At 35.7% G+C, this 72,089-nt stretch overlaps 1 pseudogene; it reads right to left on the bottom strand.

Annotated features, from left to right (window-relative positions):
- Positions 1-15,955: 15,955 nt before the first annotated feature.
- Positions 15,956-68,799, bottom strand: LOC133102270 (nucleolin-like; annotated as a pseudogene).
- Positions 68,800-72,089: the final 3,290 nt, after the last annotated feature.

The following is a 72,089-nucleotide window of genomic DNA, read 5'->3' as shown; positions in this document are numbered from 1 at the left end:
ATTTTCTTAATACTAGATAAATCTTACTAGGGCAAATATAACTCGAGTAAGGAAATTTTATCAGATTTTACCCAGTTCTTTCGATGGGTTTCTTTTCATCTATTAATTTCTACTACACATAATTTAATTTATTTGAATAATAATTATGGTTCTGTGTACTTATCTATCACATATTTACATATGTATCTTTCTGTGTATAGCACACAAAGTTGAATTGGAAGATGAACACAAAATAATAACACTGTTTATTGTTCAGCTGTTTGTTGTATTCAGTATTATTTTTATTTTTATATGGAATGTTATAATTTTTTAAAATTATTTATTTATTTATTTATGGCTGTGTTGGGTCTTCGTTTCTGTGCGAGGGCTTTCTCTAGTTGCGGTAAGTGGGGGTCACTCTTCATCGCGGTGCGTGGGCCTCTCACTATCGTGGCCTCTCTTGTTGCGGAGCACAGGCTCCAGATGCGCAGGCTCAGCAATTGTGGCTCACGGGCCTAGTCGCTCCGCGGCATGTGGGATCCTCCCAGACCAGGGCTCGAACCGGTGTCCCCTGCATTGGCAGGCAGATTCTCAACCACTGCGCCACCTAAATGTTATAATTTTTTAATAAAAATAATGAACGGTTTATACTTGAGAGAAATAATTCAACCTCTTAAGTGGTTTTTAAATCATGTCTTCTAAATAGGTTAAATATATCATTTGTTAAAAACAAATTTACTCACATTTGTACCCCATGTCTTTGTCAATTTTTTTATTCTTTCTTGATCTTCTCCATCCAAGATAACTGCAAACTAAAATGACTTCAAAAGAAGTTTCAAACATCTTTATTTTATTATTCGATTTTACTTTTTATCTTATTTCTTACTACTCAACACTACCTCTTTTTTCCTTTTAAAGATTCCTGCTGAGTTCCCTTCAAATTTGCATGGATGATTTTTTAGGGTCATTTGAAAGAGTGATGGTTTCATGTATCATTGTCCATGTTTCCTCAAGCAGGTCACTAAAATTAAGATACACCTGTATCTCTACACTAGCATAAAATAAACAAATAAGCATTTGCATATGTTTTATACCTTTACATTGACTTTTGCTGCTCACTACCAACTTATCAGTTACGGTTGGAGAAGCACAGTCTTTGAATTCACTTTGGGAAGCTCACTATCACAGCATTCCCTTCCTGCCACAGCCCTCCATGATTCAGTTGATCCTTTACTTAACTTGAATATTTTTCTGATTTCAAAGTCAAGTACAAACCTCCTGTTTTTAGCTACGGAGCCATGTTCCCAATTGAAACCATAAATTTATAAAGACTACATCTTAAAACTATCAGTAAACAACAATCCAAAATCACATGCAGAAAGTACTCAGAATTTTTATTTTTATCTCATCAAGAAACTCCCAGTATTTTCAACTTGTTTATAAACATGCTGATGAAGAAAATTGTGGCTGGAAATTGACCTAATTTTAGGAGAAAATATGTGTTTATATAATCAAAATTAAAAAGAAAAAATCTCTGATTTTTTTAATGACAGACTTGTTTTTCAAAAACAGCTGTATAATCCTCTCTGAACTCACGCATGTAGCTATTGTCTGCTCTCATCAGCAAGTCCTTTTCATGCATTTCTGATGCTTTAAGCGTAATCTTTTCATATTACAATGGTAGATGGATTGACAATGGTAAACAAGATGACTACTGGGTTAAAGCTATAAGATCTCCCACTAACAAAATAGTAAATCTTCTAATTACTCGTTAAACATAAAATAAAATTTATTTGTTATCTGGACATTTACAAGTAAATGTGAGATTGGTTAATATGAATTTTTCCAATTTTCCTTCTGAATGGAGTTGAAGCAATATTTTAAGTGTAAAAAATTTTAAAACTTCTTTCCCTAAACGTTTTTGTGTCCCCAGTATAATTCCTCTTACCCAGGGAATATAAGTACCACAATTTGAAAAGCATACATCCAGGGGAAAGGGTCAAAATGTTACCGAGTCCAAACCTGTACTGCTCACTGTACAACAGGCCAGTAAATCAAGAGACGAAGTGTTGAGGCAAGGAATAGTGACTTTATTCAGAAAGCCAGTAGACCAAGAAGATGGTGGACTAGTGTCCCAAAGAACCATTTTACCTGAGTTAGAATTCAGGCTTCTTTTTACAATAAGAGGGGACACGGTGGTGGTTGGTTGCTGCAAACTTCTTGGTGCTGGAATCCTTTGTTCTTGCAGCTGTCCACGTAGGTCTGGTCACATGTTCCTGTGAACCTCCAGAAAGACACATGTTATTCTCTCTTCTGCAACTTTGTGTCTCTATAGGAATAGAAAAGTGTTATACTCTTAAAGGTCAGGGCCTTGAGAATGGGCTATATTGTATATATCAGGCTAGAGGAAACATTCTTTTGCAAAAGTTGCAGAGCCAGAGTGACTAAGCACAGGCAGCAGAGCACAGACGTTAGAGCTAAAGAAGTAGATCCACTATGGCGGCAGATTTGTTCTCTGTTACAAAAGGAGACCACTCAGCCAGCATCCAACTGAATGGGCTAAATCCCTTTTATTTATTTATTTATTTATTTATTTATTTATTTATCTATCTATCTATCTATCTATCTATTTATTTTGAGACTCAAACATCATTCAGTTTATTTCACTGGGGATTTGAGCCCAAAACACTTGAAAATTACAGTGTGCAGAGTCTCTTTAAGTGCTTGTTTTAGAAATAAAAAGGTAACAGCATTCATGCACCCAGAGCCACTGAACGTGCCCATCTCTAACCTGGAAACCAATCAAAAACGATCAATCAACCAATGACAAAAAGAGACCCCTACACTGTGTATTAGTGTTTTACTGGAACAAATAAATCAATGTATGGGTAAAATATCTATAGTTTAGATACACTTTGCCTCTTTGTATTGACCACTGTCCCTAGACTTGCACACTAAAATACAGTCACACTGGCTTCCTTTCAGTTCCTTTCAATCCCAGGATATTTTCACAAGTGGTTTTCTTTGCCAGGAATAACACACACACTCACACACATGCACACACTTCACCTGGCTGGTCAGTATTCATCTTTCAGGTCTCCACAGTCACATCAAATTCAATAAAGCCCACAATTATCATCATGTTTCCTAACTTGTGTGTATTACTTCATCATTTAAAAAATACTTCTATATAATAAGCAACAAGGACCTATTGTATGGCACAGGGAACTATACTCAATATCTTGTAATAAGCTATAATGGAAGAGAAAGTAAAAAAAAGAATATATATATATATATGATATATATACATATATATATATGTATAATTGAGCCACTTTGCTGTACACCTGAAACTGGTACAACATTGTAAATCAACTATATTTCAATAAAAATTTAAAAAAATAATAATAATTTAAAAAGTAAAAATAAAAAATACTTTCATATTCATTTTTCTTCTTCTCATAGAAGCAACATTTCTCATTATATGGAGGCAGCATCAAGTGCTTTGGTCTTGGAATCAGATGGCCTGGCTTTCCATCCCAACTCGGCCACCTACTTGTTGTAACACATGACGAGATACTTAATCTCTCAGAGGCTTCGTTTCTTGATCTGTAAATGGTAATGATGACAGTGCCTATCTCATAGGGACCAGAACAGTGTCTAGTGCTTTGTAATTACTCAATAAACACTATCATTCATTATTTCCTCCCTTACTTTTTAGATGAAGCTAAGTGATTTGGTCTAGATTAGACAAATAGTCTTTTGATTCCTTTTATGTAGTTCTGGGGGCTTTCTTCTTCAAAGCAGACTCATTTTTGCAATAATTATAAGTAATTTAAAAATTAACATTTAATTCCAAGAGATTGTGTAGGAAATTTTACTGAATGTAAGTCCTGCCAGAGAGAACTTGATTTTTGTTTTCTAAATGACTGGCTGTTTTTAAATTTATATTCAAGAGAAAACATTTTTCAGAGTCCTATTTTCAGTGAAATGCATTGACATTTCTTACAGATGACATGCTGTACCAATTGAAACCAGCACCAAAAAGGAAAAAAAAAGGAGAAACAAAATTTATGACATTTAACATTGAATGCCAAGCTCTCTCATCATTAGCAGACAGAGTCTCTTTTTGTTAATTTATGCAATCAGAAATTGTGACCTTTGTCTCTTTTTTCTGTAATGACCACAGACTTATATTATTGTTCTGTGCAGTTTCTTCTTGGACACTTGTTCTTTTTTTATTTGCATTTTATTTTTTATTTACAAATTATTTCACTTTAATTTTGAAAGAAAAAAATCTGTCTTCACTAACTTTACTTTTAAATTGACATTGATTGATAACAATTATCCAGTAGAAATCTAAAATAAGGAAAAAACTCCCACCCTGACACCACTGTTCTTAAGAATATTTTTTCTTACACGGGAGAGTGAGAAATGGCATCTCCACCTTGCATGTGGATTCCTAGGATTCTTTTCCATTAAAAGTTACTGAAGAAGCTAAAGACTTCTGAAGCTGGGGTCTTTACAGGAATCTTTCAAGTTCTTAATACCTGAAATTATTGTAATATTTGTTACCTAAGTATGTTCATACATGTCAAGGATGACTGTCAAATTATACGCTTTTCTTAAGTAACTTGTCAGTGAGCGTCTTTATTTCTCATGGTATTTAGGATCCTAGGTTTAGAGCTCAAATACAATCCTTACTATTCATCCATTTTGTATTTTCCAATTTGCCTACTTCCTAAAATTTCTTTGTAACCCCCAAATCTATACTGGCAGTGGTTTCAAGGCCATTCATGGACATGTGCAGACTTGCAAAAATCTTGAGTCACCCACCACACCCTTTATTAGCCAAGATCAAACTAAGCATTGTTCTGCCCTCTTGTTTCAGATCTCATACTGTAAACAAGTGTGTGTCCTTTTCAGTCTATTTAATGCCATATTTTTCATATTTTCATACTTTCTGTTGGTGGTTTTGCTGTTTAAAAGGCTCCCCACCAAGCATGCTGCTGAAGTATTTTCTAGAGTTTATAAGCACAAGAATACTGCAATGTGCCTTAAGGAGAGAAGGTGTCTTGAGGTAAGCTTTGTTTAGGTGTGAGTTATAGTGTCATGGGCCATGCCTTCAATGCTAATGAATCAATAATACATATTAAATAAGTTGTCTTTTAACAGAAACACACATAAAACAAGAACCAGGAAGAAGTTAAATCTGTATAATGGAACTTTTCACCTATGTCTACTTTCCCACTCTCCACTAGGAATTGTAGAGACTGTGGGATGGAGCCTGTCAGTCATCCCGAACCTCCAGTACTGTGAGCAGAGTCAACTCTCCCTCCTCTCCTGAGAATAGGGACCTGAGAATCATGTGGGGTGATAATAAGAAAATACTACAAACAACTCGAAACCCATAAATTCAACAACTTAGATGAAATGAATAAATTTCTTGAGTTGCAAACCACCAAAACACACTTAAGAAAAAAAAAAGATAGCTTTAATAGTCCTATATCTATTAAATACACTAAATTTTTAGTTAAAATATTCAAAAAGAGAGATTCCAGTTCCATACGATTTTACTGGTGAATTCTACAAAACATTTAGGGAAGAAATAAAATCAATTCTACACAGTCTCTTCCCAAAAAATAGGAGAGAACACTTTCCAAATCATCTTATGTAGCTCGCATTACCCTAATTCCCAAACTAGACAAAGATAGAACAAATAGAGAAAATGATAAACAATATCTCTCATGAACATAGACATAAAATCCTCAACAAACACTAGTAAATCATATCCTCCAATATATGAAACAAAAAATACAACATGACCAAATGGGGATTACTCCAGGAATGCAAGAGTTACTTAAAAATCAATCAATATAATCACCATATAAACGGTCTATAGGATAAAAGCCACAGTATCATATCAATTGATGTAGAAAAATCATTTGACAAAATTCACATTACCCATTTACAATAAAACTATCAACAAACTAGGAATAGAAGAAAACTTTTTTCAACCTGATAAAGAGCATCCATAAAATAACATACAGCTAATATCATACTTAATGGTATAAAACTGAATAATTTCCCTAAAATCTGGAAAAAAAGTAGGGATTCCACTTTCTCTACTGCAGTTCAACATAGTAATAGATGTTTTAGTTCATTAAAGCAACAAAGGAAATAGAAGACATATAGATTGGAAAGGAAGAAATAAAACTGTCCTATTTGCAGATGATAATTGCCTATGTAGAAAGTCTCAAGGAATCTACCAAAAACCAAAACAAACCAAAACAAAAAAATTCCTAAAAGTAACAAGTGAATGTAGCAAGGTCACAGGAAACAAAGGTCAATCTACAAAGACTGTATATTTCTCTACAATAGAAATGAATAACTGGAAACCCAAATTTAAAATACAATATCATCTATAATAGCTTAACAAAAAAGAAATACTTAGGTATAAGCCTATTAAAACATGTGCATAGTCTGTATGCTGAAAACTACAAAACAGTTCTGAAATAATTCAAATAATTTATAAATAAATGGAAAGACACAGTGTTCATTGATTAGAAGACTCACCATAGTAAGATGTGAATTTTCACTAAATTGATTTACAGGTGTAAACAATGCGTATCAAAATTCCAGCAAACTTTTTTGGAGATATAGACAAGCAGTTTCAAAAATTTATATGGAAGGATGAAGGGACTAGAAAAGCTAAAACAATATTGAAAAAGAGAATGTGTTTGGAGGAATCATAATGTTAAGACTTATTATTCTGCTATAAAAACAAAGAAATGTGGAATTGATAAAGAATAGACACACACATCAATTGAACAGGATAAAGTCCAGAAAGAGATCTACACAAGTAGGTCTGCTTTTGACTTTTGCCAAAAATACAAAAATAATTCAATAGAAAAAAGATTTTTTTCAACAAATTGTGTTGAAACAATTGGGATTCCACAGGCAAAAATATAAATCTAGACCTAAACCTCACATCTTGTAAAAAAGTAACTCAAAATGGATCATAGATCTCACAGAAAAGTGTATAACTACAAAACTTTAAAAAAAAAAACAAAAAAAACCAGGAAAGAATCTTTGTGACCAGGGACTAGGCAAAGAGTTCTTAGGACTATCACTATACTTAGACATCTAAATCACTATACATTAAAAAAAAATAGATATCATTCATATTAAAGAATTAAAAACTTTTCTCTATAAAGTAACCTGTAAAAATGATTTAAAGACAAGCCATGGACTGGAGGAAAATATTTACAAATCATGTATCTGACAAAGAATTTTATCACAATATATGAAGAACTCTTTAAACTTAATAGTAGAAAAACAAAAAAAATCCAATTATAAAATGTAAAAAGACTTGTACAGGCCCTTCATCAAAGAAGACATACCAATGGCAATAAGCACGTGAAAAGATGTTCAACTTCATTAGCTATTAGAGAATTGTAAATAAAAACCACTATGATATATACTCCAACTACAGTAGCTAAAATAAAAATACTAGCAATATCAAGTCCTGTTGAGGAACAACCAGATATTTTACAATTGCTAGTGATAATATAAAATGATACAGCACTCTAGAAAACAGTTAAGTTTCTTATGAAACTAGATATACACTTACCATAAGACACAGAAATTGCACTTTCAAGTATATATCTTAAAGAAATGAAAAGTTATGTTCACATGAAAATCTGTACATGAATGTGCATTGCAGCTTTATCAGTAACAGCCAAACACTGAAAATAGCACAAATATTTTTCAGAAGATGAATAGAGAAACAAACTGTGATATAATCATACAATGAAAAAATATTCATTAATTAAATTAACTACCAATATACACAAAAACTTGTATGGATTTCAAGGGCATTATGCTAAATTTAAAAAGCCAATATCAAAGGATTGTATACTGTGTGATTCCATTTATATGACATTCTTGGAATGATGAAATTACAGTGTTGGAGTAAAGATCAGATTACAAGGAGTAAGACCTTACCTACAGACAATCCTAAAGAATCCACAAAAAAACTCTTAGAGGTGATAAACAAATTCATCAAAGTTGCATGGTGCAAGATGAACACAAAAAATCATCTGTGGCTCTTTACTTCAGCAATGAATAATTCAAAAAGGAATTTGGGAAAGCAGTTACGTTTATAATAGTACCTAAAAATATCAAATACTTAGGAGTAAGTCTAACCATGGAGGTGAAAATCTTGTACACTGTAAACTACAAATTATTGTTGCAAGAATTAAAGAAGAACTAAATAAATGGAAATATATCTCATGTTCATGGATAGAAACACCAAAAGAACAGGCAACAAAAGAAAACCAGATAAACTGGACTTCATCAAAATTAAGAACATTTTTGTGCATCAAAAGATACTATCAAGAAAGCAAAAAGACAACTTATTGAATTGGAGAAAATATTTGCAAATTATATATGTGGTAAGAGATTAAAATTCAGAATAAGTAAAGAACTCTTACAACTCAACAGTAACAACAAACCTAGTTGAATGGCCTTGAAGAGACGTTTCTTCAAAGATATACAAATAGGCAATAAGGACATAAAAAGATACTTAACATCATTAGTAATTAGATGAATACAAATCAAAACCAGAAAGAAATAGCAGTTCCCACCTACTAGGAAAGTGATAATTGTTTAAAACTGGAAAGTAACCGTGTTGATTAGAATTTGGAGAAATTGAAACACTTGGGCTTTACTGATGGCAATGTAAAATTGTGCAGCCACTGTAGAAAATAGTATGGTGGTTCCTAGAGCCATATATATGGTTCCTCAAACTATACAAAGCTAACAATCCCATTCCAAGCAATAAATCAAAAAGAATTGAAAGTAAGGATTCAAACAGATATTTATACACCAGTATTCATACCAACATTATTCACAATAGCCCATGGGTCCATCAACTGATGAATGAATGAGCAAAATGTGATACACACATGCACACACACACACACTGAAATATTACTCAGTCATAAAAAGGAATGAAATTTTAATTTTTGCTACAATATGGATGAACCTTGAAAACATTATGCTGAGAGAAGAGATAAAGTTGTCAGAGTAGGAGGATGCTGGGGTCCCCTCCCCTCAAAAACACATCAAAACTAAAACTACATATAGAGTGACTCACTGAAATCTACCTGGGGACTAGCAGAACAGCTCTACTACAACCAAGGCTGTAAAGAAAGAACCACATGGAGTCGGGTAGGAAGGGAGGAGAAGCAATCTGGTCAGAATCCACACCCCTAGCAGGGAACACAGAAGAGGAAGGGGATATCATAGGCTCCAGGATCCTCCCTGGGTAGCAAGGGGTTCAAGACACATATTAGCTACCTCAGCCCTGGGGTCTGACACTGAGAAGACAAGCCCCCTTAGCTGGGGGCTTCCCAGAGGGCTGTAAGAAACTAAGACTTCGGTCTTGAAGAGTGTACATGGATTTTCCCACTCCCAATCACAGTGCGGAAGCAGCAGATTGAAAACTGCTTGAGGCTTTGTCTAGCTTTCCAGGATCACCCCAACATGCTCCCCAGCCTGCACCAGGCACTTGTTCCAGCCCCCCTTGCTCCAGCACTGCTCTCCACTAGGGTGAAGGCTGCTATTGCTGATGAGAGCGCACCAGGACAGTGACACCACTGAGCATAGGAGAAGCCTCGGCTTGCACCTGACTCTGGCTCTAGCCCCTCCTACTCCAGCCCTACCTCCCACCAAAGGGTAATTCTACCAAAGATATAAAAGAAGAGTTAATACCTATCCTTCTTAAACTATTCTAAACTATTTAAGAGGGAACACTCCCAAATTCATTCTGAGGCCATCATTACCCTGATAGCAAAACCAGATAAAGATACTATAAAAAAAATTACAGTCCAATATTCTTGATGAATATAGATGCAAAAATCCTCAACAAAATATTAACAAATGAAATTCAACAATACATAAAAAGGATCATAATCATGATCAAGTGCGATTTATTCCAGGGATTCAAGGATGGTTCAATACCCCAAATCAATTAATGTGATGCACCACAATAACAAAAGGAAGGATAAAAATAGCATGATCATTTCAATAGACACACAAAAAGCATTTGACAAAATTCAACACCCATTTGGGATAAAAACTTTCAAGAAAATTTGTATAGAGAGGATATATCTCCACATGATAAAGGTCATTTATGACAAACCCACAGCTTACATTACACTCAGTGGTGAAAACTGAAAACTTTTCTTCTAAAATTAGGAACAAGGATGCCCATTCTCACCATTTGTAGTTAACATTGTATTGGAAGTCCTCGTCACAGCAATCAGACAAGAAAAAGAAATAAAAAGCATCCACATTGGAAGACAAGAGGTAAAACTGTCACAACTTGCAAATGACATGATACTACATATAGAAAACCTTAAAGTCTCCACCAAAAAAGAATTAGAATTAGTAATTCAGTAAAGTTGCAGGGTACAAGATTAATATATAGAAATCTGTTGATTTTCTATACAACAATGAAATATCAAAGAGAAAGCAAAAAAATCCCATTTAAAAATGGATCAAAAAGAGTAAAATGCATAGGAGTAAACTTAAAGAGGTGAAAGACCTATACTCTGAAAACTATAAGACACTGATGAAGGAAATTGAAAACAATACAAATAAATGGAATGACATCCCTTGTTCATGGATTAGAAGAATTAATATTGTTAAAATGTCCATACTACGTAGAGCAATCTAGAGATTCAACTCAATCCATCAAAATACCAATGGTATTTTTCACAAAACTAGAAGAAATAATTTTAAAATTTCTATAGAAAGACCTCAAAAAACCAAAGCGATCTTGAGAAAAAAGAACAAAGTTGGATGTATCATGCTTCCTGACTTGACACTATACTACAAAACCATAGTAATCAAAACAGTATGTCATTGGCACCAAAACAGGCACATAAATCAATAGAACAGAACAGAGATCCCAGAAATAAACCCTCACATCTATTGTCAATTAATGTACGAAAAAGGAGGCAAAAATATCAGTGGGGAAAAGAGAGTCTTTTCAGTAAGTGGTGCTGGGAAAATTGGATAGTTACACACAAAAGAATGAAATTGGAACATTTTCTCACATCAGAAATAAACTCAAAATAAATTAAACACCTAAGCATAAGACATGAAACCATAAACTCCTAGAAGAAAACATAAGCAGTAGACTCCTTTTTTATTTTTACTTTTTTAAAATTTTACTTATTTATTTTTGGCTGTGTTGGGTCTCCGTTGCTGTGCACAGGCTTTCTCTAGTTGTAGTGAACGTGGGCTACTCTTCGTTGTGGTGTGCAGGTTTCTCATTGCGGTGGCTTCTCTTGTTGCAGAACATGGGCTCTAGGCACGCAGGCTTCAGTAGTTGTGGCATGTGGGCTCAGTAGTTGTGGCTCACGGGCTCTAGAGCACAGACTCAGTAGTCGTGGCACATGGGCTTAGTTGCTCTGTGGCATGTGGGATCTTCCCAGACCAGGGCTCAAACCTGTGTCCCCTGCCTTGGCAGGTGGATTCTTAACCACTGTGCCACCAGGGAGCCCGGCAGTAGACTCTTTAACATAGATCTATGCAATACTTTTTTTGCTTCTGTCTCCTCAGACAAGGGAAACAAAGGCAAATATAAAAAAATGGGACCGAATTAAACTTAAAAGCTTTTTTTAAATTTAATTTTTATTTTATGTTATAGTATAGTTGATTTACATTGTTGTGTATAAAAGCTTTTGAACAGCAAAGAAAACCATCAATAAAATGAAAAGACAACCTACTAAATAGGAGAAGATATTTGTAAATGATATGTCTGATAAAGAACCCTTTATTTTTTTTTTGGTTAATATCCAAAATATATAAAGAGCTCATATGAACAACTCAATATGAAAAAAACAAGCAATCCAATTAAAAAATGTGCAGAAGACCTGAATAGACATTTTTCCAAAGAAAACACAGGCACATGAAATGATCCTCAACATCACTAATCATTAAGGAAATGTGAATCAAAACTGAGATGAGATATCACCTAACACCTGACAGAATGGTTATCATCAAAAGTACAGCAAATAATAAATTTGGCAAGGATGAGGGAAAAAGGGAACCATAGTTCACTGTTGGTGCAAATGTAAATTGGTACAGTCATTTTGGAAAACAGTATAAAGATTCCTCAAAAAATTAAAAATAGAACTATCATATCCAGCAATTCCACTCTTGGGTATATGAGTGAAGAATATGAAAATACTAGTTCATAAAGATATATGCACCTTAACACTCCAATGTTCATAGCCTCATTATTTACAATAGCTAAGATATGGAAGTATATATACACATAGTGGAATATTACTCATCCATAAAAAGGAATGAACTTTTGCTATTTGTGGCAGCATGAATGGACCTGGAGTGTGTTATGCTAAGTGAAGTAAATCAGACAGAGAAAGACAAATACTGTATGTTTTCACTTATATGTGGAATCTAAAAAATACAACAAAAGAATGAATGTAATAAAGCCAAAGCAGACTTATAGATACAGAGAACAAACTAGTAGTTACCGGACGGGAAAGTCATGGGGGGAGGGAAAGATAGAGGAAGGGATTAAGAGGTACAAACTACTAGGTATAAAATAAATAAGAACCAAGGGTGTAATGTACAGCACAGAAAATATTGCCAATATTTTATAATAACTTTAAAGGGAGTATAACCTAAAACTTATTGAATCACTATTTTGTACACCTGAAACTAATATAACATTGAAAGTAAGCTATACTTAAATTAAAAAAAAAATTATGCTTAGTGAAATAAGCCAGACACAAAGGACAAATATTATATTATTCCATTTATATGAAGTACCTAGAGCAGTAAAATTCATAGAGACACAAAGTACAATAGAGGTCCCAGTGACTGGGGGCAACAGGAGGGGAAAGTTATCGTTTAATGGGTACAGAGGTTTTGGTGGGGGTGATGAAAAAGTTTTAGGTGTAGGTAGTGGTGATGGTTATACAAGTTTGAGAATGTATTTAATGCCACTGAATTATACACTTATAAATGGTTTAAATGGTCAATATTATACAAGGTATAATTTTCGACAATAAAAAATATTATAAAAATAAATTCTTACCCAGTAGACTTTTAAATTTGCTTTTAAAAATAATCTTTCTTTACTATATTCATAGTACATATAAAGAGTATATATATAGTTTGATGATACTAAATTCCCTTTAATAAACTACTTCTAATTCAGTTTTACTGCTTTGTAGATTTTTGTGAAATGAGGTTTAAATTTAAAGGCAGGAAAGGATAAACCAAAAAAATCTAGCTGCTTTGAATGGTGTCTAATTTTTAAAAAATATACTTGTTAATAACCTTTTGCTATTATCCCACAGTCACTTCAGTTATGTGAACTATGTTGTCTGTCATTTCTATTAACTTCTACATGCCTTTTGCAAGCAGTGTTGGCAAAGATAATTATTTTCAAGAATAAAAGTTGCATTTTGCCAAAAGGAGTGGCATAAAACAGCGGAACATTTGCATTTTCTTCCAAATGCCAATCTTATAAATTCTGGGTGGACTCTAATTTTGGTGGTTAAAGCTCGCCAGTCCTTTCTGGATGAGATGTATGATTGGAACTTATTTGTGTCCTTCTTTTAATTGAAGATGTGGAGACCAAAAGTTTTCCAATACGTTTTTTTCTTAATGATAATAGTAACGAGTATATATTGTGTAGCATCAGTGGTCCTATGGATGGCCACAACTTGTGCTAAATAAATTCAAATGAGGCCTAGCTTCACAGCAAATGTGGCATAACCCAAGCACAATTTAGTGTCAAATATCATTGAAATGGTACGCTAACATTGAACCTTAATTTCCTCTCAAACCTCAGTATCTCACAATACTTTGTTTAAGTGCATGGATTCCAGAACCTCTTTGCGTGGGTTCAACTCCCAGCTCTATCATCTATTAGCCATGGAAGCCTGAGGAAGATACTTACCGTTTGTGCCTCAGTTTCCTTGTCTGTAAAGTGGGGAGATAATAGTAGCTAGCTCATAGAATTGTGATGAGGCTTAAAGGTAACGTATTTAAAATAGTACTTGCACAGGTAAACATTTATAATTGGTAGCTAACTTTTTCACAAGGTACACATCTGTCAATATTAATGTTTTAACACTTCAATTATGTCTTGTGCTTAATGAAGCTTTATCCTCTTTACTACCAGATTACTTTCATTTTCCTAAAAACATTCTTTTGTTTTCTTGCCCCAGTTTATTTATTTGGGGGGGGGGTGAATATTTCTTCACAGTGACCATAGGCTTTCCATGAGTGACTGTGCTGTCGTCCTAACCAAACCAGGTCTCCTATTTTTGGTACCCAGGCAACCATCTTTGTTTATAGTGGCATTATTAACAGATGACGGTGCCAGGCAAAAATTTTTTTTAAATGACGGGATATTTTGTTTGGTTCTAGTTTATCTAAAAAGTTACATTTAAAAAATTTTATTGGTTATCATCATATCCAGAGTCTCACATATCTTTTGTTAACCTTAAAGTGCCAGAAATCATAGTTAATGATGTCTATTAGGCACATTAATAAAAAATAATCTTGAGGAAAACCTCTAATGGGATGATTACTTTTCCTTATTTTTGTCCTGCATTATATAACATCTGAAAATAAAATAATGGCTGGCTCTTGGATTTTTATTTATTAACAACAGAAGAAAATGTATAGCACAGATTAATATTATCAATAATTAATTAATTACAACAAACTATGAAAATATATAGTTTGTACCCTCTGACCAACATCTTCCCAATTCCTGCCCCCCTAACCTCAGCTCCTGGTATCCTCCATTCTACTCTCTGTTTCTGTAAATTCAGCTTTTTGTAGATTCTACATATAAGTAACATCATACAACTCTTTCTCTGTCTGACTTATCTTACTTAATGTAAAGCCCTCAGGGTCCATCCATGCTGTCAAAAATAGCAGGCTTTTCTTCTTTCCCCTGGCTGAATAATATTCCATTGTACATATATGTGTGTGCATATATATATATATATATATATATATATACACACACACACATATATATGTGTGTATACCATGTTTTCTTTATTCATTCATCTGTTGACTTATGTTACTTTCATATTTTGACTATAGTGAATAATGCTGCAATAAACATGGGGGTGCAGATATCTTTTTTGATTTCCTGTTTTCATTTTTTTGGATATATGCCCAGAAGTGGAATTGCTGGATCATATGGTAGTTCTATTTTAAATTTTTGAGGAAATTTCATTCTGTTTTCCATAGTGGTCAAAACAATTTACATTCCCACCAACAGTACAAAAGGCTTTTGGGTTTGTTTTTTGTTTTGTTTTGTTTTTACATCCTTGCCAACACTTTTTAATCTCTTCTCTTCTTCATTATAGCTATTCTAACAGGTGTGAGGTGATATCTCATTATGGTTTTGATTTGCATTTCCCTGATAATTAGTGATGTCAAGCATCTTTTCATGTACCTGTTGACCATTTGCATGTTTTATCCGAAGAACTTCCTATTCAGTTCCTCTGCCCACTTTTTAGTTAGATTGGTTTTCTGTTATTGTATGAGTTGTATGAGTTTTGGGACTTTTAATTTGTCCCAAAGTTGCTAAAGCAAAAATCATGATAAAACATTCTGCTTTCCTTTATAACCCCCCAACGCAAAAAAATACCCCAAAACAAACAAACAAAAAAACCAAAACCAAAAAATTTCGTAGGAAAAAAATGGTTTTGTACATGGGAGGAAACAATATAAATTCAAAACTTACAGATAAGGGTTAGCTCTATCACTCATCTATTTAAAAAGTTTATACGAATATCCAGTGAACACCAACAGGATTCTCTCCCTTGAAATGTTATGTATACAGATTTCCAAGTAGACCACAGGGCTGTATACTCTCTTGGAACGTCCTCAGAAGACTCTGTCACTGAGCGGGTAACAGAGTAAACACCTCAGAGTCTTTTCTTTCAACTGGAAGAGGGAAAGACAGGAATAGAAGAGACTTCTTCTTTCCTTGTGGCTTGTGGTCTCCTCCTCCTCTGCCTCCTTGGAAGCCTCCTCACCCTCCAAAGCCTCCCCAGCCTCTGCCACCAGATCCACCTCGGCCACCTGTGCCACCACCTTGGCCTCCAAATCCACCTTCACCCTTAGGCTTGGCCCAGTCCAGATTAACTTTGTTTCCATCAATTTCACCATCTTCCATGGCCTCCTTGGCAGCTTTGGCATCTTCCTCGCTGTTGAAGTCTACAAAACCAAGCCCCTTGGAGGATCCAGTCTCCCGGTCAGTGACTATCCTTGCATGAATAGAGCCATCAAATGACTCCTTTAGTGTCTCTTCTGTAGTATCCTCAGACAGACCTTTGACAAACAGAGTTTTGGATGGCTGGCTTCTTGCATTAGGTGATCCCCTGGGTTCTTGCAACTCCAGCCTGATTGCTCTGCCCTCAATTTCCATTTTATTACATGAATTTAAAGCTTCTTTAGCATCTTCAAATGAAGCAAATTCTATAAATGCATAGCCTTTAGATTTGCCATTTTGGTTCTGGGGCACTTTGATAAATGTTGCCTTCTCAAATGCTTCCTGAAGAGTTTCTTCCGTTGCACTATAGGAGAGGTTGCTCAAAACCAGGGTTTTTGATTCACCACTCCAAGTGCTATTCTCTCCACCTCTATAGTCTTGACTTTGACCTTTCTCTCTGGTATAGTACAGGGAAATGGATCACCCATGTATCTCTGTTCCCTGCTTTTCTTCCAAGTTTTTCTCTGAATCAGCTTCTGTCTTAAATTCAATATAAGCAATCCCTTTACTCTTCCCATCCTTGCTGACTAATCTGATCTCCACAGCATCTTCAAACACTTCTTTTAATTCTTCCTGAGTAATTTTATAAGGCAGATTTTAGCCAAAAGTGTTCTCGCATCTCGATCTTTCTTATTGCCTTTTCCCTTTGGTTTTTCAAGTTTAATTTCATTGCCAAAGACTTTCAAACCAGTGAGTTCCAAGGCTTTTTCCAGGTCTTCAGCAGATTCAAAATCCACATAGCCAAACTTCCTAGACACACCAATTCTGACATCAACAACTGCAAGATCATTTTTAGCAAAAAGGTCACTGATACCCGTTTTCAATTCAGGAGATTTACTGAAGTTCAGGTTTCCAACAAAGAGATTGAAAGATGTAGTTGGTTCTGTGGCTTCCACTTTCTGTTTCGTGGCTTCCACTTTCTGTTTCTTGGCTTCAGGAGCTGTTTTTGTTTGGCCATTTCCTTCTTTCGTTTTCCAGGTGCTTCTTTGACAGATTCTTCCTCCTTTTCCTCCTCTTCTTCCTCCTCCTCGTCATCCTCCTCATCCTCCTCTTCATCTTCAGCAGTGCCCTTTGCCTTCACAGGAGCAGCTTTTGCTGGAGCTTTCTTTCCTTTGGCTGGTGCAGTCTTCATAGCTTCTTCTTCAGATTTATCTTCGTCATTCTCATCATCTTCATCATCGTCCTCATCGTCATCTTCATCTTCGTCATCCTCATCAACTGATGAGTCTTTATATATTCTGGAAATTAACTCTTTATACAATATATGGTTTGCAAATATGTTCTTCCGTTCCATAGGTTGCCTTTTCACACTGCTGATTGTTTTTGGGTTTTTTTTTGCTGTGCAGAAACTTTTTAGTTTGATGTAGTCCCACTTGTTGCTTTTTGTATTTTGTTGCTTGTGCTTTTGGTGTCATACCCTCAAAACTATTACCAAGATTAATAGGCTTTCCCCATATGTTTTCTTCTGAAACTTTTATGGTTTCTGGTCTTATTTTTAAGGGTTTAAAATATTTTGAGTTAATTTTTGTGAGTGGTATAAGATAGGGATCCAGTTTCATTTTTCTGTATGTGGTTATCCAGTTTTCCCAACACCATTTATGAAGAGACTATCCTTTCCCCATTGAGTATTCTTGGCTCCATTATTAAATATCAACTGACCTTATATGCAGGGGGTTTTATGGATTCTCTATTCTGTCTCATTGATCTATGTATCTGTTATTATGCCAATACCATACTCTTTGCTCACTATAACTTTGTAGCACATTTAAAATCAGGAAGTGTGATGCCTTCAGCATCATTCTTCTTTCTCAGGATTGCTTTGGTTATTTGAGAGCTTTTGTGGCTTCACACAAATTTAAGGTTTTTTTTTCTATTTCTGTGAAAAATGTCATTGGAATTTTGATAGGGATTACATTGAATCTATAGATGGCTTTGTGTAGTATGAACATTTTATTAATATAAATTCTTCTGATCCATAAACAAGGAATATCTTTCCATTTGTATCTTATTCAGTTTCTTTCATCAAAGTATTGTAGTTTTCATTGTACAAATCTTTCACTTCTTTAGTTAAATTTATTCCTAAGTGTTTTATGGCTTTTGATACTATTGTGAATGGAATTGTTTTCTTTATTCCTTTTTCAGATATTTAGCCGTTCATGTATAAAAACACAACTGATTTCTGTATGTTGATTTTATAACCTGCAGCTTTACTGAATTCATAGATTAGTTCCAACAGTTTTTGGTTGAGTCTTTAGAATTTTCTATATATAAGATCATTATCACCTGCGTAATGAACAGTGAGTTTAAATGTGTCATCCTTTTTGTTTTATTAACTTATATTGCAATGGAAAATAAAGGTAATTTGAGTAAAATTAATTAAGCAATTTCTTATATCAGCCAACAATTCCATTACTAGGGACTGATCTGGCATTTAAATATTAGGCTAAAGAATTGATGTCATTGTGAAAATGGAATAGTCCACAGTAAATTTCAATATTGTGTTCTTAATGTCTTTAGTAGATCATGAAAGGAGTGTAAAAAAAGCAAAAATGCCTTTATCTTAATTTGTAGAAAATGGAAATCAATATAACTGACTTGATTTTGCATGAAGTTTCACCATCTAAATTTAAAATACTACTTTGATGGAAAATCTGAATCTTTATCTACATCTGGGGTCAATTCTAGGAAAAATAGCAGTTGGCTGATTCAATATTTCATGTCTACTCCTATCTCCTCTGAGCATCCCATCCATGCCTGATTGTTTTTCTAGGGAGGATACATATTACAAGGAATAGAGCATGCTTTTTACAATCTAGAAAGACCTTAAAAATCCCGACTTTTGAGGGGGCTGATATGTAACTAACCTTGGGAAAGTTACCCTGTGAAACTCCTTATCTGTAAAGTAGTGGCATGGATAACCTCTTAGGTTTGTTTTAATAAATAAATATCACAGAAATGTTATTGTGTGTGTGTCAGATATACAATAAATGTTAACATTTCTCTACCTTGGGTAATATTAAATTACCTACTGAACTTTTCATATTTCATGTAGTTATTTTTCCTCCAAATAAACACAGTTGGGATAGGCTTGATAGAGTCAATATAGAAAAATAAAATTTTTTTTAATATATAAACTTTTTTCTTCACTATATTTATTAAATAGTTATGGTGGGTAGAAAAGATAAATCTATTTTATTTATGTTGTAGGAAAACACATATCTAGAGTTTCTGTAGATAACCTTTAAAAATACTAGACTTTGTGCAGAAATTTGCTCTTATTTTTCTTTTCCCTAAGTCGTTCCTATAATTTCAAAACTAAAATTTTATTTGAGTTTAATCCAAAATGTATCAAAACAATGACCAGTTAAAAGATTTATAATTAGATAATCATGTCAATTATATTTATTTCTATATTGGTCACTTCTGAAATAAATATTTCAGTCTTTTCCACCACACCTTTAAAATCCTTCCTTTACTGATGGCGAATCCTATAAACAGGAGTCATGAAATGGATAATCAATGAATTCCAAGTCTACAGGAGCCAGAGAAATATAAGGAGAGGGGAAGGGAAAGAAAGGGAAGGAAAAAAGGGAGGGAAAGGAGGGAGAGAGGGGAAGAGAGAAGATGAGGAAGAGACAGAGTGAGAAAAGGGGTGGGGCGCAAATACAGAGTGTGAAGCCATGTCCAGTAGTAAGTACTTGCTATCAAGCTTTACACCATATATTTTATTTTATTTTTAATTAATTAATTAAGTTAGTTAGTTTTGGCTGCGTTGGGTCTTCATTGCTACGTGCGGGCTTTCTCTAGTTGCGGCGAGTGGGAGCTACTCTTCATTGCGGTGCGCAGGCTTCTCATTGTGGTGGTTTCTCTTGTTGTGGAGCAGCGGCTCTAGGTGCGTGGGCTTCAGTAGTTGTGGCACGTGGGCTCAGCAGTTGTGACTCGCAGGCTCTAGAGCGCAGGCTCAGTAGTTGTGACGCATGGACTTCATTGCTCCACGGCATGTGGGATCTTCCCAGACCAGGGCTCGAACCTGTGTCCCCTGCATTGGCAGGTGGATTCTTAACCACTGCGCCATCAGGGAAGTCCCCCATAATATATTTTAGAAAGCAATTTTTTGGTCTGATATTTGATAAAGACTCTGAAATCTAAGGCAATTGCAGATAGAGAATAAAAGTTCTCTGTAGTTTTCCTTTAACACCCAGACTTTATAGCAGGTCTCTAGTCAAGGAGTGTCCTCTCACAGAGACCTCCAAATATCCCACTAAACCACAACAACCTCACTCTCTCTGCCCAACTCCTTACAGTACTTGTTTCTCTATGCAGCACGGAGCACTGCCTGAAACAACTATGTATGGATTTTGTTTTCTGTCTCCTGCTCTATAAATTCCTATGGGTACAGGGGTTTTGTCATTCCTTTTGCATTGCATTCCAATGCCTAGAGCAGTGCTTGATACATAATAGGGACTTGGTAAAAATTTAGTGAATAAATGAGTAGAAGAAAGTGACTTTAGCACAGTCCAGGGAAGAGGAAAAATAGGGTGAGACACAGAGCAGGGAATCATCCAAACTAAGAAGAGTAAAGAAGCAGCAAAGTTGCAGTCATTCCAGGAAACAAAACAAAACAAAACAAACACCTCAGCTTTATATTGAAATAGAAGTTTTACCAATTTCTAGAGAGGATGAATTAAAAATTCGTATCAGAACCCCACCATCAGGTTTTTAAAATGTGTTTTGCTATTTGTAATTATGCTTAAAACACTATGGTAATTAACATATAGTTATTCATCTACGAAGTGGATCAGCCATTTCTTTTTTTCTTTTTTTTTCTTTTCCAGCTTTATTGAGATATAATTGACATACAGTATTGTGAGTTTAAGATGTACAACGTGTTGACTCGATACACATATATATTGCAAAATAATTACCACCATAGCATTAGTTAATATTTACATCACATCATATAACTACCATTCCCTTTTGTGGTGAGAATATTAAATTATATTAATAATTGCTGTCTTAGCAACTTTCAAGAACATAATACAGTATTATTAATTATAATCACTATGCTGTACATTAGATCCCCAGAACTTATTCAGCTTATATCTGGAAGTTTGTATTCTGACCAACAATTACCCTTTTTCCCCACCTTCCATCCCCTGGTAACCACCATTCCAGTCTCATATCTATTAGTTCAGCTTTTTTAGGTTCCACATATAAGTGATACCATGCAATATTTGCCTTTCTCAGTCAGCCATTTCTAATGAATGTATTCTGTTGTATTTATAAAGAGTTGTATTAAATCACTCATTCAGACATTTCTTTAAATACATGTTTGAATTTGACCAAGACTTAACAACTGTAGCCATGCTGTTGGTGCCCAGAGCTGACAGATGTTTAAAACTGGTGCATTAGCAATACTTCCAATGATGCAAACCAACACAGTGATAGTTTTGCCAGCTGACTGTGAATACCAACTTGGTGGGTCACAGAAAAGGAGTCGTTACTACACCTTTCCCTTCATAACCACAAGTTGTAACAGAAACTGATATCAGAACCTTCTTCCAGAAGACAAAACAAAGAAGAGAAACGGATCGTTGATCTTTCTTAAACTCTAACTATGTACCAGGCATGGATTTAAATCCTCAAAATAACCGTATGTAATTCTTATTAAGGATGAGGAGATAGGCTTAGAAATTTTAAATGCTAATCCAGGTTCACATAGAGTGATGAATCTGGGATTTAAACCCAAATACCTTTGAAAGATCAGCTACAAAACTCACTCTTCACAATATACTTATCCAAAGTACATACACTTCATTTCAAATATTCCACAACTCATTCTGTAAGAGTAATCATTTCTCTTGTATAATTCTCTTTTTCATCTCAAGTATATGGATGCCTTTGTTTCTTCAAAGGACAAATCTACTTCAAAAAAACACTGGGCAAATTTTTAAAATTCAAAAACTAAATTCAAAATATTATTCCTTGTCAATAAGTTCATTGTAGAATCTGGCACTAAAATCAGTTCTGGATCAACTTTTCATACAGTTGATACAGAGACCTAAATAAAATTATTTCATTGAATAAAAAGTAATACAGAAAAGAGAATTTAAAGAGTTATTTGCCTACATGAAGATTTTTAAGCACATTATATATTTTCTAGTATAAGCACAATTTTAAACAACATCAAGTAATCTACAGCTTCCCAATTGCAAGTTATTTCCCAAAATAAGCTTCTATTTTCTCAAAATAACAATAGTATTGATTAATTATTGAATTGTTGTTTAAACTGAACGTCTTAACAAGACCAATATATCTTCATAAAATGCCATCTATTTCTCTGTATTTCCTTAAAACACATTTTTTTAAAAGGCTAGAAAACTTAGCAAGTAGAGAAAAGGTTCTTGAGACTTGGGTGGTTCCCAGTCCTTAGTGACATAGTTCAGTGAAAAGACCACTAAAACAGGAAATTTTTTTTTAAAAAAAGGAGGAGGGGAATATTGGCTCTGACAGCAAATACTGTCTTTGGTAAGACATCTGATTAATCTAAGTCTCAATTTCCCCCCTCACTATAATGGATCAAACAAACACCTGTGTTGCTTTCTTCATCTGGATGCCAGTATTCAACCTCTTCCCAATTCCTCCTTTTCCTACATAGAAAATTCTAACCAATAAAGTCTGACTGAAATGCCCCCTTTAGTTTCTGTAGCATTCGTTCAACCTCACCTCTACCCCGTGAACTAAATTAACTACTATAGAACAATGGCACTTCATACATTCTACTCTCAACATGAATAGAATAGAATAGAATAGAATAGAATTTTTTACATTTATTCCTTGATAGATATAAGCTCCTTGAAGAAAACTAAAAAAAAAAAAAAAAAAAAACCCACAGTCTCTAAGTACAAAAGAAGTACTAATATTAATTATAGACTGGTAGTAATAATAGTAATAGCCAGATGCTAAAAACAATAGTAAAATTACATCATATCACCATCCTTCTTTTTCCTTTTTCTTGGAGGAATTCATTCCCTTTCTAAATGTTAGTGGTTCTCAGTAGGTCAGTGGCTGTGCCTTACAGCCTCATAAATAGGAGGAATTTTTTAATACCCTTATCAGGTCTCTGAGCAGACCTGTTAAATTAGAATCTTTTTTTTTTTGTTTTCTTTTTGGAAGTGGGTGGGGGAGCAGGCTCTGCTGTTTACAGAGCTTCCCAGGTCTTGGGAACACAGAGACAGAACAGAAGACCATTGATGATATGGAAGTGCCAAATCATAGACCTGGTTTGAGAAAGGGTTAGAACAGACAGGTTACAGCAAAGGAATAGTGGCTTACATGTGGTTTAACTTCTGGGTTAGTTAATAGGGCATAATGTTTATGAAAACAAAAAGGATAATTTCAAATTTTAAATGATTATACCATAATTTGTATGCTTCTACCTATGTTTGGGGACAGAATAAGTCAATTTGTTCTCCCACCTTTTGACTTGTGTGAGCTCGTCCAGTTAACATTCAGTTGAATTCTTCCAATGAACGCTTCAATGAGACATTTTCTCCTCTCACTAATTCCAATAAATGTTTTCTTAATAAAAAACAAAGCAAAAAGTGCAAAACAAACATTTTAAAATTATTTTATTTGTGGTTTCATATGGATCACGAGTCCTCCCTTCCTTTGTCCTCTCTGCCTTTAGAAATTTGGATACAATTTGTTTCCAATAACAGAATAAAACAAAACAAAATAAAGCAAAAAATCAAACCAAAACAAACATGTTTTCCCAAATTGTGTCACCCAATCCCTCAACCATGGTATCGTGTTGATTAAATTCATGGAGCACAGACAACCCTGGTTTCATTTTTGAAGCCTTGGGCATCATCAGGAGCAACATTTCTCTTAAGGAGATGGGATGGGGCAGGAACCTCAGGCATAGTCACTAGTTTCCCTGAGACCTATGACCTGCTAGCTCAGAATTGACTGTGCTCTTTCCTTTGGGTCTAATACTATCCCTGATAGGCTTTTATTATCACATTGACAATATTTTCATTTTTTTTTCACACTTGTTTAAAGACGTGTCTCCCTCTATTATGGTACTAACTTTCTGAGGAAAAGAACGCATAACAAGCACCTGGCACACAGCCTAGCACGTGGGATCCCATACCTGTTGCACTCCAGAGTACATAAATAAAGGAAGAAAACTCAGATGTTTTTTCTTCATTGTTCTTTCCAGGAATCACTTCTCTTGGACTCATTTAACACATTTTCAGGCTTGTAATTAAGGTCAACTGGCTAAACGCAATTCTGCTTAATTATACATTTTCTTCCTTTTTGACTTTATTTTCTTAATATAAGATTCCACAACTTGGATGAGAATAATTTGATTCCTTTTCATAGTGTAAAGGTTTTATAGTCTATTCAGTATCCCATTCTTAATCTAATTATTTTTGTATTATTTCAAGGAAAATAAATATAGGCATCCAAGCCAGAAAAATACAAAATATTAGTTGGAAAAAAAAAAGCTGCTTCTTATTTACTTTTTATTACATAAAAAATTGAAACAGATAGCTGAATGACTGAGGAGTTTTGAGTAAAAATGTTTACAAACCAGTATTTTTTTAACCCAGAAATTGTGTTTTTCTAATTTTTGAAGAAAATGATAAGCATTCTCAGATATATAAGAATTAAAGAAATATTCTACCAGTGGGCCCAAGTTGAAGATGTTTATTAAATATGTACTGAAAACTAAAACTGCTTAATTATGAAATTAAAACTAAATTGATTCTGTGAATTTAATTATAAAATTATTCAAATGTTTTTGAAAAATTGTAAGAGAAGACATAAATTGCAAAACCCAATAATTAAAAACTTCATTTCGGATGTGGGATTATACTAACAAGAGCAGGAAAAACAAATGAGAAATGCAAGTGATAACATTCTCAAGTGATAAATGAAATAACAATCAGATAATAATTGAAAGATTAGTACAATACTTTTTTCAAACACTTAAGGGTAACAAAGAGTAGAAACAGAACAATTTCTTTTACATTACTATTGGAAAACTTTAAAAGAGAAAGAAAAAACTTAGCTTATAACATAAAAGAGACAAAACACAGGGAACAAAAAAGGAGTATAAAAATCATGAATAAATTGATTTCAGTAAAAATTGATATATCTGTTACCACAATATATACAAATGTTTTAATTCCTCTATCAAAAGATGAGGACTCTTAGATTGAGCTCCCCAACAAAAAAAATTTTCTAACCATGTGTTTTTTAAAACAGACAATCTAAAGTAAGTTTTTTGGAATGTTTCAAAGTAAAATATTCTGAAAATATATTTGAAGAAAATACAAAATAAAGTAGGAATCTCAAAAGGAGTAGCTGGTCAAGTAAGATTCAGGTGAAATAAGCAAGGATGAGTTTTTTTATTTTTTATATTATTTTATATAAAATCTATAACTATGTCTACAACAGTGTTCAAATTTTATGGATAATGTAGCATTAAAATTGAACAACAAAAAATTTTAAATATTTAGAAATACAAGAAATACAGTAGAAACAATGTAGCAGTACACAGAACAAGTAGGTAAAAATAAATTAGAATATAAAAGACTAATTATATGGAAATTAAATTTTCAAAAATAAGAAAATCTTACATAAAGAGCTTTTGGAGGAAATAGGAAATTATGCTGCAATTATAGGATATTTAGAAAATAATTATTAAAAAACAATTTATATAAGAAACAGAATATATGGTCAAAGATTTTCCCAAAAGCAAATTCATAGCCTTAAGTGTTTTTGTTACTAAAAATGCTAGGAGCTAGATAATATATAAAAGCTAGATAATATATCTAGGAGATAAGTATATATATATATATATACACATATATAACATATAAAACAGAAAATATAAGAAAGAAAAGAAGGAATGAATAGAAGGAATTTCAAAATCATGTTCCAAATAAGTATATTTTGGTTAATATAAAAGTAAAGTACTATCAGGTTTTAGAGTGTCGTATATACAAGGCAATTCTCTTATTTTTTAATATATTGTATTAGAGCTGGAAGAAGCTTCAAAATCATTCCAATAATGTTTTATCATCAGTTGTCCCTAAGTAAAAAAAACTATGTCATAAAACTTAATAAAGACAGCAAATGGAATTATGAACTTTAAAAAATTGAATATAACCTTTGAGATAATTGAAAATACTACTGTACTTCCATTTCCAATCATAAACACAATTGACTTTTTCAGTGCCTACTCTCAGGTTACCAAACCTTGCTATGCAACATGCTGGATAGAATCTGCCACACACTGAATTGCTTATTCAACCATGAGTAGATCTGGACTCTGGGGGTTTTGTATCCAGTACTTAACCACTACAGAGCCAAAACAGCAATAATAAACTGAGTTTTGACCTAATGTGGCAAAAATATAGGACTATATCAAATCTAGAACTGACTTGGGATGACCAGGAAAAAAAATCTGATCATTCAGAAAACATGCTTTGACATACACTGTAGCACAGGTTTCAAGATTTGTCCTGTAATTCCACAATGAATTCCCTAGCTTTTTAAGTACATTTTGTTCTGAAACTGCTGGATCATATGGCAGTTTTATTTTTAAGTTTTTGGGGCATCTTCATCTTGTTTTCCATAGAGGCTGCACAAATTTACAATCCAACCAACAGTGCATGAGTGTTCCCTCTTCTTCACATTCCTGCCAACACTTGTCTTTTCTTGTTTTTTTTGGTGATAGCTATTCTGACTTGGTATGAGGTGATACAGCAGTGTGGTTTTCCTTTGCATTTCCCTGATGATTAGTGATGTTGAGCATCTTTTCCTATGCCTGTTGGCCATCTATATGTCTTCTCTGGAAAAAATGTCTTTTCATGTTCTCAGCCCATTTTTTAATCGGCTTGTTTGATGTTTTGATGTTGCATTGTATGAGTTCACCTGAAGAAAACAAAAACAAAAATTTGAAAAGATATATGCACTCTGATGTTCATTGCAGCATTATATACAGTGGCCAGGAGATAGAAACAACTTGAGTGACCATCAGTAGATGAATGGATAAAAAAGAAATGTTATTGCTTGGAAATATAATGGAATAATACTCAGCCATAAAAAATAAAATCTTGCCATTTAAGACAAATGGATGGATCTAGAGGATATTATGCTAAGTGAAATAAATCAGAAAGACAAATGCCATATGATCTCACTTATATGTGGAATTTAGAAAACAAAACAAACCAACAAACAAAACAACACAAAAACAGACTCATAGAAACAGAAAACAAATGGGTGCTTGCCAGAGGAGAGTGAGGTGGGGAGATGGGTGAAATAAGTGGAGGGGATTAAGAAGTACAAACCTCCAGTTCTAAAATAAATAACCCACTGGGATGTAACATAGAGCATAAGGAATATGGTCGATAACAATGTAATAACTTTGTATAGAGACAGATGGTTACTAGACTTATTGTGGTGATCATTTCATAATGTAAGTGTCAAATCACCGTACAATACAATTAAAACTAATATAATATTGTATGTCAACTATATTCCAATAAAAATAAATAAATAAATAAATGTGTTATGTTCTAACCCTCTTTAAAACATCTGATTTTGAGTTTTAATTTCTAAATTTTAACTTCATTAATGAAGAAATACTAAACAACTGAATGCAGATATCCGGGGATTCTTATACATTCCATGTTTTCCATCCATGAGGCTTTTTGGTTTCCCCAGGTTCCATAAGTCATATATAATATGTGAGGGAAGTATGCAGATGCCAAACCTCTGTCTGCAGAGACAACTTTTTCAGGAGATGGAAACAGAGACAGAGTGTGCTAAAAGGTTTCCAGGCCTGGAAGTCCAAGGAGTTGGGTTGAAATTCGACCTCTGTAGAATTGAAACCACGGGGTAATATTTAAAAGAAAAATGTGGGCTTTAAATAACATTTCACATGCCGACTATAGAACATGGAAACAACTTCTGGGTGTCCAGGATATCTGAAGTCTTTAACAAACGGTAACTCACAAATCAAGTCAGACATGGGACCAAGAATAAAAATACGACACTGCATTGTTATGGAAGGGGGTGAATTTTTCTTAAGTCTTTAATCTCTTGGAATAGGTTTATTTTTGTAAGTTTTATAAACATACACACCATAAGCACAAAATATTACTCAGTTTTTTTTCCCTCCAAAGTGAGGTCTTTTTATGTTTCAAGGACATAAATAAGAGATTTCTTTAAAAAAAACTTTTAAAACTCATGTTCTGAATAAGTACATTTTGCTTCATATAGAAGTAAAGAGCTATCAGGTTTTAGAGTGTGGTGTATACAAGGCAACTCTCTTATATTCAGCCTAATTTTAACTCACCTCCCTCATTATTCTGTCCCACTTGTAAAGACCAAATTTCACAGCTCCAGTAAATTTAATTATGCTGCCAAAAGCACAACTCTTCTACTCTTCTATTAAATTCTATTTGTATTTAAAGATATAGAAAATTAGAGCTGAAAGCAACCATAAAATCATCCATATAAATGTTTTATCATCCTTTGCCCTAAGTGCTACCAGCACAGATGAATAATAGAGCAGGAAAAAAATCAAAAGAGTTGATTAAAAAGTTGATCAAAAATAACATTGATTTTCCTTTTGCTTTGCTCACTGGTGCTGCACATTTGTTGGAAAGTTGAACCTCTTTCTTGCTGAGTCTCTGGCTCAGTGGGGAAGGTGAATGCAAAGTCTCAGAACTAGAATGCCTCCACATTCTTACTTGGCCTCTTGATTCACTGGTCATTGTCCTAAAGCAACCAATCTCGATATTGTATGGGGCTCACTCATTAGAGAATCTGCTGCAGACAGCCTTACTGCCATCTGCGGGTGAGATGCAGCAGCTTCGCCCTGGGCTCTTGACGTCCCACCAAACCTCCTCAGTTACCTGGTTTTCCTCTGTTTTAATTACAACCCCCTAGCCCTGGGACTCTGATTAATCCAAAGGAAATGATCATGGAATGTTATGCACTGAATGCTTGTGTCCCCCCAAAATGCATATGTTGAAGCCCTAACCCCCCAATGTGATGACACATGGAAATCTGGCCTTTGGGAGGTAATTAGTTTAAATGAGTTTATGATGGTGGGGCCCCAATGATGGGATTGGTGCCCTTACAAGAAGAGGAAGAGAGACCAGATCTCTCTCTCTCTCTATCTATCTCTGTCTCTATCTATCTCTCTACCAAAAGAGACACTGCAGGAAGGGGTCATTTGAAAGCCAGAAAGAGAGCTCTCACCAGGAATGAAATCTGCCAGCACCTTGATCTTGGACTTCCCAGCCTCCATAACTGTAAAAACTACATGTCTCATTGTTTAAGCCACTCGGTATGTTACATTTTGTTCTAGCAGCCTGAACTAAGACAGAGCAGGCCTAGTGCCAGACGAGAGCACTTTCCTTCATCCAGCTTGGACACCCTAAATGTCTCTTTCAGTCAATGCCTTGAATACTCAGGGATGACCCTTATTCTTCCGAGGACTATTAGGTGGGGGCTGGCTGTCATTATCCACATGCCCAGCCCATTACTCTTCCTAACCAAACCCCTGTAATCAGGAATGATAGACATGAGTGTTTACATGATACACAAACCAAGAAGATGAAAATAAGTCATAAGTTGCTACTTCTGTTAGTATAGAGTATAACAGATCATGGAGCTATAAAGCTGAGCTGTAGCTTGGAGATCACCTCTGCTGCAACACCTTTATTCCATAACAGAAGAAAGTAAATCTCAAAAAGTCTGATAGCTTGCCTAAATTCACGTCGTCAGGGTAGAAATAGGCACAGGAATAATACTCTGTCAATCTGTTTTGTTCAGTTCATTTTATGTTTTAAACAACAATTTTTATTGTAGAAAATGTCAATAAAAAGTGTTAGTTCAATTTTTTCAATTGCACACACATGCATACACCCTGGTCTGTTTTCTAAGGGTTTGGAAACATTGATGTCACCTTGTGTGCTTAATATTTTGCCACATGCTGCGATTACAGCATGACAAATCAAAGCCATAATAGTAACCATAGCTTCTTGCTCTTCCAGTTTAAGTTGTCATCTCCTAAACCAAAAGTCTTCCATACCAATTGAAGCAAAAATCAGGCAGACATGTTTATTATGCATTTGGGGATGGAGAGACAAACAAGGCAAGTCATGTCTTAAGCAAAATACAGCCCATTTGGAGAGACTGACAGCTGCACAAAGTCTGTCAGAAGGAAATATATGGGGATCATCTCTAAGGTGCTATAATCAGAAACCAAAGTCTCACAATGGAACGAAAGATGTAGGATAATTTCTTTGGTGAAGAATCAAGGAAGATTTCATGCCAGAGGTTTCAAATGGTCATTAGAATTTAGGGGGAAAAAAGCAGAAGAAGGCATAAGAAAATAAAAGAAATGCTCTGAGAAGGAAGTGCCTAGAGGTGGTCAGTGACAGGACTTTTCCAGTGAGCACTGACCAGGTCAGCGTTGCAGAGGGTAATGGAGAATGGGTGAGGTGGTAGTCAGATCAGGAGTTGGGAAGGCAGGTCAGAGCCAGCCAGATCATGGAGGGCTTATAATTGCATGCTAAGAAGTTCATTTTAATTTAGTAACCAGCAGAGCCAAGAAAAATTATTCTTAGCAGAGAAACGATCAGGTCTCCATTAATTACAAAATGACAACAACAAAAGCAAACAAATAATAATAACAATAAGTGATTTGCTGATAGTCTCCCTGCTCTTTGTTTAGACATTCATAATCTGAGAAATCCAGTTTATCACCAGTTATTGGGGAAACCTTATCACCAGAGTTATCCTCTCATTGTGATCTGTTTAATCTTTTCAGAATCTGCTGATGTCTTCACTTGTTGGCTGCCAAGATTCTGGCTCGGGCTTCAGTCCTCACTTAACAGCTCCTTGGCCGCCCTTCTCCATTCATCCATCACATGCTTTAAGTCCATCCAAAGTTCTGCAGTACATCTCACTTTTTCCATTTCTTGTAGCGCTCATGTTACAATGGTCTCTTGTACACCTGAAAATTAGATTCAAGTAATTTCTGGTTCTGATGTTTCAAACACTTTATGCCTTTGTGCTTACAGAGTGCCCTTCAAGGCCCTGATTGTGCCCATCTTGTTGAGACTGGATTTAAGGAGTTTTCACCATTAAGGTTCAGCCTTATCAAGAAGAACAAGGATCATCTTGGACTTATCTGTGAAGTTGAGTTAAAGAATGTCAGAGTGTTGATTAATCTGCTATATTACTCCTAAAATTGACCTCTATATTACCTGCCTCCTGTCCCTATAAACACATTTCATAAATTTTAAGCCACCTTTTCTAATTATTTAGTGTTCTAGTGGTAGCTTCTGAAAATAGCAAAATGCTTTAATTTCATGAAAAGATAACATTTAAGTGAAATGTGCAAGTCTCTGTTTTGATAGAGAAATTCTTATTTCCATAGATAAATTCCTCTTGAAATTCACCTGTTCCTTCTCTTTTTTTCTCTCTCTCTCTCTCACTGTCTCTCTCTCTCTGCCCGCTTACTTCCCTTCCTATTTTTCATCTCTAAGCATTTATCCCGAATGGCTTCCTCAGCAATTCTACATTCAATAGTTTCAAAGATCAGAGGACATTCCTTAGAGAAATATGCCCATTTTAAAGATGAAAATACTGAGATACAGGTAAAATGTCTTTTAGGTTTGTTTGTGAAGAAACAAAACTACTATAGAAACTCAAAGCTCTCAATCCTTAGTCTACTGAGAAAGTTATAGTCCTGACTTATAAATTAGTTTGAAAGAGATCATGACTCTTTCTCCTGTCTTGGAAATAATCTTGGTTTCTGGCTCAGAAATCAATTACATCATATCAATTAACTCAAGCACAGAAAAACTTGTCTAAAACTTGGCTGGTCCAGCACTTAGAAAAAACACAGCTTTGGCTCAAAGAAACTCTTCTGCAAATGAACTAGCCTCAGTAGCCACTGCAGAATCCTATCATTTGCTTAAATATTCTTGTACTAAATTCTCCAGTTAGTAAGTGCTACTTAGGCATGACATAAGTTAGTTTTTGGTACTGAGAGAAATATTTTCATTCAGTTTAGAAAATAATTTCAGTTTGTATATAGAATGCTATTACATACAAATTGATCATTTTTTCACTGTAATTTATTTTCATTTTTATGCAGCTTTTTTAATACTTTTTTATTATAAATTTTGCTGTAATTTCTGAACATTATAAAAATAACTCTCAAGAACATTGTTACATCTGCACTAAAATTATCTCATTCATTTTTTATGGAAATTGTCTGATTTTTGGCATTACCTTTACTGATAAATAATTGTGTAGATTATCATGCACAAAAATAATAAAAAAGATTTATTATTTATGAAGTAAATTGGAGGTAACTTGATTTATGGAAAGAGGTCTGGCTTTGGAACAAGGCAGACTGAAGCTTGGCCATATGCTATATCTAGGGTTTAGACAAATTACTTCACATCTGTTTACATGAAATATGGGCTACTGATTACAATAATGTTGTAAAAATATAATATTATGAATGTAGTAGAAATTTCCCAGCTCAGGGATGGCTTATATTATGTGTTCAAAAATATTAATTCTCTTTCTTCTTTCCCAGAATATAAGAATATTGCACCATTGTAGTGATGCTTTTCATTTGAAGCTTATGATTTCACTAGAAGTGACCATTTTTAGTTTCAATAGTTTAATAAAGTGTTTGCCAAATTAATGAGGGAAGAATGAGTCCATTTACTTCCTTCTAATTGCAAAAGCATTTTTCCAATAGATATCTAAAAAAAAGAAATGTTGTAAATTATACTATATTTTCCTTGGCCAACTAGTACAACATTTTATGGGGATGGAATCCTGCAAATTTTACTTAATTTAAAACAAAAACTCCAGGTTGTTTTTCTTATTAAGCCAGAAGAAGCTGTTGCCCGATTACATGTCTAGCATTTACTTAAATGAACGTTAATGAGCTCATCTTTTTCTGAAGTACCTTATGTCATGTTTCAGACCCATCTCAAGGACTCACCAAAAATGAAGATTTAATGTTAAACCTAAAGCGAAACATCAAGGTAACTTAGTAAAGAAAGACAAATTTTAAAGGAGGTTAAAAGGGGAAAACAGAAGAGGAAAAAATGTAGACTGCGGAGATCAAGAGAAAAGTGAAATGAGTCAGAAGAAAATTAGTTAAATATTGAAGGTTTAGTTGTCTCACAAAATTAGAGATAGAGGTAATCCAAGCTCTGACTATGTTAATGTAAATGTACCTATGACTGTAATCCAGGTATGTCATTTCAAGAACCCAACATAAACCTTTTTTAAAAAAAATGTGAACCAGAAAGGTCTGTGTTTTTTTGTTTTTTGTTTTTTGTTTTTTTAATTTGTTCATATTCGGACACATCCTGAGATAAATTATAAACATCAAAGACTTTCTTTACCTAAAAATCACTCAAAGCAATAGAAGATTCAGTGGAGACAAGAAGGTCTAACATATTGGAGAAGGTATTATACATGTTCTTTAAAAAAAATGCATACCTGTAACTTGTGATCAGATTTAAATTTTAGATCTAAATTCCAAGTCAATTACTTATTATCTCAACACATTTTATCCCAGATCTATAAAAAATTTTAGTTCCTCACTAGACTGCCAACTCTTTGAGAGAGAGGCCATTATATTTATTTTGCTTTTCCTGGAGTACTGAATACAGTACTTAGCATAAACTAATTAGCCCATTTATCATTAATTAAGGAACCACAATTAACATGATGTGTCCACAATGACTGCAGTGTCATTCTCTTCTTGGGGGCCTTAAAACCCTGCAGTAGTTAGGACCAGCACACTCAGAAATCATGACATGAGTATACCAGGCAGAAAAATATTTTAAAAATACTTACCTCAGTTGCTTCATTTGCTTTATAGGAAATCATAAACACAAATATAGAAAATAGTAAATCTTAGAGGGAATGGACTAACCTGGCATACACATTTTACTACTGAGGCCCATCACCTGCTTTCTTTTATTCCACTTAGCTTTAACTTTTCTCTTCCTTTAGTCTACATTTTGTTTCTATACTTTGTGCTTTCATACTTTTTACTTCATTATCCTTTCCTGAATAAAGACTGGAAAAAGTTGGGGGAAAATAAAGAAAATAGACATGTTTTAATGCTACATTAGCTATTATTTGTAAAAGCATATATGTAAGTTTTGCTATAAATGCATTGAAATTTTGTAGGTACTTTTATAAATAATTATTCACTGGAATGAATATGTACTGAGTCTTGACTATGCGCATATCAGACTCCCATATGTAAAGCAGAGTATTATGAGCACTTATATTGGAGTAACGATTGAAGATGGGAAGGCAAAATCCACTAGAGGAGCCACTAAAGAAAAAAGCCCTTGAATCTATTTCTTTAACAAACTTACAAAAGGTTAGTGTTTCGCCATGACTTTGGCTGTATAACAAAGTAAAAAATGGTTTATCTCTCTGTTTACCAGTGTTTGGTCTTGAACTTAAAAAAATATTCCTATTTATAAATTTACTCTCAAAATTATTACTTGGTTGTTTAGATAATCTTGAAAATGTTGGATGTACTAGAGAAAAAGGTGAAATCAGATGCATGTTGGACTAAGCAACTTAAAATGTTTTCCAAACATTTTTGGTTCTATAAAATCTAAATTTATTTTCTCAGACAACATCAAATGCTTGGTTATACTGAAAAAACATGAAGTCATTTTCCAATCTCTTTCATTTAATTCCTACTGCTTTTTAAGAACTACTTACTATACTGAGAGACTGAGTTTCTTTACTGAAACTAATGTTTTCTTTAACACAGTAAGAAGAAACTTGAAAACATAGTACGTATAGGTGACTCTTAATGTTAAGTTTTACTTGGCTTGACATTTATGACATTGTTTTTGGTAAGGCAGTAGAAATCTGTTTAATTTCCTTGAAGATCTCTTGGATAAGCAAAAGTAATTCTAGGTAAAAGTGTCATTCAAATGAACGCGTCTCAAAAATGTAATGAAGAAAACGGTACCATTATGGAACTGCAAAAATACCGTCTTCTCACCTGATAGGTCAGTTTTATCTATGATCAAAAGGAATCAATTTAGAGAGAAAAAAAAAAAGTCTTTTATACACATAAATACCTTACACTCAGAAAATTCAGGTACAGATAGTAATACTAAAACTGGTTTTATGGTAATTATAAATTTTCTTTACATTTCTATGAATGAATTATATAGTCATCACTATTTCATTCTTTCAGAAAAATTTTTTTTAAATTAATTAATTTATTTATTTATGGCTGTGTTGGGTCTTCGTTTCTATGCGAGGGCTTTCTCTAGTTGTGGTGAGCGGGGGCCACTCTTCATCGCGGTGCGCGGGCCTCTCACTATCGCAGCCTCTCTTGTTGCAGGGCACAGGCTCCAGACCCGCAGGCTCAGTAATTGTGGCTCACGGGCACAGCTGCTCCGCGGCATGTGGGATCTTCCCAGACCAGGGCTCGAACCCGCGTCCCCTGCATTGGCAGGCAGATTCTCAACCACTGCGCCACCAGGGAAGCCCCAGAAAATATTTATTGAGAAAATTCTATGTGTCAAGCATCATTCTGAGTTCTAGAACCATAGTGTTGACGAGCAAGACAGGGTTTCTACTCTTGTGGATTTGACATTACAGTGAGAGACAGCAGGTCATAAATACAGTAATTTCAGAAGAAAATAAACGGTTGATGGAGCACATGACGATGGGAGGAAGTACATTTATATAAGGCAGTCAGAAGAACTCTTCTGTAATGAAGAGGTGATGGCTGACCTGAGACTTGAAGGAGTCAGTCATGGAAGGATTTGGAAGCAGAATTCCCGGAGGAAGGAACAGGTATGAAAGGCATTTAGCAGGAATGATCTCGGGGTACTCCCCTGGTAGATTAAAGGTGGCAAATTCTTAGACGCTTTTTTTCCCATTGCAAGGTGGCATCTTTTCTCCCTCTCCTTGAATTTAGGCAGGCTTCCAACTGCTTTGACCCAAAATGTGTTAGAAGTGAGGCTGTACTTATTCCAGGCCAGTTTCTCAGAGAACTGGCAGTTTCCACCTGGTCTCTCAGAGCTCTTAGCAGATAGGTAGCTCTAGCAACCCTCCTGGAGAGACCCCAGGAAGAGGACATGACTAAAAGCAGGGGCAGATTGAAAGGGGTCCTGCTGAGTGCAGCCTTCCTGGCTACTCATTCATGGCTCCAGACACATGACAGAAGCTATTTTTGACCTCTCCAGGCCAGCGGCCGTTTGAATGCACCGTGAAGAACAGAAGCATCCCCCAGCCAAGCTCTACTGGAATTCCTGACTCACAAACATGTGAGAAATGATAAGATGGTTGTTGTTTTAAGCCACTAAATTTTGGAGAAGTTTGTTATGCAGTGAAGAGTAACTGGAACATTTTCTAGAGCAGAAAAAGACCAATATGGTAGGTGCATGATGCATCAAGGAGCTTCTGATCTGGAAGGGGACCAGACATTTTATTCTGGGTTCCCTTGAATGACAAGATTGGGGAGGGAGTGTGATTCTTACCTGACATACATCTTTAAAAGTACATCTCTGCTACTTTTCAGAAAATAGATTTTAGAGAGGTAAGAGTATAAGCAGGAAGAACAGTTTTTTTAAAAAAAGTATTGTAGTCATGTGATTATTCCATTTAATTCTCCCAACACCTGAGATAGCAACTTGTATTATCTTTATTTTACAAACAGTCAGATTGAGGAACATAAAGGTTAAATAATTTGCCCAGTTTTGCACAGATAATAAAAGATGGAAGTATAATTGAACGTCAGGCCGATTCTAAATCATTTGGTGTAATTGAGTCACTAAACCAGGGGTTCTCAGAGAGTGGTCCCTAGACCAGCAGCACAAGCCATCACCTGGAAATTTGTTATAAATGCAAATTCTTAGACCCTACTCCAGACCTACCAAATCAGAAACTCTGAGAGTGAGACCCAGCACTCTGTGTTTTGACAAGTGTTCAGGTGATTCTGACACAAGGTCAAAACCGTCTCTGAGACACAGAAAAGATAGAGGACTCAGAATTGAGCTGAAAGGGTACTTCTGCATTTGAGGTCTGACTGAGAACAAGGAACCAGCATAGGCAAATGAAAAGGAGCAGTCAGTGGAGTAGAAAGGAATCGGGAGACTCTGATGTCAGTCAAGACAAGAAAACGTTTCAAGAAGGAGAGGTGGTTCCATTTTGTCAAAGGTCGTTGAACGATCAAGTAAGAGGAGGACACAGCACGACCAGTGGACTTGCCAGGATAGGTAGAAGCCATTGGTTACCTTGAAAATGGGTTATTTTTTGTAGCAGTGAAGAAAACTTGATTGGAATAGAATAATGAAAGAATAGAGAGGGAAGAAAGGGAAAATAAAAGAGTAATCAATCTTTTTGAGAAGTTTTTCTATGAAGTATAGAGATATGGGATGAGAGAAGGATTTTAAATGTGTGGGTTTTTTCTTAGATAAAAGATATTAAGGCTTTTTTATATGCCATTAGAAACCATCCAATGTAGGCCAAATTGAAGTTGAAAAAGAGAGCAAGACACAATTATTACATGAGTAAAGTTCTTGAGTAGACAAGGGTAGGGTCTTTGTCCTCAGTAAGATCACAGACTCTTCTTAACAAGAGGTGAAGCAAAGAATCTTGGAACAGATGAAGGCTGGTCTGAAGACGTGGTGGTGAGGTGAGGTAGGTCTTGTCAGTGAGTGTACAGCTTATCAGTGGTATCTGGTCTGAGGTCATATCTCAGAGTTGGGAACGTTGTGAAGAAGAAAAGGTGTAGAATAACTTTCTTAGAATGTGGGGATGGAAATTTAGTAGAAGAATGGAGAACTATTAGCCAAAGCTGGAGACCATCTGGGATTTCTGATCATTAATTTAATATGAGAACATTGAGGTTTTTTCCCCAGGGAGATAGGTCTAAATCTGAAGCCTTACCTACAATAAAGTGAAACGGGAGAAAGACTGTTTACAAGAAAGTGATTATAGTAGTGGACCATGGAGCCAAGGACTTCACTGTGAGTAAGGAGGAAATTGAGCTGTAAAGAGGATGCTGTATAGTGAAAAGGAGAACCAAAGTGATGGGGTTCGAAGAGGGGTTGGAGAATTGTGGGTGTAGGAGTACTGGAACAGAGAAGAAAAAGCCTGACTCCATATCAGATCTATTCCTTTAGCTCTAACCCTGTGCTGTGTTGCCTGTGCTTAGTCACGCTGGCTCTGCACCTTCTGTAAAAGAATGTTATCTCTAGCCTGAAATATGCATGATAGCCCATTCTCAAGGCTCTGACTGTTAAAGGTATAACATTTTTCCATTCATATAGAGATAAAAAGTTGCAAAACTGGAAATAACAATAGTCTTGCTGGAGGTTTATAGGACCATTGTGACCAGATCTACATGGACAGCTGCAAGAACAAAGGATTCCAGCACCAAGAAGTTTGCAGCAACCAGCCATAGCCCCTCCCTTTTTAAGTATAAAAGAAGTCCAGATTCTAACTTGGGTAAGATGGTTCTTTGGGACAATAGTCCACCCTCTTCTCAGTCTGCTGGCTTTCTGAATAAAGTCACTATTTCTTGCCCCAGTGACTCATCTTTAGATTTAGTGGCCTGTTGTGCAGTGAGCCGTACGAGCTTGGACTCGGTAACGGTACAATTTAAGTAAGCCAGGTGGATAGAGGGGATTAGCCAGAGATCAAGATCCTGACACAGTTTTTGGAGTTTACATAGTTGTTACTGATGCAGAGTTACAGAAAAGACCTTGGGAGTGGGGTGCTGAGGTGGGGTGGGAGGAAAAAACACCACTGGAGTGAGGAAGTTAAGTGTGGAGTGAACAAAATATCAAGTAGACCATAAAGGAGGAAGCCAACAGCAAGAATGATGACATGAGCAGTGATAAAAAGAATATCAATAAGGCTGGTATTAGAGTGTGTGTGTGTGTACTCATGTATAAATATAAAACAGATATTTTATCTTTCCTTCCACCATGTAAGTTTCTTGAAGGTAAGGTCCATGGTTAATTTTGGTCTTGCCTGTTATGCTGTCTACTGCATTATATTTAGGATATAAATATATAAAAATATATAAAAATATCCTAAATATCCCTCTAATGTGATTTGGATAAATGAATCAATTGCTAGCAATTTAAGAAAACTAGCCAGCAAGATAAAAGTTTTAAGAGTAAATAACATTTATTTAAAACCCTATAGGCATAAGAAACTACTAATTTCCTACAAATATATTATTATGTCGGTCTTGTAAGAACACAACTCTGTAATTTGTTTCATTTGTTCTGCCTATGACTATGCTCAAGGATCACACGAAAACATGGAAACAAAAAGCAAAATGTTAAAGAACTGCTTTTAAGAATTGCCATAGTTCCCAAAACTTCCAATAAGGTCAAGTTCCTATAAGTTTAGTGGTTTTCAGGATAACCAGACATGCCAGTTTTTCTGATTTATGTTTACTTTCCTAAAGTCTTATCTGATTAAGAATTTGTTCCAGATTTAAAAAAAAATTTAACCAGATTTGATTATTAGCACTTACATTAAAATAAGCTTTCATGGGTTTGATGCTACTCCACTTGATGGTTCTAACTTCTGCCAAGGTACCTCTTACCTATTTGTGTCTGAGACACACATGAAGTATGCAGAGACTTAACAGATCTTTCTTTTTAAAGTTTACACAGAAGATAATATTTTGCAGTAATAATACAAATATTAATTTTTGGGGAGCAGAGCAAAATGGTACAAATACTATTCTTTTACTAAGAAACACAAACATCAGAAATACACCTAGAATTGATTGTGGCACATACACAATTCACAATTGTGCTCAAACAAGACTCTGTCAATTTAAATGGAAACTGTAGTCAAAATTTACATTTCTATATATTTTTACAGAGCAACTATTACCTCAAAATTCTGTTGCAAAGCAGGTGTTGAATACAAAAAAAATTTGTTTAACATGCCAAAGAGTACTTTTACTTTCTGTTACTTGCTACCAATCAGATTTTTAAATGGTTGGAATTTTAAAGAATTATTCTGCAAGTCAACGTATCTTACAATTCATGTGAAACGTTTTACAAATGAGTCCTTTATATTTCTACTGTGTTCAAAATTAGCTGGAAATCTCTAATTAAATTATTCAAAAAATGAAGTACCAACAAAATAGTATTTAAAGATTTTAGTGAATTGCTTTTCTTGGAAATCAAGCTTGCAATTGAGAAGGCATCAAAATTAATTCCTTTAAAACACAGGAGGAATTGAATCAATTAAATGATGACAATCAAAAGTACACAAATTTAATTTTGAAATTTTGTAATTTCTCTTTGGAGAAATCTTTTGATATAGTTCCCATATTCCACTGGATACAAGTATATGCTTATGATTTTGCAGCATCTGAATTTGGCAAAAGTCAAAAGGATTATAAATAGAGACATTTACTTTGATTTTCTTATAAAAATATTTGTTGAGGTACCTAAATAAAAGTTTAAAATAAAAAACAGTATCAGTATTTGGACTGAAATATTTACATATTTCAATTAAATAATTGGAAATGAGAATAGCCTATATTTAGCAAGAATTTGCTCTGAACTTTCCAGGTAACTTAATATCTGTAGAGAAAATATTTTCTTAATTAAGGTTATACAGAGAAATGTCTAAAATAAAAAAGCTTTTCAGATTTATTAACCATAAATATAACTTTGAGCAAGATTACATGCGATTTCATGAATAAAAGGTAATAAGCCCATGTAGTATAAATGTATAAAAAATAAGCCCATATAGTATAAAAACTACATTCATTGGGAAAATACCAGTTATATTAGAGATAGATATGGGTTTTTTGTAAACATTGATTAAAGTTCTTGAATAAATACTCTACTTATGCAATTTTTAAAATTAAAATAAGCAATATGAATAATTGTTTTATATTGTTTTTATGTATAAAATATTACTTTTTAAAAGAATTTTGTTTTCAAGCACTTTTTGAAAAGAACTGTTTTATTGGTCCACAAATACAATAAAAACAATTTGTTAATAAATAAATATCTCAAAAGCGTATGTATTTTAAATTATTTTAGCATCCCTCTCAAAAATGCTCTGGCTTTACGGTAAATTATATGATTGACATAGTCATAGTGTTTTTTAGAATTACTCTGTTACTCCATTTTATTCATAATCAATTCTTGAGCAATTTTCTGAAATTCAAGTAAATGTCTACTATAGGTGTTTTGTATTGATACTAGAGCCCCAGAAAATTTCAGGGCCGAGAGAGAGATAATGGAGACCTTGTAGGCGAAATTCCACATTTTAGTGCTAAGAAGCAAAAACCCGAGGTGCTAAATGTTCAACCCAAGTGCGTGCCTCTAATTGGTAGCAGAGTCGGGTCTGGGAATTCCACTCTCCTAAAGGTGATCAATGGTCTTTCCCATACACCAGGCTTCAGGTACAAGCTTTCTACTCAAAGTGATGGTCATTTCTAACTAAAATGAATTATATTTTGCTATTATGCTCTTTTAATTTTCAAGTGTATAAGTCAAGATTACATGTTTCCATCAACTTATTTCTTACTAAGAATTTTTCCATGTATTGTCCTGATAAAAACAATTGAATATGTAGTTTTCTGGGTTTGTTTTTATATTTTTTTTGGTTTGAATCATTCTGAATTTTTTTCATAACTTTACAATGAAATGAAAACAACAATTTAAGGTCTTGGTATTCAATTTGTGGTTTAAATGCTGACATTAGGGAATGAGCTTTTCTTATTTATCTGAAGACTGCTATTATGATGCAATTTCCTTTTTACAAAGCTTAGAAAATATGACCAACTCAAGCTTTTATTGATTTATAGAGGATGAAATCATATTTGTATTTCAAGAGAAAAAATAACCACCAAGTTAAAAAGCAAGTTGTCTCCGGTTGCATTATATTCTCAATAGTTATAGGTGGGAATTTAAAAATCAATATGCTCCCATTTTCTGCTAGAAAAATCTACTTAAGATATTTCTGAATTTCTCTCTCAGGTTCTGAGAAAAAACACACTAGCATGCTTTATGCATTCGCTGATGGGAACTGACACTTTCTGGCTATTCTTTCACTGATTGATTGACACTTTTCACTTTGGGAAAAATGAAATGTCAATTTCAAAGTAAAGATGAAAAGCTTCACTCAGACTATGTGTTTACAACAATCATTATCAGTATTACTCTTGGAAAATGATGCAGAGAAAATGTCAAAACAAAAAGAACTTTTCCCTGTGTAGCACTAATGGAAAAATTGAATGCAATAGTAAAAATTATATATTTATAATCCTTATTATTCAAGAATCCCATATTTGCAAATTCACCTCCTCCTCTCTAAAATTTATTTGTAATGGCAAAATCCGTACACTTGGCTCTTCTGCCAGAACATTTTTGTGCTTTTTGTTGGTGATTTCGTTGTTTAAAATGGACACCAAGAGTAGTGCCGAAGTGCTGTCTACTGTTCCTAAGTGCAGAAAGATTGTGATGTATGTACCTTATGAGAACAATATGTGTGTCGGCAAACTTCACTCAAGGCATGAGTTTTAATGTCATTCAGTGTAAATGGACCAATAACATATTTTATAAGGTGTCTAAACAGAAAAACACATTAAAAAGTTACATACTCATCAGTTGACAAAAAATGTAACCAGAAGCTCATGGGACCCTAACCCTGTATTTCCCCTAGGAGCAATGGTTGGTTCAGGATTCACTAATTCCATGTCCACAGCAATTCCAGAGAACATAACCACTGGGAATAATGAGAGTCAAATATACATACAGGTATATACACAAACACAAGTGTATATATAAAACATAACCTCTAACTCAGCATATGAAATCTAAGAGATACTATTCATGGTATAAATCTCATCTGACTGTACTCTCTACCTTTAGGCTTCCATTCAGGGCTGTTCTGAGATCATTTCAGGGAATAGAGAGCTTAAGGAAGAGTCGTTTTCTTCCCTTCATCCTTTCACCTCTAAGTTCTTGAGAATACAAGTAAAGAACTTTCCATAAACACAACCCCCAGGATCTGATCCCCATCCTGTTTTTGAAGGAAGTCAGAGGATGGCCCTCACAAAAACTCTTGTTTCTCAGGGAGGCCACCAAGCAGATTCCTCAAGATCCAGGAAACCCATCATACACCCTCATCATAGTCATGAACATGTAAAATCCTCTCAATGTTTCCAAAAAAGAGGATACACCCTCAGCACTGTTCGTTTTCGAATGGAAGGCATAATTCTCCAAATTCAAATTGTAAGGTGTTGGCTCCTACACAACACAAAAGAAAAAAAAAATGTTTTGCTAAGGGCAGGGTGGTTTTTTGTTGTTGTTTTTCAAGGGGAAGCTATTGTCAGACCATGTGTGGAAATCATATTACAGTCCATCTAAAGGAAGTAAAATGAAAATACTGAAATAATGTTTTCCTAACATTTAAGATAGTCCTACACATTTCAAGAGCCAGATTTAAGAAACATTTTAATTCATATTCAGGTTCAGATGATAGTTTTCAAAACATCCATTTAATGGCTTTGGGTGTTTGAGAGACATTGGTCAGCAGTATGATATGCTGAAAACATGTTTACCTTGACCTGTCTCTGCCTTTATGACAGTGATACTAATCTGCCCGGCAAAGGTGTACTGTCTCCCACACAGACACACTGGGCTAACAAACCTGCCTTCAAGTACAAGTGTATATTGACTATGAAGACACTGGGTCTATTATATTTCCTGCATACCTTTTTAACACACTAGGATATGTACATTTCTACCTTATTGTTGGGATACTCTAACATAAAAATTCTAGAACCTAGAAACTGCTTAACTTTTCATTAAAATGGAAATGTAGATGCACAAATGCTGAAAAACAGCAGTATTACTGGGCTGGCCAAAAAGTTTGTTTGGGTTTTTCCGTAAGATGTTACACAAAAACCCAAATGAACTTTCTGGCCAATCCAATACTACAAAGAGTGTGATTAAGTACAACATCTCACCCTTCTGCATAAATTCCCATGCGCTAGGAATAAAATCCAAATACTCTTCCGTGACCCACAAGGCCCCACTTGACCTGTCTCCAACTACCTCCCCAGCCATATCTCTGGCCTCTCTTCTTCTCCCATCACACTTCAGCCACATTGTCCTTCCTTAAGTCCTTCAGTGGCCAACTTTTTCCCTGCCTTGGAGTCTTTGCACTTTCTCTTCACTCTCCCTGGAATGCTGACCCCATGTCCTCACATTGCTAATACATTCTTGCCTTCCAACTCTGAATGCAAAACATACCTCTTCACTGATTGCCCATTCCAAGTGAAACCCAACATGCTTCTAACCCTCTTTTACAATACCCCATTTCATACTCTTCATAGCCTTAACTCTATCTAAAATCACCTTCCATATATTGGTTCACATGTATTTTGCCTGTCTACCTCCTTGGTATGTAAATTGGAGTATTACCTGTCTTATTCTCCACTGTATCCTTAGCTCCTAGAAAACTGCCTGGAACATAGTAGAGCTCCTCATATATTTGCTGGAAAGAATACACAAGCTATTCAAACCATTTAAATGCAAAATAGAAACTCCCAGAGGAGATTAAATATAATCACATCTGGATGGTGGCAAAAATTGCTATTGGGAAATTTTAAAAATCCTTTCTTTTATCTGGTTGCTTTGCCTATATAATATGTAAAAAAGATTTGTTTAGGGTTTTTTTTAGCTTTTATTTCCATCAAATTTCCAATACCAGCCAGACATGCCATAAAGCTTTGCATTAACTTCTGAGGGCAGAATGAATAGCACAGCCTGCTCTAAAGTGATGGAAACACACCTCCTTGAATCATCTGTGGGCATATGCATGTTCAAGTGTAGGAGGCCTACATTATAGAAAACATTGTCAACTGTGGAAACACTGCAGTAGACTGAACTGAAAGTAATTACAAAGTCCCAACCCCCATTTCTGTCAAAGGAGCAAAGAGAGTTGTAAGTACAGTAGTAAGAGAAAAGATAAGGATGAGCAGCATTATGCTTCATCTACACTTAAATCTATGTCTCCAGTTTAATCTCTGACCTGCACTTCAACCCATGTCTGAAGATGTATAAAGAACATCCTAAGATACCATGGGACCACTCAAGCCTCAACACATCGACAGTTGGATTCATTTTTCTCCTCCACAAAACGGTCCCCTTCACACACTAGAAAATGTGCAATCACTTTTCATGCTTTCTTCTCACTGTGCTGCATGTTCTTATATGCACTGGATCCACCCAGCCTGCCTCCTTGAAATGTCTTTTGGCTTTAGTCCTTATCTCTGTCCCAGAGCTCCCACTTGGCCTAGATCCATGTCATTTCACATCAGGACCATACATTCCTCCTCTTCTGAGATGGGATGGTGGCCCCTAGAGCTTGACTCTAAACCACAACTGAGGTTTGGAACATGGCCTTGCCTCTTGAACTCTATCATCACTTTTATCCTCAGAATTATGTCTCTGTAGAAATGGCTTAGAGCAGTTATCTGATTGGAAGAAGGGGCTAGAGGACTTATTTTAAGGCTTCATGTGTATAGCATGTTAAACAAAGCCAGGCAAAAATATTCATTATTTAATCAAAGAGTAGGTTGAAGGGCTAATGGAAATGATGGGGATGACGAAGAGCTAAAAGTCACCAAAGCCACCCCTTGTCTCCACTGATACTTAGGATCCAATTTGCCCTATTTCTACACATACTGACCACGGTTTCTTATTCGTGCAGAGGAAAGTATGGTGTATTAAGAGCATAGGACTTTAGATTACAGGATTAGGATCAGAATCTCCTAACTCTGAAGTCCAAGTTCTTCTGGCTATACTACATTGTCTCATTCAAGTGTAAACACAAAGAGACATGATAGTGTGTATCTCTGTATTGTTTTTCTAAAATAAAACTATTTGGTTACTAATCAACCTAGGGTAAGACTAAATTATAATTTTAAAAAGTAAAATTGTTTTTGATTAATACATACTGACCATTGAAATGAAAGTTTTAGTAAATCTCATAATAGATGGAAAAAGATGCAGGCTTACTCAAAAAATAGTTCTTATTTCATTTGTTGAGGAATATTGACATGTTGAGAAAAACATTACAGCCAAATTCAAACATTGTTAATTCCTCAGTGACAAAATTTTGAACCTCAGTAGATGCTTACACTTAAAGAAAGTACAAGAAGTTGTTACTAGTGGTGATTAAATAATTCTTAACAATGGTTGCTGTGATACACTAGCTCAGCTGGCAAGAGTAGAGCTGATCAGGGTGACATTCAAGCTTACCACATGTTGGGTAGTTAGTTCCAGTCTGCTCCACTGCCACAAATTGCACACCTAACTCTTGTTACCAATTAAAGTGTATGACTGTGGTTGTAAGGATGGCCAAATCTAGGAATGTAGCATCTTGTGACAGCATCACTACCAGAAAAAAAAACCTTAAATTCTATGCCTTATTGATGATGAATCAATAATGTCATTGATGCACAAATGTAGATGACGTTTTACCATACTCTCTGAACCTACCCTTGGTGCACATTATTTTTCTAAAAAGGAAAGATGAACATATTTTTCAGTGCCCAGAAAAAAAAATATATATATATATATACTAAAAGTCTTTATTCTGACACTTTCCTAATACATCTAATTCTTTATTTCCAGTTACTTACTCAGTTGTATATTGGTTTCTGTCAATGAGGCTAAACAGAAACTACTACAGTATCTGCATTTTCAAAAGTATCTCCTTCAGAACTGTTTTCTGGGAACACACGTCTGAAAAGCCCAAAATGTCTACACTCAAAGGTTTTTTACAATACAAATCAAAACCACAGATAACTAAGAAAAAAAAGATGATAAGATGTACTTTCTATCTGTATAACTAGATAGCATCCCTCCATATTTTAATCCCCTCTGGAAACACTGAAAGAACAAGGGAAAGGTAACGAAGATGGAGTCTGGTGAACCCCACATATGTATCCCTTCACAACACCTTCTGTTGGTGATTTTAGTTTAATTTTTCCTCAGTTTGTCTACCAGTCAAAATCCCTGTATTTCACTAATATTGCCATAAGAACGTCACATATTAGTTGCTGGTAATTATGAGGCTTGCCTAACTAGTGGCACTTAGGGTATTCTTTCAGGAATCCTAAGTTTATCCTACCTTCATGCTGTGAGTTTCCCCTGTGTCTACAACTTCTTCCAACACCATACTTTGTGTACCTACAGATCTTTAAAGCATGCTAATTGACCACAAGCTTGACCCATGTCTTCATTTGTATCCAAATAAACATCCATATAAATTGATATATAAATGTTTTACTTAATATTAAGAACAAGTATGAGAAGGAATGTGACATATAGGAAAGTACACGAGGCCAGTGTCCTAGACGGCCCTTACTCAGCTAGAACCCGGATGAGAGTACCAATGGTCATGTGCCTGTGATTCTGAGGTGTAGATTTTATGAGAGCATCATGGGCTTTTACTGCTCTCTACTGGGTAGAAAATAGATTAGGCGTTCTTAAATGAATAGGTACTTCAGAAGAGAGTGAACACATTATTTTTTTATCTTATTTCTCTCCTCATATTAGGGAGATAAAAATTCCAATTCCCCATTCTACCTCTTTACCTATAAGATGACTATGACTTAGAATCCACATCCTGAGTGTGTATTTCAAGATGATAGATATACAATGATATCTTTATTTTAAAGTTTGCTTTCTCTCACATTTACAAGTCACTGCCAGCAAATGGCATTAATATCGTAATTTCTTTCCACATATATAGTACTCAATGTTCAACCAACAATATTGTCATGTTGGTGTTGTTAAAAGAAAGTCCCCTGTCTCTAACACACACACACACATTCATGAAATACTAACAATGCTTTGAGGATATTTTTTAAGTTTCAAAACTAAAAAAAAAAGACAGAAAAAAACAGACTTCACTTTTGGAAAAGAATCTAGAAATCAGAGTTTTGAAAAAGAAACATGATGCCTCTCAGACATTACCATCATAAAAACAGAAAAAGTCACTCTGTTTTCCTGATTAAGGAGATTTTTCATTCCAAACACTGATGTCATAGCTGCACTGTTGTCCTGAGATAGTTGATTAGGAAACAGTATTTACTCCTTCATCTATCTGCCTTCTGTGTGTCATTATATCAGTAAAGAATAAAAGCAACTTTGAAAAAAAGAAAGAAAGTTTGGTGATATGAAAGAATTTCCACTTGTACAAAGACAAATAAAAGCACCTAACAAAAACACTGCACCTCTTCAAGGACAGGAATTAGCACTTTGTCAGAAAGCAGCCTAAATCCCCTTCATGCTGGGCACCTTTCATGGACTGCAGCAAAAGGGAGAAGGGAAACCACTGCAGAGGATACTACCCCAGACTGAAGGAAAACTTTAAGCATGGGGTACTTTCTATTTATTGCCCCCAAAGTAAGATACCTGAAGTATAAATCTGCAAGATGAAAGCCCCCCAAGGCTTCCATGTCACCACAGAACATCATCCAGGCCCATCAGCATGGTAGGCTGGCCGGCCACAGCCCTTGCTGCTACTCAAGCCCATTGTCCAACCTCTTTACTTTGCATTTCATAGTTCAGATACATAGTTGAACTATTGCTTATAGTTCAGATACACGGAATTGCCAATGCATGATTCTGTTTCAGGCTTTCCTGTGGCCCATATTCACTGCCTGTCCTTCCCTCCCTGGCTTCTGCACTTCCTGTTAGTACTTCAGGGTCCAACGCAGGTGCCAGTTCTCCTAATGTTGTAGGGAAAAAGGGGCGTGAGAGGATGGTCACGTCCCAGGTCTTGAGTGAGTCCCTGGGATGGGCCGCCAAGTGAGAGTCCTTGGCTTCATGCAGGAAAGGATTCAAGAGCGAGCCACAGTAAAGTGAAAGCAGGTTCCATAGGCAGAGTGTAGGCCCTCTCAGAAGGTGAGAGGCCAGAGGGCATGGGGTCATATCTAGAAAAGTGGGAATGACAGGAGGTGTGCCGGTGGTTAGTCTTTATGAGCTGGGTAATTTCATAGGCTAATGAGTAGGAGGGGTATTCTAACTATCTTGGAGAAGGGGTGGGGTTTTCCAGGGATTGGGCCACTGCCCAATTATTGGCCTTTTATGGTCGACCTCATCAGAACTGTCCTGGCACCTGTGAGTGTGTCATTTAGATGCTGATGAGCATATAATGAGGCTCAAGGTCAACTGGAAGTCAACTCATCCACCATCTTGGGCCTAGTAAGTTCTAACCGGTTTTTGTGGTATCCTGTTCTTCTTAATGGTTGTGCCATTCTTTGAGTGACTGTGCTCTGCCCCCTTCCTTCCTGTATCACTAAGGGATCTTTCCTGAGCATCAGCTCCTTGTATCCCAAAGCTAGAGCCAGGTTTTAATTCTTTAATCCCACAACAAGCCTTTCCTGCTTTCATCATAACTCTATTTTGCTTTTCATTTAACGGTTAATATGCCTGTCTCTTATCAAGGGAAAGGATAGAGTTTGTATCATCTTTATATATTCAATTTCTAGAATCTCATCTCATTTTTCACAGGACAATCGACTGAACTGGCCTGAGCTGTGCTGAACCTGCTCTCTGGCCTGGTCAGTGAATCAAACCTGTTGGCCTAGGCTTTAGAAGAGCACTGGGGTGTCTTCCATTTCTAAGATGCTATGGTGTAAAGCATTCATGTCCCACATTTAGAAAGAATTTATGCTATTGATTTGAACTATCTCACTATTGATGTGAGACTATCTTAGACCTTCCAACTCAGGCCACATCTTGCACCATTTAGAGCACGTTATTATTAACATTAAAGTACTTTAAACATAACCTATAATTACCTGTTTTTTGCTGATGTTATATGCATTGAATTTTAAGAACTACTCAGATTTGTTCAGCTATCCAGCACAATTATCTGTCACCTCTCCCCATGGCCCAACATATAAATGATCAAGTAATATACTGCATACATTAATATATTCATAGGGGAAAGTTCTAGGAGGCAAGTACAGAAGGCTGCTAATCTGCTAGATTTCTCCAGGAGTTGAGATTATAGGGGCCTCTCACTTTTTACGATAAATATTTCTAAGATGTTTATATTTGTTAACAATCGCTAATTAACTTCATAAGAAGAAAATAATAATTAAAAAATAAAAATACATAACAGAGGCAAATGGATATTATGTTTTAGTAATTCTCTCTCTTAGTAGCAACAAATAGTGTTCTCTATATATTCAGGACTACGTTTCTTCTCAGAATCATGGTCTGGACTACACTGTGCTTCATCTACTCTTCTATTAAATCATACTTCAGGCCATCAGGTTTAGAAATTACAGCAGAAAATGGAAGTATAAAAGACCGAAAGTTGGAAAAATGTTGATGATTTGGCAAATATCCTGTGGATTTTTAAATAACATATGAATTCTTAAACAACTATTCAATTGTTTATCTGAAAATAAATATTATCAAGAACTTTTTCTCAGTTCCAGTAAATGAGTTAGCTTTTTCCATCTTTCCCAAGGATGATTTCCATGCTTTCCTCCAATTAGTTAGTACTGAAAGCTAATTTGACATATTAACATCAAGCAGCTTTTTTTCTATTACATGTACATATGTTTATTTTAAAGGAATATTTTGGTGTTTGAACTTAAAAATTCACTCTTTAATAAGTTCTCTATTAATTGCTTATAGGTCTTTTATGCAATATATCATTCAGACATTTGCAAAATTGCTTCGTGGGCAGTCACTTTAGCAATTCTTTGGTGATTGGGTTCCCCCTTCTCCATGATTATAACTGAAAAAAATCATTTGATGCAGGGAAAAGCTAAACATCTATAAACCTTATTTGTTTGTACATACAAATATCTTGCTAGATATGAAAATTGTTTTCTAAAATATTTAGAATCGCCAAAATAATACACTTAGAAAGAATTTTTTAAGCCATCTCGGCCCAGAGATTGATGTGAGAATCTCTAGGACACACAGCAGGTTAGTAAGGCAGGGCTGGTTAGTTAGCTAGGGCCTAGATCTCCTGGCGCTCAAAACTATGTTCTTCCCTTCACAGTTGTTTTTATGCTCAGAAAACTTCCCCAGTCCTAATTAACCTTAATCCTATTTATTCATACCACATTTATTATTTAGCTTCTACAATGTGTATTTCCTTTAAACAAGAATTTCTTTGAAACAGTTCCTACAAGAAGGAGTGAGAAGTGATGCCAAGTTTTGTTATTGTTATTTTAACACACAAGCCACCCCTTTTAAATTTTCATCACTAAGCCTTAGATGCTATGCTTCTGACATGAAATTTTAGGAGTTTATTGTTATGGTTTTAATAGATTTCAGAATGTGACATAGCCATGGGAATAAGAAGTCATACTGCTCTGTAAAGTCAGATGAGGAAGGAAGTGAAATGCCCTTGTTTTGACGTTGGTCTTTCTTTAAGATGTTCCACCCAGAGTCTGATCCTAGAAAGCAAGGTGATTGTATCTATCCATCTGCCCTTGATCCACTGGAGTTAACACGTTGTTGGTTAAGATAATTATTCACTGTGAAGCAGAACCACTATTTCTAGGTAGCTGATACTCAATCAGTTGTGAAGACAAGATGAAGAATAGGTGAATAGCCTGCTTTGGTTTTATGTGTAATCATTAGACTACTATGACTTTTAATTTTTTGCATCTGACTTACCCTCATAAATCTATAATAACATTCCTTTTTAATATATTGGTATATCTTATAGTTTACAGTAAAAAAGGTCATTTCCCTCCAAAGTGAAAGCTTTTACAATGAGTGGAGAGAAAACTCTCAAGTAAAGTAAGCTTCCAGAATCTACAGAGAAATCAAGACAATCTCTAGTTATTTGGAATATTCATTATGTACAGAGTTACAGAAAAACAAATTAGGTATTATTTAATTCACTGAGTGCAAACTTTATTTAGAAAAAAAATGCTTATATTATACTACTAATTTAGTTTAGAATTTTTTAAAAATTCTCTAATTCACAAAAAAATTATATTAAATGAAATACTGTTGAATAAATAGTAATAGAATTAAGCTAAGTATTTCAAATAGCACTGGGAAGGATATTCCTAAATACACAACCAACATTCTACATGAGGCCTTACTATGACATACACATTCCTTATTTACTGTGACATTATAATAATATGTAGCCTTTAAAACTTTAGGAAGTTATTAACTTAGGAGTTAAATGTTTGAAGTATTCCTTTATAGAATTGTTCTACTGATGAAACAAATTTCTCCTTAAGTTAATCATTTGAAAATCACTTCAAAATGTAGCCAAGAAAAATTGTTTCTACCTACATTTATTTAATAGTGACAATTTCTACATCCAGCCACACCACATACGTTAATTAGGTTTATTCTAAAGAATCCTCAGTTGGGAACCTTGTTAATGGGTCTTGGTGTACATTAATGTCAGCATTCTTTGGGAGTCATTTTCAAGGGAAAGGAGCACACAATTTTCTCTGAGGGGTGTCTCTTGTCAAAAGACTTTCAACTACTTTATGAACAACATTCAGAAGTTTCATTTCCCTGACATTCAGAGCAACGTGTGCTGCTCATGTGAATTATGGTGGTGGGAAATCTAAATAAAACTAGAGAATGTGTAATAGCCAAAAATATAATAGTTTTCATTTTCTTTAAAAAAATTTGAAAAAGAAATAGAAGGAAGGGAAGAAACTTTCATAACATTTCTGATCTCTATATTCTCTAATGCTAAGGAAATAAAAATAATATCAAGTCTACCCAATAGTTTGAACTATATACACCATATTGCAATATCTATCATTTACAAATTATACAATTTAAATCATGTATGGTATGCTACCTATAAATACCACGTGTTTATAAAACATTTTTTTCTTGAAATTATAACAGGAGGAGGATAAATAGGCTTTGGTTCTTATTCAGTTGATAATAAAATGTGAAGTGACCAGTCAGTGGGCTTGTTGGAGCAGGGGCCATATTGGGCCTCCAAGTCCTCAAGGCCAAGGGGACCACAACCTTAGCAGTGTGTTTTGCCCCTGTATGGGACTGAGCAAGAATGCCTACACGGAACTACAGGTATACTGATGGTCTGCATCATGGATAGCACTTGTCAATGTCGTGGAGGTACAGTTTGGCTGACAGTCTGGTTTGACAAATCCACAGCCATTACGGGGTCTCAAATCCAACCATATGGTGGATAGATTGGGACTGCCCAGCACATACATATCTACCTGATGGTACCTGTAGGAAAGTTATAAACAACAGCCCGTTGGCTTCCTCTAAAGTGCAGAAGCTCTTCATCCTCTTCCACTTTTTTCCTGATGCAGATTCAGTCCATCATCTAAGTCTTATCTCCTCCTTGAAATTTTCCTAGGTTTTTCTTCTTATGCATAGAAAACCTTTGGGAGATTGCTGGGTATGACCCAGTAGTTTTCATTTGAACAACTAGCCCAGATGATTCAGTAGCCCAAATATATATTTACAGAATTGCTCTCTACTAAAAATGAGAAACCTTGCAGAATTTTATGTAGAAGAACTGACAAAAATTAAGTTATATTTTCAAGCAATCACTCTGGCTGCTCTATTGAGAATAGATTCTAAGGGGCCCATAGTAAAATCAAGAAGACACAATAGAGCTTTTCTGCAGTAATCCAAGCAGGAGATGATGGTGGTTCTCACCTTGGTGGTTGTAGTGGAGGTGGTAAGATGTAGACAAATTCTGGATATATTCTGATGATAAATTCAATGAGAATTTCCTGACATATTGAATGTAGGGTGAGAATTAGCACTCAAATATAACTCCACAGTATTTGCCTAAACTAGAAGTATGTAGTGCTATTAAATGAAATGAAAGAAGCTTCAGGTGAAGTAGGTTTGGAGAGTAAAAAGAGACCAGTTTGGTTTTGGAAATTATGAGTTGAGGTGATCTATTGGACATTCAAGTGGAGATATTAAATCGGCAGTCTGATATATAGGACGTGTTCTTTTAAACCCTAAGAGCAGGCTTTGGGAGCCATGTTCAGAAGAGTTGCTCTGTAGCCCTGTGGGATCAGGAAGTTCCTTAGAGTACTGTCTTCCTACTTCCCACATCCTGTCTCCATGGCTCTGGGCCCTTTTGCATTGTCCTGTCTTTATCTCCTGGATCTGGACTGCATGACCAACTCAGAAATCCCAAAGAAGTTATTAGGAGTTCAAGGTTCACGCTCCGAAACGAAGACTGGCACCCCAGGTTCCCACTTGGTTTAGAGAAGGAAATCAGAGAGTCAATGTGAGTTAAGAGCAGGGAGAGCTGGGTGAGGTGTCAAACAGGTGAATCACACAGGCAAAAGGGAAGAATGAGATGTTGGTGTAACAAAGAGAAAGAGGCCAAAATAACAGTACAGTGGAAAGATGAAAAGAACAAGAGAAGGCAGGCAGGCATAGAAGTCTCTGAGCGAGTGATGTCAGTAGCACGGCAAAGTGAGACACTTGCTTTGTCTCTCCCCTTCTACCTACAACCAGCAAAGCATCAAAGGTGCTCCTGCCCAACACATCAGGATGCCAGAGAATTCCATAAATCTGTACATGTAAAGGTGGGTGGCCTGGAAAACATAAAAGAGGTAGAACTAGGGGAACAGTGGAAGCAGTTCCTTTGATCCTGGCCTCCAGCTATGGCAGCTGAGTCCACAGCCCCAGAGAACCTGGTCACAGCAGAGAGATGACGCACATGACTCCAGCCTTCCAGACACAGCAGCACCCATAGCCACAGGTAACTGGATAGCAATAGCAGTGGGGCCTGGGACCCCATCTCTCCAGCCACTGAGGTGCCCATGACTCTGGGGTCCCTGCCCCCCCCCACTCTCAGTGGTGGAGCCTGAAAACCTTACCACATAGGCCACTGCAGAGGAGCTGGGGCAACCACAGCTCCCCCCTCACCTACTCCCTCCCTCCAGGGGTGGAGCTTGCGATTCAGGGGATCCTGGAGGCACAGGAAGAGCTCACCGTGCCAGTGCCCCAGGTGATGATCGAGCAACACTGGCAGTAGCAAGGCATCAATGACCCCAGAGGCACAAGAAACCACAGGGCAACAGCTTTGACAGAGGCAGCGGAGAGTGGAAAGTGCTGACTCTCAAATATCACCAGAGGCAGCTTAGGCAAGAGAAACCAAAAACTTGTGATACAGCGCCACCTAGAGTAAAACAAATGAAATGCCTCTAATTTCTAACATCAAATCATTAGAATCAAGTAGAAAGGTGACCATTACATCAAGTTAGCCAGCAGTGAAACAACTTACCAAGCACCATAAAGAAACTTAGTAACCCTGTACCACAAAAAGAAAATGACTATTCTCCAGAAACCAAAGTTAAAGTCACAGAAGATTGAAATCTAACTGATAGAGAATTCAAAATAGCTGTCATAAAGAAACAATGATCTGCAAGAAAAGTCAGAAAGGCAATTCAATTGCCTTTGAATTTGAGCTCAGGAATAAAATTAATAAACAGAAGGAATACTTTACCAAAGAGAATGAAACTCTAAAAAAGAACGAAACAGAAATTCTGGGGCTTTTCTGGTGCGCAGTGGTTAAGAATCTGCCTGCCAATGCAGGGGACACAGGTTTGAGCCCTGGTCTGGGAAGCAACTAAGCCCTTGTGCCACAACTACTGAGCCTGCACTCTAGAGCCTACGAGTCACTACTGAGCCCGTGTGCCACAACTACTGAAGCCCGCTCACCTAGAGCCCATGCTCTGCAATGAGAGAAGCCAATGCAATGGGAAGCCTGTGCACCACAGCAAACCACAACTGAAGAAAGCCCACGTGCAGCAATGAAGACCCAAAGCAGCCAAAAATAAATAAATGAAATAATAAATTTATTTAAAAAAAAGAAATTCTGGAACTGAAGAACTCAATAACCTAGACAATAATACATTAGAAAGCATTATAAAGAGAGAAGACCTCATAGAAGAGAGAATTAGCAAGATCAAAGATAGAAAAATAGAAATAATACAAGTAGAAGAGTAAACAGAATCAAGACATAGAAAAGTGAGGAAATTCTATGAGAGCTATTCAGCTCTTTTAGGAAGGGCAACATTTGAGTAATGGGTATCTTAGGGAAAAAGAGAGGGAGAAGGGAAAAAAAGAGTTTATTTAAATGAATAATAGCTGAGAACTTCCCAAACCTGGAGAAGGAACTGGGTATACAAATTCATGAAGCTAAGGGAACACCTAATTACCTCAATGCAAAAAGACCTTCTCTGAGGCAGATTATATTAGAATTGTCAAAAGTCAATGACAAAGAATTTTAAAGGCAGCAGGGAAAAAAGGATGGTAACCTACAAAAGAATTCCCATTAGGCTATCAGCAGATTTCCCAGCAGAAATTCTATAGGCCAGGAGACAGTGGAAAGACATTCTCAAAATACTGAGAGAAAAACTGTCACCCAAGAACACTCTATCCAACAAAATTATCATTCAGATATGAAGAAGACATAAAGACTTTCCCAGACAAACAAAGCATGAGAGAGTTCATCACCACTAGACTTGACTTACAAGAAATGTTGAAAGGAGTTCTTCTACCAAACACAAAAAGGCAAAAGTACACAAAACTTTAAGGTGATAAATAGACAGACAGAATAAGAAAATTGAAACTCCGTATTAGAGTAGGTTTTAAACACTTTATTATAACATAAAGGTTAAAGGGAAAAAAAAACAGAAAAAATAACTATAGCTACTTCAATTTGGTAATGACCTCAAACATAAAAATGCATCATTTGAGACAAGAAAAACACAAAAGAGAAAGAGAAAAAGGATGGAATCCATATAGGTAAACAAAGATAAGACACAATCAGTAGAAAAAAGACTATTTTACCTATGAGAAGTTATTTTCAAACCTAATGGTAACCACAAAACATAAATCTAGAGCAGAGACGTGAAACATAGAAAAAGAGGAAACTGAGAAAAACATCATAGAAAACCACCCAAAATGGTAGACAGAAACACAGAGAAAAAGAAACAATGGAGACATAGAGCAACCAGAAAACAAAAGATAAAATAGCAATACTAAGTCCTCATTTATCAATAATCACCCTAAATTTAAATAAATGTAATTCATCAATCAAAAGACACAGAGTGGCTGGATGGATTGAAAAATAAGACCCAACTACATTCTGACTTCAGGACACTCACCTCAGCTCTAAAAACAAACATAGGCTCAGAGTGAAGGGATGGAAGATGATACTCCAAGAAAATGGCAGCCAAAATAAAGAGGGTGTAGCCATACTCATATCAGACAAAATAGACTTGAAGCCAAAAAGGTAAAAGAGCAAAGATGGACAGTATATAATGATAAAGGGGACAACAAATCAAGAAGACATAACAATTATTAATATACATAGGAGCACCTAACATAGGAACACCAAAATATGTAAACAATTACTGACAGGACAAAAGGGAGAAATTTTTACAACAACAAAATAATAGTAGGGGAATTTAACACCTCATTTACATTAACAGAGAGGTCATTCAGACAGAAAGTCAACAAGGAAAGAGTGGCCTTAAATAAAATATTAGACCAGAAGGATTTGATAGATTTGTACAGAACATTCCATCCAAATGCAACAGGATACGCATTCTTCTCAAGTGCACATGGAACTTTCTCAAGGAGAGACCATCTGTTGGGAAAAAAACAAGTCCCAATAAATTTTAGAAGACTGAAATCATATCAAGCATCTTTTCTGGTCACAATGGTATGAAACTAGAAATAAACTATTTGAAGAAAGCTGAAAAATCACAAAAATGTGGAGGCTGAACAACATGCTAATGAACAACTATTGGGTCAGTGAAGAAATCAAAGGAGAGATCACAGCTTACTTGAAAACAAATGAAAGTGAAAATACAACATGCCAAAATCTGTGGGATTCAGCAAAAGATTTACTAAGAAGGAAGATTACAGTTATACAGCCCCAACTCAAGAAAAAAAGAAAATTTTCAAATAAACAATCTAACCTTACATCTAAGAGAACTAGAAAAAGAACAAATGAAGCCTACAGTTAGCAGAAAGAAGGAAATAATAAAGGTCAGAGTAGAAGTAAATAAAATAGAAACTAAAAGACAATAGGAAAGATCAATGAAACTAAAAGCTGGTTCTTTGAAAAGACAAACAAAATTGATAAACCTTTCACTAGACTCAGAAAAAAAGAGACATGTTTCTGATAAAATCAGAAACAAAAGAAGAGAAATAATAATGGATACCACAGAAATACAAAGGATTATAAGAGAATATTATGAACAGTTATATGCCAACTATTTGGATAACCTGGAAGAAATCGACAAATTCTTAGAATCATAAAACCTTCCAAGACTGAATCATGAAGAAGTAAAAAAATCTGAATAAACCAATCACTGGTACAGAGGTTGAAATGGTAACCAAAAACCTCCCCCCTCCAAAAAAGTCCAGGACAAGACAGCTTCATAGGTGAATTCTACCGAACATTCAAATAAAATTTAATACCTGTTCTTCTCAAACTCTTCCAAAAATACTGAAGAGGAGGGAATGCTTCCTAACTCATTTTACAAGGCCAACATCACCCTAATACTAAAACCAGACAAAGACAACACACAAAAAGAAAATTACAGGCCAATATCTCTAATTAACATAGACCCAAAAATCTTCAACAAAATGTTAGCAAACTGAGTACAACAATACATTAAGGGCTTCGCTGGTGGTAGAGCGGTTAAGAATCCACCTGCCAAAGCAGGGGACATGGGTTTGAGCCCTGGTCTGGGAAGAGCCCACATGCTGCAGAGCAACTAAGCCCATGCACCACAACTACTGAAGCCTTCGCACCTAGAGCCTGTGCTCCACAACAAGAGAAGCCACTGCAATGAGAAACCCGTGCACAGTAATGAAGAGTAGCCCCCACTCACCACAACTAGAGAAAGCCCATGCACAGCAACGAAGACCCAACGCAGCCATAAATAAATTAATTAATTAAAAGCCATAGTATTCAAAACAGCATGATATTGGCAGAAAAACAGATACGTAGATCAATGGAACAGAATAGAGAGCTCAGAAATAAACTCATGCATATATGGACAATTAATTTATGACAAAGAAGCAAAGAACATACAATGGAGAAAGGATAGTCTCTTCAGTAAATGGTGCTGGGAAAACTGGACTGCCACATAAGAAAAGAAAAGGAAAGGAAAGGAAAGGAAAGAAAGGAAAAGAAGAAAAGAAATCAGATGACTATCTCACACCATACACAAAAATCAACTCAAAATGCATTAAAGACTTAAATGTAAGACCTGAAGCCATAAAACTCCTAGAAGAAAACATAGGTAGTATGCTCTTTGACTTTGGTCTTAGCAATGTCTTTCAGGTCTGTCTCCTCAGGCAAGGGAAACAAAAGCAAAAATAAACAAATGGGACTACATCAAACTAAAAAGCTTCTGCACAACAAAAGAAACTGTCAACAAAATGAAAAGACAACCTACTGAATGGGAGAAGATATTTGCAAATGATATATCCAATAAGGGTTTAATATCCAAAGTATATGAAGAATTCATACAATTCAACAACAAAAAAACAAAAAGCCCAATTAAAAAGTGGGCAGAGAATCTAAATAGACATTTTTCCAAAGAAGATATGCAGATGGCCAACAAGCACATGAAAACATGCTCAAAATCACTAATTATTAGGAAATGCAAATCAAAATCACAATGATATATCACTTTATACACATTAAAATGGCTGTTATCAAAAAGGCAAGGAATACTAAGTATTAGTGAGGATGTGGAGAAAAGGGAACCCTCATGCACTGTTGTTGGATGTGTCAATTGGTGAAGCCACTATGGGAAATAGTACAGAGATTCCTCAAAAAACAAGAAAAGATCTACCATATGATTCACCTATCCCATTTCTGGGTATTTGTCCTAAAAATACGAAAACACTAATTCAAAAAGATACATGATCTTCTATGTTTATCTCAGCATTATTTACAATAACCAAGATATGGAAACCACCTAAGTGCCCATTAACAGATAAATGGAGAAAGAAAATGTGGTACACACACACACACACACACACACATACAAAATAAAATACTCCCCAGCCATAAAAAAAAAAAAAAAAGAAATCTTGCCCTTTGTGACAACATGGATGGACCTGAAGGGTATTATGCTAAGTGAAATAATTCAGATGGAGAAAGAACTTATGATTTAACTCACAAGTAGAATAAACAAACAAAAAAACAATCAAAATAAAAGAACAAACCAAACCAAACAAAAACAAACCCTTAGAAACAGAGGACAGAATAGTGATTACCAGAGGGGAAGAGGCAGGGGGAAGGCAAAATGGGTAAAGGGGATCAACTCTATGGTGATGGATGGAAACTAAATTCTTTGTGGTGAGCACACTATAGTGTACACAGAAGTAGAAATATAATGTTGTACTCATGAAACTTGTACAATGTTATCAACCAATGTTACCTCAATAAAAAATAAACTGAAAAAAGAAGTCTCTGAGACTACAATTAAAATTTGCCCAAAGGGACACATCAGGAATTGACCATTTTCTACATTTAAAATGAGGAGGCTCTCCTCGGGTGCTCCTCACCAAGAGGAAAGGTTGAATCTTCACACTTTTCTTTTCAAAAAGGTTTTTGGACACTAAGTTTAATTTTAAAAAGCAAACTATCATCTTTTAAATCTTCTATTAAAAACAGAAATCCCAAAGATATCAGGTAATCCTACAAAGACTGCCAGTGTGCTGTATTTAAGGTCTGTGGGATTTAATTTTTGAGTCCAGTGTTTGTCGACATTGATTGAAACTGATTACCTGCTTGATGGTGTTCTTGAAAAGTGGCAGGTACTGAGGACTGCCTCAATAACACCTACAGCTGCTGCTGGCCCAGCTTGGCATGTTGTTTACATGTGCCAATGGTTGGCATCTTTAGAAAGCTATCCAGTATCTTATGTCCTCAAAGATCCAGTTAACAGTTCCAAAGACTTCAGCCAGCAGCCTATTAGGATCTGTAGACTGAGTTAAATATCTGCTACAGTATCTCTTGACTTAAATTACAAAAAAATAAAATAAAATAAATCACTTTACCCCATGTTCCCCTCAAGTCACCAAATTTTATAGAAAAACTTCTCAGGATCTAATTTCTTTTCAACTCTCTCTTGAATCCACTCCAGTGAAGCTTTTTCCCTACTATCTCACCAATTAACCTCAAGTTGCCAAACCCAATGAATAATTCTCAGTTCTCATTTTATGTGATGTAACAACTTTTAACATGGTTGATCAACTTCCTCCTTCTAGAAAATGTATTTCATTTTCCATCTGGGACATTACTGTTTCTGGTTTTTCCCACTGGCTTCTTCTCAATCTCTTTTGCTGATTCCTCTTTATCTTCCTGACTCCTGAACAATAAAGTGTCTCCAGGGCTCAGGCCTTGGAACTTCTTTTGACACTTACTCTTAGAGTGATCTCATCCAGTCATGGCAGTAAATGCTCTCTATACTCTGATGACTTCCAACTTTATCACTCCTGCCTGAATGTCCCTGTAAATCCAAGTGTTAAATATTCAACTGCATTTTTCACATCTCCACTTGGATTTCTAATACTCATCTCAAACAACATATCTAGAATATCTTGATTTCCCCCCAAAATCTGCTCCTCTAAAACTCTTCCTCACTTTAGTATTGGAAATTATGACCAGTTCTTCCAATTGGTCAAGGGTCATACTTGTCTCCTCCCTTCTCTCATACTCTACATCCAATCCAACCTCAAGTCAGCTATACCTTCTAAATGTATTTAGAATTCAACCACTTCTCACTGCCTCCATGACTCCTACTCTGATTTAGATCACCAACATCTCTTACCTGCATTATTTCAATAGCTTCTTACCTCTGCTTCCCTGTATTCTACTCTCATACAGAGATCCCCTAAACACTCAAATCAGATGAGATCAAAACTCTAGACAAAATGATACAATGATTTTTCCACCACACCCAGAATAAGAACTAAAATTCTTACCCTGACTTATCAGATCAATTCTATGGCCTGTCTGACCTCATCTCCTCCCTGCTTCATTTCTCTACTATGTTGCAGCCACATTGACCCTGTTTCCTTCCTCTTCTTCAACACAAGAAGGATGCTTCTGCCTCAGGGCCTTTGAACTTGACCTCCTCCTGCCTGGAGCATCTTCCCACAAATACCAGCATGGCTCAATCTTACTTTCCTCTGAACTTATTCAGTTCTCACCCCTCACCTTTTTGGGAGGCCTTTTTTAAATATTGCTCTATAAAAGAGCAATTTCCTTTCTTATTTACTCTCTATTTCCCTCACCCTGCTTTAATTTCCTTCAGAAGTTTTATTACTCCCTGACATTTTATGTAATTGCTGATTACCTATCTCATCCTCACTGGAATGGAAGCTTCAAGGTAAATATTTTGTCTCTATGTTTCACTGCTGTATCCACAGTATTTCACTTAGAATAGTGCCTGGGGCTATATAGAAGATAGTTAACAGATATGAGCTTAATTATTTAATTAATTAAATAAGTGTCTTTATAGAGTCTATTTAATGCCAGCTGGAATCATTCTTTCCTCCCTGGTATTGCTCCTGAATCCAGCTGCCGGCGCTGCAGAGTATCTCTAAGTGCTGGCTCAGGTAACCATCCTAATTCCTCATGCCCCAGGAATATTTCTGCATAGCATGGTATAGAGGAGAAAGAAAGAAATTGAGATTTGCCTATTTAACTATCAAAGTGGCCCAATACCTATGCCAGGCACTAGACATCCAGAGATGAAATCTTTAGAATGCATACTATGAACAGTTTAGTTGGGTGAGAAAAACAAACCAACACTTGAAATACATTATTTAAGCCCCATAATAGAGTATGTAACGCATTCTATGGGAGTATAGAAGAGGGCCCTCAACCTTACTGTGGTAATCAAGGAAGTAGGAAGTAAAGAATCTCAAAGATTATGAAGATTGCCAGGTATTAGGACACTCTAGGTATAAAACATAACTTGTGGAGAGTCTTCAGGGATTTAGAAGACTGCAAAGCAAGAAATAGACTAAAGAAATAGACAAGAGTCAGGTCAGTAAGAATATGAATACCATGGTGAAAGAGTATATATTTTATCTTGAAGTTGACAGGGAGCCACTGAAGGGACTTAAGTGAAAGAAAGAAATGAGTAGGATTTAGTCCTGGCCCTGCTTCCCACTGACCAGGATTTAGGTCATGTTATTTGATGCAATTCGTATCCAATTGTTTAGCCGAATAAAAGCCTTTGTTCAATCAAAAGGTATCCAGAACCAACACATAAATCAGATAAAACAGAGCACTCTGGCTGAAGACTTGCCTCTTTGGCCCTTTTACACTTTGCAGCAGTCTCTGGGGCCCTTCCATGAAATCCTCAGAGCTCCAAGGATTACAGGATAATAAACCACCGACTTTACACTTCTCTGTCTTTGTGCCAAATTCAACAATCTCCAGCAGGCTTAAAATATGTCTTTTCTATACAGTCTTACACAGTTGATTTCCCCCAAAGGCATTCAAAAGCAATCTTTTTAGATTATTTGATTATGCAAAGGTGTCAAATTTTTATTTTCACTTTTGCACAAAAGAGTTTGTTTTACTAAAAAAAAGAAAAAGAAAATTCTTCCAGAGAGTGACTTTTACACTAAAAAGGAGAATTACAGATATACTTGTTAGATTAATTATAAGAATCATTGCATCTTAACCAGCTGTGCATGTTAAAGCATAAGCAAGAGTCTGTTAACCAGTAGTACTGCAAACAAGGGAACATCAACTATCAAAGTTATGCTTCAAACATAAAGTTGTTTAAGTATGTTATCAGAAAAAGCTAGATAATGAGGTTTTGTTGCCCTTCAGGTTTATTCTCCTCAGATACTGTACCCCAGATGTCACCTTTTGAGGAAAGCATTCTTTCTCTTCATTTTGTTTAATACGTAACAGAAGTCTCCTGCTCTATGATTCTGTTAGTTTAATTAACACTGTCCTGGAGAAGTACTTCTACTTCTCTTTATATATGGTAAAGAATGGACGTTTGGAGAGAAGATTAGGAGATTACAGCACGAAAAAAAATGGAATTACAGTGGAGGTATCAAGAGTTGTGTCCAATTCCCATTCCCATTGTACTCCATGGATCTTCAAGAATCTAAGGCATTCTGCCTTTTCTGCCTAAAGGAAGGAAGGTCACAGCAGAAATACTAAGAAAAATGGTCAGTCTGGGATTTACCATCTCAGAAATAAACAATAGCTTAAGCGGGGAAAAGAAAGTTTTAAATTTAAAAATTCAAAATCCTGTAGGACTCAGGGATTGAAATTTATGCCCCCAAATTAGGTGCATGTGTTAATTAGAGCAGAGGCCACCCAAAGACATCAACCTTCTAATCTTGAGAAACTGAATATGTTACCTCACATGTCAAAAGGCAAATATGACTCTGCTAAGAATTTTGAGAAGGGAAGATTATCCTGTATCATCCTGATGGACACAGTGATAGCGAATTCTATCAAACATTTAGAGAAGAGCTAACACCTATCCCTCTCAAACTCTTCCAAAATATAGCAGAGGGAGTAACACTCCCAAACTCATTCTACGAGGCCACCATCACCCTGACACCAAAACCAGACAAAGATGTCACAAAGAAAGAAAACTACAGGCCAATATCACTGATGAACATAGATGCAAAAATCCTCAACAAAATACTGGCAAACAGAATCCAACAGCACATTAAAAGGATCATACAACATGATCAAGTGGGGTTTATCCCAGGAATTTAAGGATTCTTCAATATACGCAAGTCAATCAATGTGATAAACCATATTAACAAATTGAAGAATAAAAACCATATGATCATCTCAATAGATGCAGAAAAAGCTTTCGACAAAATTCAACATGCATTTATGATAAAAACTCTCCAGAAAGTAGGCATAGAGGGAACTTACCTCAACATAATAAAGGCCATATATGACAAACCCACAGCAAACATCATCCTCAATGGTGAAAAACTGAAACCGTTTCCACTAAGATCAGGAGCAAGACAAGGTTGCCCCCTTTCACCACTATTAATCAACATAGTTTTGGAAGTTTTAGCCACAGCAATCAGAGAAGAAAAAGAAATAAAAGGAATTCAAATCAGAAAAGAAGAAGTAAAGCTGTCACTCTTTGCAGATGACATGATACTATACATAGGGAATCCTAAAGATGCTACCAGAAAACTGATAGAGCTAATCAATGAATTTGGTAAAGTAGCAGGATACAAAGTTAATGCACAGAAATCCCTTGCATTCCTATTCACTAATGATGAAAAATCTGAAAGTGAAATGAAGAAAACACTCCCTTTTACCACTGCAACAAAAAGAATAAAATACCTAGGAATAAACCTACCTAAGGAGACAAAAGACTGTATGCAGAAAATTATAAGACACTCCTGAAAGAATTAAAGATGATACAAACAGATGGAGAGATATACCATATTCTTGGATTGGAAGAATCAACATTGTGAAAATGACTATACTACCCAAAGCAATCTACAGATTCAATGCAATCCCTATCAAACTACCATTGACATTTTTCACAGGACTAGAACAAAAAAATCTCACAATTTGTATGGAAACACAAAAGACCCCGAATAGCCAAAACAATCTTGAGAAAGAAAAACGGAGCTGTAGGAATCAATCTCACTGGCTTCAGACTATATTAGAAATCTACAGTAATCAAGACAGTATGGTACTGGCACAAAAACAGAAATATAGATCAGTGGAACAGGATAGAAAGCCGAGAGATAAACCCATGCACATATGGTCAACTTATCTTTGATAAAGGAGCCAAGAATATACAGTGGAGAAAAGACAGCCTCTTCAATAAGTGGTGCTGGGAAACCTGGACAGCTACATGTAAAAGAATGAAATTAGAACACTCCCTAACACCATACACAAAAATAAACTCAAAATGGATTAAAGACCTAAATGTAAGGCCAGACACTATTAAACTGTTAGAGGAAAACATGGGCAGAACACCCCATGACATAAATCACAGCAAGATCCTTTTTGACCCACCTCCTAGAGGAATGGAAATAAAAGCAAAAATAAACAAATGGGACCTAATGAAACTTAAAAGCTTTTTGCACAGCAAAGGAAACCATAAACAAGACCAAAAGACAACCCTCAGAATTGGAGAAAATATTTGCAAATGAAGTAACTGACAAAGGATTAATCTCCAAAATTTACAAGCAGTTCATGCAGCTCAATATCAAAAAAACTAACAACCCAATCCAAAAATGGGCAGAAGACCTAAATAGACATTTCTCCAAAGAAGATACACAGATTGCCAACAAACACATGAAAGGATGCTCAACATCATTAATCATTAGAGAAATGCAAATCAAAACTACAATGAGACATCACCTCACACCGGTCAGAATGGCCATCATTAAAAAATCTAAAAACAATAAATGCTGGAGAGGGTGTGGAGAAAAGGGAACCCTCTTGCACTGTTGGTGGGAATGTAAATTAATACAGCCACTATGGAGAACAGTATGGAGGTTCCTTAAAAAACTAAAAATAGAACTACCATACGACCCAGCAATCCCACTACTGGGCATATATCCTGAGAAAACCATAATTCAAAAAGAGTCACATACCACAATGTTCATTGCAGCTCTATTTACAATAGCAAGGACATGGAAGCAACTTAAGTGTCCATCAACAGATGAATGGATAAAGAAGATGTGGCACATATATACAATGGAATATTACTCAACCATAAAGAGAAATGAAATTGAGTTATTTGTAGTGAGGTGGATGGACCTAGAGTCGGTCATACAGAGTGAAGTAAGTCAGAAAGAGAAAAACAAATACCGTATGCTACCACATATATCTGGAATCTAAGAGAAAAAAAAATGATCATGACGAACCTAGGAGCAAGATGAGAATAAAGGCACAGACCTACTAGAGAATGGACTTGAGGATATGGGGAGGGGGAAGGGTAAGCTGGGACAAAGTGAGAGGGTGGCATGGACATGTATACACTACCAAATGTAAAATAGATAACTAGTTGGAAGCAGCTGCATAGCACAGGGAGATCAGCTCGGTGCTTTGTGACCGCCTAGAGGGGTGGGATAGGGAGAGTGGGAGGGAGGGAGACGCAAGAGGGAAGAGATATGGGGATATATGTATATGTATAACTGATTCACTTTGTTATAAAGCAGAAAGTAACACACCATTGTAAAGCAATTATACTCCAATAAAGATGTTAAAAAAAAAAAAACTTGGGGTCTCAAGCATGTAGCTGGTGTGCACTGTTGGATGTTTAGTAAATTTTGAAGCTGCACAAAGATGGAAGTCAAAAGTCAAGATTGAAAATTTGTAAAGCAGAGGGAGAGATTTCTCACATCTCTTGGTGGTAAGAAAACAATAAAAGTAGAAATCAGTAAAAAGATAAAAATTAGAAAATTCACAAATATGTTAAATTAAACATCATGCTCCTGAAAAACCAATGAGTTCAAGAAGAAATCAAAAGGTAAAAAAAAATATTTTGAAACAACAGAATGGAAACTTATCAGAAAAACTTATGGGATGCAGCAAATGAAATTCTAAGAGGGAAATTTATAGCAGTAAGTGCCTATGTAAAGAACAAAGAGGGAAGAGATGAAGATGGTGAAGTAGGAGGATGCTGAGCTCACCTCCCTCCCTGAACACATCAAAAATACATCTACATGCAGAGTAATTCTCACTGAAAACAAACTGGACATGGGCAGAAAGACTCTTCTACAACCAAGACTACAAAGAAAGATTCACATGGAGTCAGGTAGGAAGGAAGGAAAAGCAAAAATGTCGAGACCTGTACCCCTAGAAGGAAACACAAAAGAAAAGGGAAATATCGGGGGCTTGGAGTTCCTCCCTGGGGAGTAAGAAATCCGAACCACATATAGCGCATCCGAGCCCTAGGATCGAACCCTGGGAAGGCAAGTCCCTTCATCTGGTCTGAAAACAAGTGGGATGTATAGGAGGGCATAAAAAATGAGACTCTGCTAGTGAAGACCATGTACATGATCGCTTCCTCTTGGGAACAAAGCAGAGGAGGCAGATTGAAATGGCCCAGAGCTCTGGCCAGTTTCATCTGACCATCCTGGCATGTACCCCGGCCTGCACTGTGCACACACCTTGGCCCCTCTGGCTCTGGGGCAGCTCCTCACTAAGGCAAAGCCTGCTGCTGAAGAGAGTGCACACTTGGGAGGGACAGACCTGGCTTGTACCTGGAATTGCTTCTGAATGGGGTGAGGGCAGCCATTGCTGGCAATCTTGGAGACAGTGAATCGGGAGCTGTCTGGAGCTCTGACTGGCATGCTGGAACTGTTACAGTACACAACCCAGCCCACACCAGGCACTTGTTACAGACACTCTTGCTTCAGTGCTGCTTCCCTTTGGGGCAAAGGTGCCAAGCTGGAAGGGAAGAGAGCACACACGTGAAATGGAGCCAGCTCAGATTCAGCCCTCAGGGCTTCTGTTCCAGCACCTTGAGACACACCTCCAACCCCAATAGGGTGGTGACAGCCATTGAGCATAAGAGAAGCCACAGCTCACACCTGGCCTTGGCTCTAGCTCCTCCATCTCCAGCTCCACCACCCACAAATATGATAGCTACAAGCACACCTAGGGGGAAGACATGACCAATGCTCATTCAGATCGAGTTCTCTCACCAAAGCCACTGTCAAATTAGAAGAGAAGAAAAAACTGTCACTATTTGCAAATGACATGATACTATATATGGAAAACTCTAAAATCTCCATTAAAAACTATTACAAAAAGTTTCAGGAAACAACATTAATATACTGAAATTTGTTGCTTTTCTATACACTAATACTAAAGCATCAGAAACGGAAATGAAGAAAACAATCCCGTTTAAAACCACATCAAGAAGAACAAAATGCATAGGAATAAACTTAACCAAGGAGGTGAAAGAACTATACTCTGAATTCTCTAAAACATTTATGAAGGAAATTTAAGATGATACAAAGAAATGAAAAGATATCCCATGTTCATGGATTGGAATTATTAATATTGTTATAATGTCCATATTACCTAAAGCAATCTAAAGATTTAATGCAGTCCCTATCTAAATACACATGACATTTTTCATAGAACTATAACAAATAATTCTGAAATTTATATGGAACCACAAAAGACCCCAAATAGCCAAAACAATCTTGTGATAAAAGAACAAAGCTGAAGGTATCATGCTCTCTGACTGCAGACTGTACCACAAAGCTACAGTCATCAAAATAGTATGATGGTGGCACAAAAACAGACACATCAATCAACGGAACAGAATAAAAAGCCCAGAAATAAACTCATGCTTTTATGCTCACTTAATCTATGAAGAAGGAGGCAAGAACATTCAATGTGGTAAAGACAGTCTCCTCAATAAGTGGTGCTGGGGAAAATGGACAGTTAGATGTAAAACAATAAAATTATAACATTTCCTCACACCATATACAAAAATAAAGTCAAAATAGATTAAAGACCTAAATGTAAGACAAGAGACAATAAAAGCTCTGGAAAAAAAATAGGCAGAACACTCTTTGATATGAATCATAGCAATATTTTTTGGATCTGTCTTCCAGGTAAAGGAAACAACAGCAAAAATAAACAAATGGGACATAATTAAACTTGAAAGCTTTTGCACAGAAAAGTAAACCACCAAGAAAATGAAAACACTGATTAGGAAAAAATATTTGTAAATGATATGACAGATAAGGGGTTAATACACAAAATATAAAAAGAACTCTTACCACTCAGTATCAAAAAAAAAAAAATTAAAAATGAGCCAAGATTAAAAGGTGGAATTTGAACTAGATGATGCCTTTCACATTTTAAATCCTGTGACTTGGTGCCAATGTTGTGGGGTTCAAAAAAAAAAAAACAAAACACCAAGGTCTGAATAATCATTTTTCCAAAGAAGACATACAGGTGGCCAACAGGCACATGAAAAAAATCTCAACAATCATCAGAGAAATGTAAATCAAAATCACAATAAGCTATCACCTTACACCAGTCTGAATGGTTATCATCAAAAAAACCCCACAAATAACAAATGTTGGCAATGATGTGGAGAAAAGGGAACCCTAGCACACTGTTGGTATGTATGTAAATTGGTATAGCCACTGTGGAAAACAGTATGGAGGTTTCTCAAAAAATTAAAAATAGAACTACCATATGACCCAGCAATTCCACTCCTGAGTGTATATCCAAAAAAACAAAAATGCTAATTTGAAAAGATAACATGCATCCCAATATTCATAGCAGCATTAATTACAATTGTCAAGATATGGAAGCAACCTAAGTGTCCATCAACAAACAAATGTATGAAGAAAATGTGCTACATATATACAATGGCATACTACTCAGCCACACACAAAAAAATGAGATTTTTCCATTTGCAACAACATAGTTGAACTTGGAGGGTATTATGCTAAGTGAAATAAGTCAGAGAAAGATAAATACTGTATTATATCACTTATATGTGGAATATAAAAAATAAAACAAATTAGTGAACATAAAAAAGAAACAGACTCAGATATAAAGATATAAAGAACAAACTAGAATGAAATTGGACATTTATTTCACAAGAAGATCAACTCAAAATGGATTAGAAACTCAAATGTAGGACTTCCCTGGTGGTCCAGTGGTTAAGAATCCACCTGCCAATTCAGGAGACACAGGTTCAATCCCTGGTTCAGGAACATCCCACATGCCCATGCGTCACAACTACTGAGCCCATGCTCTGAAGCCCATGAGCTGCAACTACTGAGACCGTGTGCTGCAACTACTGAGCCCATGTGCCTAGAGCCCTTGCTCTGCAACAAGAGAAGCCATCGCAATAAGAAGCCCATGCACCGCAATGAAGAGTAGCCTCCACTCGCAGCAATGAAGACCCAATGCAGCCAAAAATAAATAAATAAATGTATTTTTAAAAAACTTAAATGTAAGACCTGAAACTCTAAAACTCTCAGAGGCAATTGTAGGGGGAAGTCTTGTCATTGGTCTTAGCAATAATTTTTTGATTTGGCACCAGAAGCAAAGGCAACAAGAGCAAATATAAACAAATTGGAATATATCAAACTAAAAAGTTTCTGCACAGCAAAGGAAATCATCAACACAATTTTTCATTTTCAGCAACATACTGAAGGGGAGAAAATATTTGCAAATCATATATCTGATAAGGGGTTAACATTCAAAATATATAAAGAACTCATGCAACTCAATAGCAAAACAAAATACAATTTAAAAATGGGCAGAGAATCTGAATAGACATTTTTCCAAAGAAAACATACAGATGGCCAACAGGTACATGAAAATATGTTCAACATCACTAATCATCAGGGAAATGCAAATCAAACCCACGAGGATATATTACCTCACTCCTGTTAGAACGGCTATTATCAAAAAGACAAGAAAACCAAGGATGTGGAAAAATGGGAACTCTGTGCACTGTTGGTGGGACTGTAAATTAATTCAAGCACTATGGAAAACAGTATGGAGGATCTCCCCCCCCAAATTAAAAATAGAACTACCATATGACCCAGAAATTCCACTTCTGGGTATTTATCCAAAGGGGAAAAAACACTATTTTAAA

The sequence above is a fragment of the Eubalaena glacialis genome, chromosome 12 (genome assembly GCF_028564815.1).
Source record: "Eubalaena glacialis isolate mEubGla1 chromosome 12, mEubGla1.1.hap2.+ XY, whole genome shotgun sequence".
Taxonomy (NCBI): Eukaryota; Metazoa; Chordata; class Mammalia; order Artiodactyla; family Balaenidae; genus Eubalaena; species Eubalaena glacialis.
The sequence above is the reverse complement of the archived record's forward strand: the minus strand, read 5'-3'. Positions and strand labels throughout refer to the sequence as shown.